At 42.3% G+C, this 54,124-nt stretch overlaps 1 protein-coding gene across 4 annotated transcripts; it reads right to left on the bottom strand.

The window, feature by feature from the left end:
* Positions 1-14,948: 14,948 nt before the first annotated feature.
* Positions 14,949-47,628, bottom strand: PPA1 (inorganic pyrophosphatase 1). 4 transcript variants are annotated; one of them, XM_054729090.1, is made up of 12 exons: positions 46,587-46,684; positions 45,133-45,191; positions 43,805-43,852; positions 29,456-29,509; positions 28,485-28,604; positions 26,118-26,204; positions 25,407-25,533; positions 21,033-21,160; positions 20,683-20,768; positions 17,602-17,671; positions 15,883-15,925; positions 14,949-15,298 (listed from the first exon to the last, which is right to left on the bottom strand). In XM_054729090.1, the coding sequence occupies exons 4-12, from the start codon at positions 29,495-29,497 to the stop codon at positions 15,267-15,269; spliced, it is 735 nt and encodes a 244-aa protein (XP_054585065.1). In that variant the 5' UTR covers positions 29,498-29,509; positions 43,805-43,852; positions 45,133-45,191; positions 46,587-46,684; the 3' UTR covers positions 14,949-15,266. The 4 variants fall into 4 exon arrangements, with proteins under 4 accessions (XP_054585065.1, XP_008143646.1, XP_054585064.1 ...); XM_008145424.3 differs by lacking the exons at positions 43,805-43,852; positions 46,587-46,684 and adding an exon at positions 47,417-47,628; XM_054729089.1 differs by lacking the exon at positions 43,805-43,852 and having other exon boundaries at positions 46,587-46,683.
* Between the last annotated feature and the right edge of the window lie 6,496 nt (positions 47,629-54,124).

Raw genomic sequence — 54,124 nt, 5'->3', positions numbered from 1 at the left:
ACTAGAGGTGGGCTCCCGCCTGGCCCCACATTTTCCCAAATTGATTCTTTTCTAGCTTCTCTTCATTTTGATTGCGGCCTTCTCCAGAAACCGGACCCGAACGGGATCTCTGAAACACGCGGGACGTGACAAGGGATCCCACACATCTATCTATCTATCTATCTTATCTATCATATACACTGAGTGGCCAGATTATTATGATCTCTGAACGCATAATAATCTGGCCACTCAGTGTATATCCTATATAATAAAAGGCTAATATGCAAATTGTCCCCTTGACCAGGAGTTCGACCAGCAGGCAGGCCAGCCAACCGCCCATGTCCCCTCGCCCTGTCCAGGCTGGCCGGACCCCCACCCATGCACGAATTCATGCACCGGGGCCTATACACACACACACACACACACACACACACACACACACACACACACACTGAGTGGCCAGATTATTATGTGTTCAGAGATCATAATAATCTGGCCACTCAGTGTATATGTGTATATGTATATGTATATGTATATGCATGTATAGCATATATTCATGTCCTTTTGTTCCACTGTTAAGCACATTTGTGTGTGTTTTCCAATTTTTTTTGTTCCACTGTTAAACATATTGTGTGTGTTTTCCAATTTTTCTAAAATAAATTAGTACTATTTATGTGTCAGGAACCAAGAGTCGGTCAAAGGATTAACTCTGACCTTCAGTAAGTTACTGAAACTAGGCCCACTTCCTCTTGCCTGAGGACAAAGCATTTCTTCTGTAGCCGCCCTTCAACCGCCACACCCTTTATCTATAGTTACGACTTTAGCCGATTATCTAGGTCAGCCCCCACCCCTCCTAGGCATCCACCCTTCTAGAAATCACATATAAGGAACGCTGTAAAAATAAAATTTTGAGGCTTGATCAGAATCCCTTTTGTCTTGCCTCCATTCTTTGCGTCCCTTGTCTGTCTCTCATTCTCTTAGGTGCGCCGCCTCGGTACCCCCGTTAGAAGACCCCGCAGGTCGGGGAAATTTATGGAATCCTCTTTCCCTAAGTACTGCAACACCATTATCCCACCCACCAAAAGAAAAGGAAAAAAGCTTAACTATTATGTTTTTGAAATCTGTGGTTTGACTGTGTTGCTTGCACACAAATACAGAAAGTGGTGTATACAAGTTCACCGTCTTTTCCCTGGCTGCATCCCTGGACATCAGTGCCTGGCACCTAGTGCTCATGTGCAGCTTTGATGTAAAAGGGAAGAGATCCATCTCTCCTAGTGACTCCCCACTCAAATCCTTCCAGTAGATTCCTTTTCTTTTCTTTTTTTTTAGGACTCCTACTCTGTATGATACTATCATGATGGATGTGTTGGCAACAGTGAGAACAGCACCAAGTGTTGGACTGGTGGAGTCAGACCTGACCTGGGTTCAGCAACCTCAGTGCTTAAGTTCTGGCTAAGAAAGAATTAAAAGGCAAGACTCAAACTATAAGAGAAAGTTTATTTAGAAAGTCACAGAGGCAGAAGAAATGGGCTCAGGAAACAAGTTACAGAAGTAAAAGAAGGGCCCTTGGAGCTTAGGAGAGAGAGAGAGAGAGAGAGAGAGAGAGAGAGAGAGAGAGAGCCACCTGGGGGAAAGGGGAAAGGGTAGGCGCAGGTGAGCTCCCATAGAGAGATGCCCCTTTCCTGTTCCTCAGAGACAGCATAGCTGGCAAATGAGAATAAAGCCCAAGCAGACTGGGTTTCCAAAGGTCCCCTCCTCAACCCCGAGGGCTCATTCTTGTGACTTCCACCCACACCTTTAACTTTCTGTCACTGTAGACTCTCCCCTTGGCAGGAAGTGGGAGCAAAGCCAAAGCCAACCCAGCATACCATCTTAATGAGGCTGCACCTCAGGTTCCAACTTGTGTGCCACATCCTCCAAGAGAAGCTATGACCGTATCCTGACACAGCAAACGCTCGTGACCATTCTTTGTGGTCTGCAGGTTCAAGTTCAGAATCATGCAAATGTGACTTGAGTTTTAATATCAGTCTCCCAACCACCCACCTTGTTCCCTTCAGTCACAGAAAGGACTTTTTTCTACCTCATCCCTGCTCAACCGGACTGTATCAGAATCACAGAGACATGTGGAAATTTATGCTCAAGGTCGGAGCCCACTACCTTATTTTACAAAATGAGCAAACTGAGGCCTGGGAAGGTGAAAAGATCTGCTTCTGTCACAGAACTGGAGGCACGAGTCCCAGCACAGAGCTGTTTCCTGCACACGTTGCCTCTGGATTTACTTCAAAACCGGAAGAGAATCTACTTGGGACTCCAGGGATCTGGTGGCACAGCCTTAAGGTGGAAGCCACAAATAGCAAATTCATGGAAAACTAGTGTTCAAAACCATTAACATACCTGAGATTTTAACCCATGTGTAACCTGTGATTGTTCTGTCTCGGGTAAAAGGGAAGCCTCGGGGCTTGGCTTGGCGCCTGCCCTGTGGCTGTAGTGCCCCTTGGCACAGGCTGTGCTCCGTGGGCGCTGGAGCCTCTGTGGAAAATCACGCATCCCTCCACGCTGGTGGCACTCAGAACCTCTTTGTGGTAGAAGCAGGCAGCCACCAGATGCTGCCTCTGTCAACGTGGCTGTTTCTGACTGTTTGAAAAGCCATTCGAGAAGCAATCAAAAGTTACTTACTGAACTCCTCCTACGGACCCAGTGCTAGCTGGATGACAGGGTGTAAACATGCCCATGGCATGGCCTCTGCCAGTATGGAGCTGGCAGGCTGGTTAGGGACCCAAGTTCCCTAGTTCATGCATGTTCATGAGCTGGGGGGAGACAGCGATGCCAGGGAAATAGACTTGAGGCAGGAATACAGGACAGCGACTCCATCTGCCTCCACAGCGAAGGCCAGAGGATGGTGTCGGGGGGCCTGGGTGCAGCAGCAAGGAGCAGCAGGTCACGGGGAGGCACGGGTGTCGGAGCTGGAAGAGGCCTTCGGGGGACCCAGGTCAAGCCCCTCGTTTTGCAGGTGTGAAAGCTGTGTGCGGAAGGTGACTCAGCTGGTTAGGGTCTTTTTTTTTTTTATATATATTTTATTGATTTTTTACAGAGAGGAAGAGAGAGGGATAGACAGTTAGAAACATCGATCAGCTGCAGCTGCCTCCTGCACACCCCCCACTGGGGATGTGCCCGCAACCAAGGTACATGCCCTTGACCGGAATCGAACCTGGGACCCTTGAGTCCGCAGGCCGACGCTCTATCCACTGAGCCAAACTGGTTTCAGCTGGTTAGGGTCTTGAGACCACCTCATGAAGTGGCTTCATGTGGCCACCTGCATTACATGGCTGCCAGGTGAAAGGGACTAACCTGTCACTGTGGGAGGGCAGTGGCGCTGGGATGGTGTCTTTCCCTCCACATTCCCAGCTGGCAACAGGGTGCCCAGAGACCTCGGGCAGGTCACTGAACCTCCCTAGCTCAGTGCTGCAGAATTAAATGAGGCGGAGTCTATAAGGCCTGTAGCACAGGGCCTGGCATTGGAAGTGCTCACAGGTGGGAGCTATTATTGTTTTTGTTTTTTTTAAATTTCTTTATTGATTAAGGTATCACATATTTGTCCTCATCCCCCCATTCCCATCCCACACCCCTCCCCACGCATGCCCCCACCCCCTGTTGTCCTTAACCACTGGTTAGGCTCATAAGCATGCACCCAAGTCCTTTGGTTGATCTCTCCTCTTTACCCCCACCCTCCCCTACCCTCCCTCTGAGGCCCGACAGTCAGATCCATGCCTCCTTGTTTCTGGGTCTGTTCTTGTTCATCAGTCTATGTTGTTCATTATTTCCCCTAGGGGAGCTATTATTGTTGCTGCTGCTGCTGTGGTAAACGGTGTTAACGTAGAAAACCATTGAAACCTGTAAAGACTTTTGTGAGTTTACTTGAGCCAAACTGTCGACATATGCCGGGAAGCAGAACCTCAATGAATTGAGATAATGCTCTGGAGCAGTGGTTCTCAACCTTTCTAATGCGTGACCCTTTAATACAGTTCCTCATGTTCTGGTGACCCCCAACCATAAAATTATTTTCGTTGCTACTTCATAACTGTAATTTTGCTAGTGTTATTAATCGTAATGTAAATATCTGTGTTTTCCCGTGGTCTTAGGCGACCCTGCTAACGGTTCTCAACCTGTGGGTCGCGACTCACAGGTTAAAAACCGCTGCTGTAGAGCCTAAGACCACCGGAAAACACAGATATTTACAATACGATTCATTAACAGTAGCAAAATTACAATTATGAAGTAGCAACGAAAATAATTTTATGGTTGGTGGTCACCACAACATGAGGAACTGTATTAAAGGGTCAAGGCATTAGAAAGGTTGAGAAACCACTACTCTGGAGCATGGTGGGTTACATCTATCTATCTATATATATATATGTATATATATATACATATATATCCATTACAATCAAAGGAAGGGACGTAGGTGGGTTACATGAAATCCATTGCTGATAGACTAGAGAGGCAGGAGAAAGCAAAGCGGGGAAACCCCTGGGATTGGATAAAAAGTAAAATGATAGACACGTACTTAGGTGGGTGCAGGAACAATGAACATGATAACAATGAAGGAATCTGTGGTATCTGTCCTGGCACCCAGCACATTAGGTTGTGCCCCAAGGGGTCCAGAAAAAAGGGAAGTTACAAGTTACCCAGACACTTCAAGGGTATGTTATCATAGATGCAAAAAGACAAATAGGCTCAGTTAAGGTAAAGGTTGACCTTGTCAGTAAAGATACCAGCCTAGGACGTAACTACCCACCATAATTGCTTTTAATTTCAGACCATCCTTTGTGGTTACTTTAGGTCTCTGGGTTTGCAAGACTGCCATGCAGGCCTCCCCTGAGCTTGTCAGCTCAGCATGTGGCCCCTTTCGTCACTGTAGTATCTTATAGTGATTATATTACAACCCTCTGAGAAACCTTTTGTGGATCTCTGAGATTTATGACTGGGACATAAACATCACTGTCACCAGATGGGGACTGGCCCGGAGCAGGTCTGCCCGAGGCCGGCCTGCAGTGTGTGGGTTCTTGACTTTGTACAGGGAAGATCTCACATGAGTCCAGGTGATGTTGAGAGTACCTTTATTAAAGCCAGAGACAGTGAGACAAGGAAGGAATTGGAGTAGAAGGAGCAACAGGAGAGCCAGCAACAGAAGGCAGCCCAGAGGCTCACTCCTCCCCTGTAGAGAATGGGGTTCCTCTGGTGAACATGCCACCACCTGGCAAAGGAGGGTCCATGGGAGCTCAGCTAGAAATAAGCCCCAGGGGACGCACTCTCCTTCCACACAAGGCCTGAGACTCCCCTTTTCCAAGCGTTATCTACATGGGGAGCAGAGGGGACTGAGCCTGAGGGAGAAATCCAGCTGTAGTGGGTGGACTGATTCAGGAAGCCTCTTTATTCCTTTGGCCTAAGACTCTCCTCCCCCATCCAGAGGCACTAGGGCAGAGGGGTGGGTTGGGAGGACCAGTTGGGGGACCTCCACACCCCTCCTCCACCAAGAGATAACCTACCTACCCTCAGGCAGCACCTGCAGGGATCAACAGAAGCCCCAGCAGCACCGGGTAAATCATGTGGCCCAAAATAAACCTGCAAAGCTGCTGAAAATCATACTGCCCTTGAGACCACAAAAGCACACCAAAACACACCTGCTAACCCAAAAGGGTGATGCCTGCAAAAACAGAAAATTTAAATAGGACCTAGAGTCTCCTAACACAACAGACAAAATGTCTAGAGCATTGTTAACAACCACCCATCAGATTAAGAACCAGGAAAAGCACAACTTGAATGTGGAAAGACAATCAATGGATGACAACAGGTGAATATTTATACGAATTTTTAAGCAACTGCAATTAGACAGTCATTAGAAATTCCCTTGAAATAAGTTAAAATATAAAAAATCTCTTAGCAAAGAAATAGTAGTTATAAAAAAAGAACCAATGGAAATAGAACTGAAAAAATATACAGTAACAGAAAGAAAAGACTTGCTGGGTAGTTTCAATATTAGAGTGGAGATGACAGGATACTCGGTGAATGAGGACAAAACAATAGAACTCACCCAGTCTGAAAAGGAGAAAATAGTCTGGGGGGTGGCATGAGGCAGAACCTACAGACCTGTGGGACAATAACAAAAGACCCAGCATTCATATCATCAGTCTTAGAAGAGAGGAGAGTGGGGATGGGGCAGAAAGAGTATTTGAAGAAATATGGCTGAAAATTTTCTCAGATTTGGTAAAAGACACAAACTTACAGACACAAGAAGCTGAGCAAACACCAAACAGAATAAAGTGCTAATCTGGCAATAATTATCTTAAATGAAAATGGTCTAAATTGGTGATTTTCAACCGGTGTGCCACAAAATATTTTAAAACATGCAATACCTGATTATTTAGTCAGGGACACTGACCTCTTTTCCCTTAGACTGTCAAATAAAAAAATGGCAACAGCCAACACAACAATAGCCATCCGGTGTGAATGAATCAAAATTATACCTATTTTTGAAGAAACCAAGATGGCGGCATAGGTTAAACACCTAACCTGCAGCCGGGCACAACAATTTCAAAGGCACAACTAGAGGTCAGAACGGACATCGTCCAGAACCACAGGAGAGCTGGCGGACTGAAATGCCCACAGCTGGGGGGAAGTAGAAGGCCACGGGGACAATCGGGGGAGCCGTAAAAGCCTGAGGTATGGAGAAACTGGCGGAGACAGGAGCACGCGCGCCTGCGGGGAGGATGGAGCCGGAGAGGAAGGGGCGGCTGACGGCCTGGCCGGCGTTCACTGGCAGGAAGGAGATAAAGGCTCCGGAGTGCGCTAAGCGCCGGCTCCGACTGCACTGAGCGCCAGTTCCAGGCGAAACCCTGGGAAGCCAGGCGCAGGCTGGGGGAATGAATCTGGGCTGTGGGGCGCAGGCACAGAGGAGCGGGGGAAGGCAGAGCTCCAGAGGCGCGCACGGGAAGGGGCGCAAAGGACGGACTGTTGCCTGCGCCACTGAACTGCCCTAGCGGGAAGGAGACATAAGCTCAGGACCGTGCTGAACCCCAGTTCTGACTGCACTGAACCCCAGTTCCGGGCGAAACCCTGGGAAGCCAGGCGCACCCCGGGTGGAATGAATTTGGGCTGTGGTGGCGGAGGCACAGAGAAGCAGCGGCTCCAGACGCGTGCACTGGAAGGCGCGCAGAGGACGGACTTTTGCCTGCGCCACTGGGTGGCCCTGCTGGGAAGGAGACAGGGGCGCCAGACTGCGCTGAGACCCAGTTCCAACTACACTGAAACCCAGTTCCAGGCAAGAATCTGGGAGTCCAGATTCATTAGGGGAGGGACTGGACTGTTTGGCAGTGGGCGAAACTCCAGGGCGCGTTTCTCTCAGAGGTGTTTGCAAGGAATACAGAGGGACACAGACGCAGGAGCCTCATAGGGCGGGGCTGACAGGAAGCCAAGGTTGTAGGCTCCACCCTGTAGCTCCGCCCCAGCCAAGCTGAGCAGAAGCTTTTTCCTGCTGAGTGCCTCAGATAGTGGCTGACCCACACTACATTGGAGACCCAGAAACGAGGGCATCTAGTGGTTGGTGTGAGATGACACCAGATTTCAACCACTCACATAAGGGAGGCATTCTAGAGGCAGACTCAGTGAGCGCCAAGGCATTGCTGCATCAAGACCCGGCCCACAAACATGTCTCCTGCACAGCAACTCTTCCTATATAGACAAAGAGGGTCCTCACGGCCAATTGGCCTGGAGGACAATTCCTCCCAGTGACACCAACAACAATCAAGACTTAACTGTACAAAGGAGGACCAAGATGGAGACATAGGGCGGCAGCCTGATCGTTGCCTACCACAACAATATTGAGACTACGACGGGAGAGCAGAGCAGACACCAGCCAGAACCACCAGGGGGCTGGCTGAGCAGATGCTCTACAACTAGAATAAAAGAGAGGGGTACGCAGGATGATGCTGATGCCGGTGACCCAAAGTCCACACTTTAAGAACTATGGCTCAGGCGACACAATGGCGGCCTGGAACGTGCTCGGCGCAGTTCCCCCGGCGGTCTCCGGCTGAGGGGACGGCTCCACTCGCTGCCGAGCACGGACAGACGAGCCCCTGGGAGACATGGGGTGGGAGACTCCGTGCTTGCTGACCTCCGAGTCCTTCAAGAATCTCAATGCCCCGAAGCGGCCAGGTGCGCACGCTCGGCGACCGGCCACTGTTGCAGACCCAAGGGACGACGCAGCGACACCGGACCAGCCCACCGCCGTGCACCAGGCACACCGGAGCCTTGCCGAGCCCGCCGCCCAACGAGTTCTGCGGCAGCCGCCCTGGAGCTCTGAGAAAATGACCGAAGGAATTGCTGAGAGGGAATTGACCAACAGGAATTGGGATCAAGAAGACGAAACCCCGCTGAGACCCGAGTCCAGGCGAGGCTGCGAGCCCCTGGGCTCAGATGTGGTCACACGCCTCTGGGTCTAGGTGAGGCCTCACGCCCCTGGGTTTGGGTGAGGTCACGCGCCCCTGGGTCCAGGTGAAGCTGGATTCCGGGTTCGGGTGAGGCCATGTGCCCCTGGGTCCGGGTGAATCTGAACCCTGGGTCCGGGTGAGGCCGTGGGCCCCTGGATCCGGGTAAGGCTGGGTCCCGAGTCCGGGTGAGGCCGTGCGCCCCTGGATCCGGGTGAGACCACGCGACCAGGGGTCTGAGAGAGGTAACGTGCCCCTGGGTCCGGGTGAGGCCATGTGCCCCTGGGTCCGGGTGAAGCTGAACCCTGGGTCCGGGTGAGGCCGTGGGCCCCTGGATCCGGGTAAGGCTGGGTCCCGAGTCCGGGTGAGGCCGTGCGCTCCTGGATCCGGGTGAGACCACGCGACCAGGGGTCTGAGAGAGGTAACGCGCCCCTGGGTCCGGGTGGCTTCGTGCACCTAGGTCCAGGTGAGGCCACGTGCCCCTGGGTCTGGGAGAGGCCACGCACCCCTAGGTCCGGGCGAGACCATGTGTCCCTGGATCCGGGTGGGGCCTCGTGCACCTAGGCCCAGGTGGGGCCACGTGCCCCTGGGTCTGGGAGAGGCCAGGTGTCCCTGGGTCCGGGTGAGACCATGTGTCCCTGGATCTGGGTGAGGCCTCGTGCACCTAGGCCCGGGTGAGGCCACGTGCCCCTGGGTCTGGGAGAGGCCAAGCGTCCCTGGGTCCGGGTGAGACCATGTGTCCCTGGATCCGGGTGAGGCCTCGTACACCTAGGCCCGGGTGAGGCCACGTGCCCCTGGGTCTGGGAGAGGCCAAGCGTCCCTGGGTCCGGGTGAGACCATGTGTCCCTGGATCTGGGTGAGGCCTCGTGTACCTAGGCCCGGGTGAGGCCACGTGCCCCTGGGGCTGGGAGAGGCCAAGCGTCCCTGGGTCCGGGTGAGACCATGTGTCCCTGGATCCGGGTGAGGCCTCGTGCACCTAGGCCCGGGTGAGGCCACGTGCCCCTGGGGCTGGGAGAGGCCAAGCGTCCCTGGGTCCGGGTGAGACCATGTGTCCCTGGATCCGGGTGAGGCCTCGTGCACCTAGGCCCGGGTGAGGCCACGTGCCCCTGGGTCTGGGAGAGGCCAAGCGTCCCTGGGTCCGGGTGAGACCATGTGTCCCTGGATCTGGGTGAGGCCTCATGCACCTAGGCCCGGGTGAGGTCACGTGCCCCTGGGTCTGGAGGAGGCCAAGCGCGCCTGGGTCCGGGTGAGACCATGTGTCCCTGGATCCGGGTGAGGCCTCGTGCACCTAGGCCCGGGTGAGGCCACGTGCCCCTGGGTCTGGGAGAGGACAAGCGTCCCTGGGTCCGGGTGAGACCATGTGTCCCTGGATCCGGGTGAGGCCTCGTGCACCGAGGCCCGGGTGAGGCCACGTGCCCCTGGGTCTGAGAGAGGCCACGCACCCCTGGGTCCGGGCGAGACCATGTGTCCCTGGATCCGGGTGAGGCCTCGTGCACCTAGGCCCGGGTGAGGCCACGTGCCCCTGGGGCTGGGAGAGGCCAAGCGTCCCTGGGTCCGGGTGAGACCATGTGTCCCTGGATCTGGGTGAGGCCTCATGCACCGAGGCCCGGGTGAGGCCACGTGCCCCTGGGTCTGGGAGAGGCCAAGCGTCCCTGGGTCCGGGTGAGACCATGTGTCCCTAGATCCGGGTGAGGCCACGTGCCCCTTAGTCCGGGTGAAGCCGTGCCCCTGGGTCCGGCTGAGACCAAACCAGAGGGAGTCGGACCTCCGTTACCACCATTTGTCCACCATCCAGAGCTGAGGGGTCAGTGCTGACATGTACACATAAGGAACTGGTGGACATTGAAATTGGGTCTCAAAAGAACTGTTGGTCCAGAAAGAAACTCACTACAGACTGATTCATTTGTCTGTCAGCATAACTATTATTGCTTGTCTCACATTCAGTTCTCATAAGTATATATCTAGTGACATATGATCTCACTCATCTAGGGGAAATGATGAACAACATAGACTGAGGAACAAGAACAGAACCAGAAGCAAGGAGGCATCTATCGGACTATTGGGCCTCAGAGGGAGGATAGGGGAGGGTGGGGGGAGGGGGAGAGTTCAACCAAAGGACTTGTATGCATGCATATGAGCCTATCCAACGGTTAAGTTCAACAGGGAGTTGGGGCATGCGTGGGGAGGGGGGGGATGGGAATGGGGGGATGAGGACAAATATGTGACACCTTAATCAATATAGAAATTTAAAAAGAAAAAAAAATAAAAATAAATAAAAATAAATAAAAATAAAAAATTAAAAAAAAATTATACCTATTTTTGATGTGCCAAAGAATTTTAGTAATTAGTTTATTAAGTATGCCATGAGATGAAAAAGGTTGAAAATCGCTGGTCTGAACATATCAATTAAAAGAGTGGATTAAAAAAAGAAAACAACTCAACTATATGATACTTAGAAGAATTTACTTCAAATTCAACAACATATGTAGGTTGAAAAATAAAATAATAGAAAAAGATAGAACTTGCCAACATTAATTTAAAAAGTGGCTATATTAATCTCTGATAAGGTAGACTACAGAAGAAAGAAAATTACTAAAGACAAAGAGGAACATTACATAATGATATAAGAATCAATCCACCAGGAAGACATAGAGATCTAATGTTTGTGCACACCAAACAACAGAGCCTCAAAATACATGAAAACACACACACGCCCTGCTAGAGCCGGAAAGGGAAACAGACAAATCTACAGTCATCACTAAGGACTTCAACACCTTCCTTTCAGCAACTGATAAAACGAATAAAAATCAAGGATACAGAAGATCTGAACACTACCACCAATCAACAGGAGTTAGTTAACATAAATGTAATATTCCACCCAACACCATCAAAATACACATTTTTTTATAATCACCCGTGGAACATTCCCCAAATCAGACCACATTCTGGGCCATAAAACAACCTTAACAATATACTGAAATCATACAGAGTGTGTTTTCTGATCTTAATGGAATCAAATTAGAAATCGCTAACAGAAACACACTAAGAAAGTAAGCACATGGCTAAAATTGATCTATCGTAATCTCAGCAAGATTTTTTATAGGCATCAACAATAGACATAGGAAAATTTTATTTTAAAATTTATAATGAGGCCTGGCCAGTGTGGTTCAGTTTCCACCTATGGACCAGGAAGTCAGGGTTGGATTCTTAGTCAGGGCACATGGCTGGATTGCAGGCTCATTCCCCGGTCAGGAGAGTGAAGGAGGCAGCTAATGATTCTCTCTCATCATGGATGTTTCTAGCTCTCCTTTCTCTCTCCCCTCTCTCTCTCTTCCTCTCTGAAATCAATATATATATATTTTAAATTAGCCCTAGCTGGTTTGGCTCAGTGGATAGAGCGTTGGCCTGCAGACCGAAGGGTCCCTGGTTCGATTCAGGTCAAGAGCACGTAACTTGGTTGCAGGGTCCTCCCTGCCTGGGCCCTGGTCAGGGTGTGTGCAGGAGGCAACCAATCGATGTGTTCCTCTCACATCAGTGTTTTCTCTTTGTCTTTTCCTCTCTCTCTCTCTCTAAAAATCAATGGAAAAATATCCTTGAGTGAGGATAATAAATAGAGAAGATAGAAAAAAATTTTAAATGAGAACATTTAAACAACTAGTTAAACAATTCTTGATAGAGACTAAAGTGGGAGGAAGTACTCTCTGTGGCTGTAAGGCTTATCATGTAGCTACAGAAGTCCAGAGAAGGTGGTACTGGCAGAGGGACAAACACATAGACCAGTGGAACAAACAGAGGACCCAGAAACAGATATTTACCAGAATCACAAAACCAATTTAATGAAGAATAACCTTGCAACAAATAGTACTGAAGCACCTGAACGTCCATAGAAAGGAAAAAAAAAAAAAAAGAACTTTGACTTAAACCTTAACACTTTATACAACACACTCAAAATGGACCATAGACTTAAATATAACACTGTAACACTTTTAGAGAAAAACATAGGAAAGAACCAGTATCTTGTAGGATGCAAGAACTTACATAGGTGATTAACTTGTATAGAACAATATATCATTCAAATGAGTATCAAACTGGGAAATCCTAATAAGATCGATGGATTGTATAAAAGCCAATGTCCTGGCTGTGATATACTAGTTTTACAAAATCTTACCTTTGGGGGAATCTAGGCAAGGTATAGAGAGAATCTCTCTATTATTTCTTACTGCTGCCTGTGACACAATGATCTCATTAAAAATTTCAAAGTGTTTGAATGCTTAATACATAATGTGAATCACATCTCTTCACTTTTAAAAAATATATATTTTTATTGATTTCAGAGAGGAAGGGAGAGGGAGAGATAGGTAAAAACATCGAAGAAGAGAATCATTGATTGGCTGCCACCTGCACGCCCCACACTGGGGATTGAGCTGGCAACCCAGGCATATACCCAAACTGGGAATCAAACCGTGACCTCCTGGTTCACAGGTCGATGCTCAACCACTGAGCCACGCTAGCCAGGCTCATCTCTTCACTTTTACAAATGAAGAAATGGAAGTTGGGTGGGAACTGATCTAAGATTACAGAATTAATAAGTAGATGGGCTAGGATTAAAAATTCAGGTCTGGCCCTAACCGGTTTGGCTCAGTGGATAGAGTGTCAGCCTGCGGACTGAAGGGTCCCAGGTTTGATTCCGGTCAAGGGCATGTACCTTGGTTGTGGGCACATCCCCAGTAGGGGTGTGCAGGAGGCAGCTGATCGATGTTTCTCTCTCATCAATGTTTCTAACTCCCTATTCCTCGCTGTAAAAAATCAATAAAATACATATTTAAAAAAAAAAATCAGGTCTGTATAGGTCCACAGCCCATGAACTTAATCACAAAGCTATTCTGGCTGATAACCCACAGAATAATGTAAATAACTTAAGAGTTCAATTAGCTGCCTAGAGAAGTAAAGAAGGTAACTATATCACTTCAAAAGCTGAGCAATATTGCCGGACATTGGACACCATTTAACGCCGGTGGTCTTGATCCGGCATCTAGAAGGGTTCAGCAATCTGGAGAAGGGGCAGTGTGTAAATTAATAAAGAGTCCAGAGACGAAACATAATTTTGAAAGGCATTGGGGGGGGGGGGGGGGAAGGCAGAGGAGCTTGGCTGAAAAAAACAAGATCTTGTCTCAGGACCCCTTACTTTTTATTAACACAAACTAGAGGCCCGGTGCATGAAATTCATGCATGGGGGGAGTGTCCCTCAGCCCAGCCTGCACCCTCTCCAGTCTGGGACTCCTTGAGGGCAGTTGGACATCCCTCTCACAATCCAGGACTGCTATCTCCCAACTGCTCGCCTGCCTGCCTGATTGCCCCTAACTGCTTCTGTCTGCCAGCCTAATCACCCCCTAACCACTCCCCTGCTGGCCCGATTGTCCCTAACTGCCCTCCCCTGCCAGCCTGGTCACTCCTAACTGCCCTCCCCTGCCAGCCTGGTCGCTCCTAACTGCCCTCCCCTGCCAGCCTGGTCACTCCTAACTGCCCTCCCCTGCCAGCCTGGTCGCTCCTAACTGCCCTCCCCTGCCAGCCTGGTCGCTCCTAACTGCCTTCCCCTGCCAGCCTGGTTGCCCCTAACTGTCCTCCCCTGCAGGCCTGGTCACCCGCAACTGCCCTCCTCTGCTGGCCTGGTCACCCCTAACTGCCCTCCTCTGCTGGCCCGGTCACCCCTAACTGCCCTCCCCTGCAGGCCTGATAACCCCCAACTGCTCTCCCTTGCAGGACTGTTCCCTCCCAACTGCCCTCCCCTGCTGGCCTGATCACCCACAATTGCCCTCCCCTGCCGGCCATCTTGTTTCCACATGGGGGCGGCCATCTTTGACCACATGGGGGCAGCCATCTTGTGTGTTGGGGTGATGGTCAATTTGCATATTACTCTTTTATTAGATAGGATTGTCCTAAGGCAAGGTGGATATATACACATCAAAGGGTAGGGTTTGGTACAGAATCCATTGTTAGATTGGGGAATTGCCTATGGCTGTTCAGGTGTTTGGCCAACAGGAGGCAATAACATGTAGATTAAGATGCCCTGAGCTTTTTACAGTAGCAGTAAATAATCATTTAGTGCATTCTTTCCAGGTTTGGGGAAATGCCTTTAGCCATTCCCAACAGGCGATAACATATGTGATTCAGCCCTTGTTGAGTCCCCAAGTTCCATCAACCTTTTGATGAAACTCTTGCAATTATGACATGCTGGAACTGGCTTCTGGCAGAGCAAGGTTGTGTTTTCTGCTAATATGATATAAATTTAAAAGGTTTTGCTTTACAATGGGATGCTAGGAATTAGGCAAGAGCACAGTATCAAGACTACTGTAAAATTAAAGGAATTTCATTCTCAGGTTCCTAAAAGTAAAATCAGTTTTGGTCTAAAAATCATTAAACAACAAATAGCACCCATGCCTGCTTGGTAATGTCTGGCTTCAGATTAAAATGAAAATATAAGACAAATTTCAGCAAAATAATTTTATTTCCTAACACATAGTAAACATATACATCCAATATCTTGCACATTTATTCACAAATGACTTCCAAATTCCAATAACTGCTTTGATATTTAAGCATGTGCTAAAAGTTATCTTAGCTGAGATGAAAAATGCTTTCATATGGATAACACACTAAGTATATTGGATTGGTCACAGCAGAATTTTCTTTGTTAGTTAGATTAGTTCTATAAATTTAAAGCTTAGAAAAGCCACTACTTTTGCATCTAATACTTCCAGATGAATATGATGCAGTAATATCAGCTTGTATTTCAGAGAAATTTCCTTAGTTTTTCTGGTGATGGAACCATTTATCCACTAGATTCAGAGAAAAGAAAAACAAATTAGAACCCTCATTAAGAATCAAAATATACCCAACATATAACAAAGAAGAATATACTTGCTTTAATGTATCCTATTATTGATTACCTTAAAACAAACTTTCATACTTGCAAGTTTCACTATAGCAAAAACAGGTAATTTACCAGTGTTTTCTTTTAGGCTTCCTTACTCTTGATACTAATCATATAAACATGTGCTTCTCATGAGAGGAACCTGATAGCGAATTCTAAATCTATAGGGGAGAGAACTCCGCTCTGGGTGAAGCAGCCTGTGGCCAGATGGGGACCCAGAGCCCAGCCTGCTTCAGTGCCCATGAAGCATGTACCCAGAACCCGGAGAGTGGGTCATGGTGTGGAAAAGGCTGTGATTAGGGTTGGCACCAAAGGTGGTGCGTACAACCACCTTTCTTTCTACATGCATTATGAAACTCTACAAATGTTTCTTCTCCCCTTCCTTCTCTTTCTTTGTATGGATGTGGTATGTAAGATTTATCTATAGATATAATTTTCCCACACATTCACATAAGGTTTAATGTAATTTTACTAGAATATTGTTCTTACCATCTGCAGGTATTGTGCAGGCAGATTCACAGGGTGGTGGTAACTAAAATAAAATATTAAAATATATTAGTCTAATCCTTAAAAAAAAAAAACTAAAAAAGTATACTGACAGAAATGAAAATGAATCTGAACAGAAGACAACTATCCTAATTTTTAGGTTCAAAAAATAATAATTTATAGGAATAATGCGAGGTTTGCTCTACTGCTAAAAAATGTTAACAAACTCAAGCCCCTTTTAATGACACACGAGAATAATAAAAATAAATGTATTTTGAAATAAAGAATAAAAACTGATTTACACACATAGTGATTTAATATATATTATATATATAAAATGTAGGCAGAGTGTTCTCATTGAAACAGTATGATTGCCAACCAATATCTTTTCCTATCCAAATGTTCTTATTCTTTTCAACTTTGTCAGGATTCATACATAAAGATAAATATACATTATTGGCTTTATCACTAAATTATTTTTCCTTTTACTCAATTAAAAAGCAGTACAAAATCAGACCTAATTTTCTTTTTTTTTTAATATATATTTTATTGATTTTTTATAGAGAGCTAGAAACATCGATGAGAGAGAAACATCAACCAGCTGCCTCCTGCACACCCCCTACCGGGGATGTGCCCGCAACCAATGTACATGCCCTTGACCAGAATCGAACCTGGGACCCCTCAGTCCGCAGACCGACGCTCTATCCACTGAGCCAAACCGGTTTTGGCCTAATTTTCTTTTGTTTTTCTTTTTTTTTTTTTTTTTTTTTTTTTTTTTTTTTAAATATATTTTATTGATTTTTTACAGAGAGGAAGAGAGAGGGATAGAGAGTCAGAAACATCGATGAGAGAGAAACACCGATCAGTTGCCTCTTGCACACCCCCTACCGGGGATGTGCCCGCAACCAAGGTACATGCCCTTGACCGGAATCGAACCTGGGACCCTTCAGTCCGCAGACTGACGCTCTATCCACTGAGCCAAACCGGTTTTGGCCTAATTTTCTTTTGTTTTCCTCATTTAATATTGTAAATGAGAATAAATTAAGATGATCTAGTTAAATATATTGGTTAATCTGAATCAGATAAAAAATAGTACAGAAACAAAATTATTTCTTTGATAAAGAGTTTACTGCCTTAGCCCGGACGGCGTGTGTCCGTGGTTGAGCATCAACCTATGAGCCAGGAGGTCACGGTTTGATTCCAGGTCAGGGCACGTGCCTGTGTTGTGGGTTCGATCCATAGTGGGGGGCATGCAGAAGGCAGCCGATCAATGATTGATTCTCATCATTGATGTGTCTACCTCTCTCTCTCCCTTCCTCTCTGAAATCGATAAAAATATATTTAAAAAATGTTACTGCCTTACATGAAAGTCTTTTCTAAGATTATGAACCACCCCTGCAACAGTACCTAAAATGTGATAACTTTAACTGACCTTGTCAAGTAAGTTCCCATTGATTCTTTTGTGAAAAATGGCCTATAACAGGTACACAGGCACTTGGGTTAGTAGTACAAATTTGCTACCTGCCCAATTGAGGGTGGACTAGGACACTACTCAGCTTTTACATGCAGTCAGATGTCTGCTTACGTGTGTTTATGTTTTGTAAGTTCAAGACCTCACACAGTAATATGCATACAGGAGGTACTCTAGTACTTGGTGAAAGCAGTACTTTCCCTCCCCCTTCAGCACCGTATTTGTCCTTTTTCAAGGAAGCGTTTACGTACAGCATCCACAATGGCTTTGGCAGCATCAGGATCACACTTGTAGGGGCTCTCAGACACTGTGGTATTCATGCTATTAAATAAAACAAAGGTAGTCATGAGTTGCAGTAACAAACACTTCTCTCAAGAGTTAAAAAACAAGTTGAAGATGGTAGGCCACAGGAGATTCAAGTTCAATTTACTTGAACATCAGGTTTACTCAAGTTGCAGATTACAAAATCAGTATACATGAACGGTTGCACTTCTGTACATTAATAACATTAACTATCACAGAGAGAAATTAAGAAAATAATCCCATTGCCCCAGCCAGGTGTCTCAGTTGGTTGGAGCGTTGTCCCACATACCAAAAAGCTACATGAAAAGATGATCAACATCAATAATCATCAGGGAAATGCAAATCAAAACCACAATGAGAAAATCTCACACCCGTTAAAATGACTGTCATCAAAAAGACAAGTGACAACAAGTGTCAGCAACGATGTGGAGAAAAGGGAATCTTTGTGCACTGTTGGTGGGAAATGTACACAGACACTATGGAAAACAGTGTAGGGAGGGATTCCTCAAAAAACTGAAACTAGAACTAACATCTGATCTAGAATTCTACTTCTGGGTATTTACCTGATGAAAATGAAAACACTAATTCAAAAACATATATGCACTGCCATGTTCATTGAAGCATCTATATATATAAAAGCCTAATATGCAAATAGACTGAATGGAGGAACAACCTTGCTATGACGTGTGCTGACCACCAGGGGGTGCACGCAGAACATGGCGGGCATTGGCCGCAGCAGGATGGTGGAGCAGGTGAGCAGGGGCACCAGACCAAGGCAGGGCACCAGTTGCTGTCATCGGGGCAAGCTTACTGAAAATTCTTTGCTCCAGTGCGTGTCATAGTCCCACCCAGCACTCGCACCTGCTGCTGGCGCCGGCCCCGCTTGCACCTGCTGCTGGCCCCGATCACTTAGCACTGTCAGAGAGTGTGAGCGGTGGCTGCCAGCCCTGATCGCCCCTGAGGAATTCTCCACCTCCCCCTGCTCCTGAGGGGTGATCGTGGCAGCAGCCGCTGCTCGTGCCTGCTGACGGTGCTGGCCCCAATTGCTGCTCTGCGCCATCAGTGGGTGCGAGTGGGGCCAGCGCCATCAGCGCATGGGAGTAGCAGTGACGGGGGGCCGTGGCAGGAGGGGCCGGGTGGGGGCGCGGAGGATGGGATGAGACCCGCCCCTGTGCCCACTGTGGCCTCGCAGCCCCACAGTAACTTTTAAGGTGCACGAATTTGTGCACTGGGCCCCTAGTTATTTATAAGAGCCAAGACATGGAACAACCTAAATGTCCATTGATGAATGAATGGGTAAAGAAAACGTCATATTGTTCAGCTATAAAAATGGAATATTATTCAGCTATTAAAAAAAAGAATGAAATCTTGCTATTTACAACAACATGGATGGACCTTGAAGACGTTAAGTTAAATAAGTCAGACAGAAAAAGATAAATCCCGTATGATCTCACTTATACCGTTGAACCTGGAACAACACGGGGCTTACGGGCACCAACCCCACCACCATCAAAATCCACATATAACTTTTGCTGTTGTTGTTAATCCTCACCCAAGGATATTTTTCCATTGATTTTTAGGGAGAGTGGAAGAAAGAGGGAAAGAGAGAGAAACATTGATGTGAGAGAACACATTGATTGGTTGCCTCCTTCACAAGCCCTGACCAGGGCCGGGGCCAGGGAGGAGCCTGCAACAAAGTCTGCAGGCCGACGTTCTATCCACTGAGCCAAACTGGCTAGGGCCACATATAACTTCTGACTCCGCCAAAACTTAACTAATGTTGACCGGAAGCTTTACTGATAACATAAAGTTTTTTAACACATACTTTGTATGTTATATGTATTCTTACAATAAAGTAAGCTTAGAGAAAAGAAAATGTTATTAAGAAAATCATAAGGAAGAGAAAATAACATTTACAGTACGGGATGAATTTATTGAAAAAAATCCACATGTAAGTGGACTCAAGCAATTCAAACCCATATTGTTCAAGGGTCAACTGTACATACATACTCATTCTGTAATTCTGTAATTACTGAATTCTTTATTTTTTCTAGTGTTTTCTGGGCACACAATCATATCATCTACCACAATATGCTTCCCCTTTTCAATGTTCCTACATCAAAACACATGATTTTTTCATTGGCTACTATTTCCAGAACATTAGTTAAGAGATGATAGTGGACATTCTCTTACAAATCTTTAAAGACCTCAGAGGAAGTATATATTGCCCTGAACCGTGGTTGGCAAACTGCGGCTCGCGAGCCACATGCGGCTCTTTGGCCCCTTGAGTGTGGCTCTTCCACAAAATACCACGACCTGGGCGAGTCTATTTTGAAGAAGTGGCGTTAGAAGAAGTTTAAGTTTAAAAAATTTGGCTCTAAAAAGAAATTTCAATCATTGTACTGTTGATATTTGGCTCTGTTGACTAATGAGTTTGCCGACCACTGGCCCTGAACATCGAGGGCCAAATAGACTTGAGTATGACTCCTAACTCTGAAAACACTTTGGGATGATTCTGGTTAAGTTTAATCTGCTTATTCTCTGTTACATGCTTTGCAAACATTTACTGCTCAATAAATATTACCTACTATTAGTGGCAGTAAAGGTTGTGTGCATGGTAGATCCTGGTTATTTGTGATGCACCTTACACATTGACATCAGAGAATACTTACCCTAGCACTCAGCCTTATTTCACCCATTCCATTCTGACTCCTTAATGCCTTTCCCGATTACTTAACCTCAGAATGTTCTGATCTCACTGTCCCCTTACAGTTTTAGTTTGTCCTTTTTCAGGTATCTTATGGGCACTTTTCAGGCGTTTATCTACCTTCCCACTCACTTGAGCACTGAATACAAAGAAGATACAAGTGCTAAAAATATCAACTAGGAAAAATATTTTTGGAAGGAGGAATATATTCAACAGAAGCTCTTTTCTAAGTGGAAGTGATGACACTGTGTTATGGTTGTTAAAACCTTTGGAGCAAGCTGGTCTGCTTTGTGTGATAAACATGGAAAGAGCAAGTGCTTACCAACTGATTCCTTTTCCATCGATTTTCTTTGTCACTAATGCTCTCCAATAGTCATGAGTGCTTTTAATAATGTCAGTTGCAAAATCCTATAATTTGAAGAGATATGCATTACGATGTTAGAAAAGTATTCTTTTCTTAGTATCATCATTTTCCCAAAGCCTGATAACTTTGTCTCTTTTGAATCATTTCCTTGGGTCAAAAATGGAAGAAAACATTCAAATGAATAAATCAACATCAAATCATGTCTTTAGACATTTTTTAAATGATCATATAGTCTTTAAATGGTAACAGCAGGTTAAATTATAAGCCTCGATACAGACTTAAAGCCATAGTTCTGAATGACACATTACCTTATCTTTAAATTCCGCATTGAAAGAAAACTGGTTCTCTGGTTTTCCATCAGGAACCTTGTACCTTCTAAACCAGTCCACAGTAGCTTCCAGATAACCAGGTTTCAGCCGCTTGACATCATTAATACCTTAGAAGAGAATAAGCAGATTGCAAGGTGCATACGTAATTATTTATGTGATAAAATATCAAGTACATCTTTACTTTGAAAGAACTATGGGATGGTTATGAAAAAAGTTCAAGATCATATTACAGCTAACCACCTTGTTGAGAAGGGAACACATAGACACATTAAAAGGAAATAAACTAGTGTCTTAGAATACCTCTGACACTAAGTGGTAAGAGAACAATCAGTACAATGGTAACTTCTATTAGATAAGAAAAAGGAGAAATGATTGGAGCTACATAATGAAAAAACAGTTTTGCAAACGTTTGGGTAACTTCTGTGAGACGGACAGATGACAATAAAAAGGACGGGTCAAGGCTCTATTAACAGAGCCTCAATTCACCACAATTACATACTAAAGACAAGAAAAATGGATGACACGGATAACCACTGATGCATTACATATTAAATGTGACTAGACTATTCTAACTATAGTGCAGTGTTGGCATTCTATATCATAATGCTTTTGTTCTGGCCAACAGCAAAGTGTTTAAAAAAACTTTTAAAAGTTTCTGTACATCCTTCAACTTTAAATGATCAAGCTGCCCCTCAATGCAAGCAAACAGAAGATACAAGTGCTAAAAATATCAATTAGAAAAAGTGTTTTTGGAAGGAGGAATACATTTAACAACAAAAGCTTATTGGTATTTGTATAAAATAACTTTAAGTCCAATTTATATCACACACAGTTAAACAATTATCATGCATTTTGTTTCATAGTACCACTAAAAGTATGAAAAGTTTACAAAGTGAACTGGGAACTGTTTAAACACTGATCAATTTCAAGGAACTTATAATAATTCACATAAAATGTGTCACCTAATACAGAACTAATCTGAAAATACAAAAATCCCAAGTATGGGGTATTTCCCAAAAAATTTTCTGACCAATTCTCCTATTCTTCAGGCACCACACCAATGAGTGTCCAACAATTCAATTTAATAATGACACTACTGGAATTAACGTCTGATCCCACAAATTAAAGGGCTCAGTCCCATGGAACAGACATTCAGAAGTGGGTCAAAGTAATATTGGTCATAATGCCAATTTTCTATAAATGCTCTAAAAAAATTTATTTGGGATATTTAAAAAATATTTCTTGTGTAGAAGGTGAAAGTGAAAGTTTATCCTCCTTTCAGATGGTGCTTTTTATTTCACAAACCCTGTTCACCTCCGGTCTCTCATTTGATTTCTCCACAAAATGGTATTTACAGATAATTATGAACGTTACCAAGTTAATATATGGCTAATAAGTCAAAGAACCCACATCTCAGCACCTGGTCCAATGCTCTTTCCAATAAGAAGAAAAATCTTTCTTACTAATCTTAGCAAGACAAATCTTAACAAGATAAAAAACCTTTCTTGGCACTACCTGGTAATGACAGAATAATAGTGCTGTGAGATCTCCTAGCTTACACAATTGTGATTGAGAAATGTCAAATATCCACAACAGGAAAATTTATAGAGACAAAAAGCATATTAGTGGTAGTCAGGGCCTGGGAGAAGGAAAAAATAGGAAGTGATTGCATAAAGGTACAAAGTTTCCTTCTGGAGTGATGAAAATGTTTTGGAACTAGATAATGGTGAGGGTTGCACAACAATGTGAATATACTAAATGCCACCTAATTGTATACTTCAAAATAGTTAAAATAGTAAGTTTTGTGTAATGTTAGTTATACTGCCAAAAAAGGAGAATGAAGTACTGAACATGTTACAATATAGATGAACCCTGAAAACATTATGCTAAGTGAAAGAAGCCAGACATATCATCATATGAACTCATTTATGTGAAATGTTCAGAATAGGAAAATCCATAGAGATAAGACAATAGGTAAGTGCCTGCCAGGGACTGAGGGAAGTGGAAATAGGGTGTGACTGCTAATGGATATGGGGTTTCCTGCTGGAGTGGAGAAATGTCCTGGAATTAACAGTGTTGAAGGAAAAGAGAGAGCAAGGGATTGAAGGCCTATTTGAAGAAATAATGACTGAAAACTCCCCTAACCTGGTGAAGGAAAAAGACACACACGTCCAGGAAGCAAAAAAAGTCCTAAACAAGATGAACCCAAAGAAGCCCACACCAACACACATCACAAATAAAATGCCAAAAGTTAAAGACAAAGAGAAAAGCAGTTAGTAACCTACAAGGGAGCTCCCATAAGACTGTCAGCTTATTACTCAACAGAAACTTTTCAGGCCAGAGGAACTGGCATGAAATATTCAAAGGGATGAAAGCAAGAACCCATAATCAAGATTACTCTACCCAGCAAAAGCTATCATTTGGAAATGAAGGACAGATAAAGAGCTTCTCAGACAAGCAAAAGCTAAAGGAGTTCATCACCTCTGAACCAGTATTACAAGAAATGTTAAAGGGCTAATAAAGAGAAGAAGAAAGAAGGAGAAGGAGGGGGGAAGAAGGAGGAAAAGGAAGAAGGAAGAAAAATATGACTAATAAAATGGCAATAACTACATATCTATCAACAATTACTTTAAATGCAAATGGATTAAATACTCTAATCAGCCGAAACTGGTTTGGCTCAGTGGATAGGGCGTCGATCTGCGGACTGAAAGGTCCCAGGTTCGATTCCGGTCAAGGGCATGTACATTGGTTGCGGGCATATCCCCAGTAGGGGGTGCGCAGGAGGCAGCTGGTCGATGTTTCTCTCTCATCGATGTTTCTGGCTCTCTGTCCCTCTCCCTTCCTCTCTGTAAAAAAATCAATAAAATATATTTTAAAAAAATAATAAATAAATAAATAAATAAATACTCTAATCAAAAGACACACAATAGCTGAATGGATAGCAAAACAAGACCCTTACATATACTGTCTACAAGAGACTCATTTCAGATAGAATGACAAAGACTGAAAGTAAAGAGATGGAAAAATATATTTTGGAAACAAACAAAAACTGGGATAGCAATACTTATACCAGACAAAATTGACTTTAAAAGAAAGGCTATATAAGAGACAAAGAAGGAACCAGTAATTCCACTTCTGGGTATGTATCCAAAGAAATACAAAACACTAATTCAAAAAGACATATGCACCCATATGTTTATTGCAGCAATAAATGAAAGGATAAAGAAGTAGTGTAGATATACAATGGACTATGACTCAGACATAAAGAAGAATGAATTCTTGCCATCGGCAACATGAATGGACCTAGAGAGCATTGTGCTAAGGGAAATAAATCAGAGAAAGACAAATGCCATATAATTTCACGTATATGTAGAATCTAAAAAACAAAATAAACAAACAAGCAAAATAGAAACTCATAAATACAGAAAACATTTTGATGGTTGCCTGGTGGGAAGGGGTTAAGTGAATGGAAGAAAAAGGTACAGGGATTAAGAAGTACAAATTGGTAGTTACAAATAGTAATGGGGATGTAAGAAGTACAGTACAGCCCTAGCTGCTGTGACTCAGTGGATAGAGTGTCGGCCTGCAGACTTAAGGGTCCTGGGTTCAATTCCAGTCAAGGGCACATGCTCAGGTTGCTGGCTCAATCCCCAGTAGGGGGTGTGCTGGAGGCAGCTGATCAATGATTCTCTCTCATCATTGATGTTTCTCTCTCTCTCCCTTCCTCTCTGAAATCAATAAAAATATATTTTTAAAAATACAGTACAGTCAATAATATTTTAATAATTATGTATGGTGTCAGATGGGTACTAGTTTTACTGGGGTGATCACTCTGTAAGTTATATAAATGTCTAATCACCTGAAACTATAATATTGTACATCAACTGTAATAGAAATAAAAAAAAAATTTTTTTTAAAAAGAAATCCTTAGGGACTCTTCCATGCTGTCCATAAACCTTTCTGTGATGATATAAACATTTAAAAAAATGATGACTTGTGATGATATAAACATTTAAAAAAATGATGACTTCTAATGGTATGTAAATTACATTTCAATGAAAACAAAATTTTAAAAATAAATAAATAGACCTACTGAGGGAAAGTATATGAGGAAGGAAAGGAGAAAATAGTAAACACAAACTATCAGATTTTTGTCTTTCCTGGAATGAAGGAGAAAGTTTACTCAGTTAATTATAGAAGTTCCGCATTAGAAATAACAATGCTTTGTCAAATGTTTTGCTTCTCCTCCATTCTTTAAGAATTTGAAGGCATGAGCTTACAATTCTGTCGTTAGAGGTTAAGTGGTGCATCAGATGTAAGCACAAATACTTCAGACTCTTTAAACTTTCTTACCATTATAATTGGCTGCATCAGGATCATCCACATTGATGGCAATCACTTTCCAGTCAGTTTCCCCTTCGTCAATCATAGCCAATATGCCCAGAACTTTCACCTTGATTATTTCACCTCTTGCACAGACCTGAGAGTCAATAACCACAGTCAGGACAATACCACAGAATGAAACTTTGGAAGAAAAACAAGGATAGAGAGTTGGCCTGCGGACTGAAGGGTCCCGGGTTTGATTCCGGTCAAGGGCATACGCCCGGGTTGCAGGCTCAATCCCCAGTAGGGGGCGCGCAGGAGGCAGTCGATCAATGATTCCTTCTCATCATTGATGTTTCTATCTCTCTCTCCTTCTCCCTTCCTCTCTGAAATCAATAAAAAAAAATGTATTTAAAAAAAATGTATACACACTTTAACAGCTGATATTTTCACTCATTTTTAGTAATAATAAACACTGACTTTATAATCATTCAAAGTGTGTATAATTTTGGGGGATACCCTGTATGTATAGCCATATATACTTATATGTACATTTTTTTCTAAGCTAGGTTTAAATATACAAATTATAATTATACAAATTAAAATATACAAATGCTTTAAATGAAATCTTCTAATCATCTCAAGTGACATCATTATTCATAATATTGTTTAAAGTATGAACTTTATATATTTCATTAATATCATCTTAGCACTAAAGAAAAACATTTCAGATTACATTACCTTGCTTCCAATGTCACAGACATCAATTGGGTCATTGTCGCCACAACAACCAGTGTGTTCGTCATTGCGTCCAGGGTCTTCCCAAGTCTAGGGGGGGAAAATGCTCAGAGCATATCGTTCCTATACATGCTACTGACAGAATGGATCATGTTGACATTAAAACATCACATGAGTCTTTCTGCAAAAATATTAATCTTCAGCTATTTTTCTCATTTAGAAAAACTTTTATTCACATTTAAGAATCTTAACTACACATAATAATTTTAATTAAATGCCAGGGTTCCTATTATGCATAGAATGCTAAACTACATTTAAGCTTTAAAACAGGCAATGATCACCCAGTCAGTGTGGCTCAGTGGCTGAGTGTCAACCCAGGAACCAAGAGGTCACCAGTCAATTTCTGTTAGGGCACATGCCCAGGTTAGGGGCTCGATCCCCAGTAGGGGACATGCAAGAAGCAGTCGATTGATATTGATGTTTCTCTCTCATCGATATTTCTATCTCTACCTTTCTCCCTTCCTCTCTCTCTAAAAATCAATTAAAAATATATTTTTTAAAAATAATAAAACAGGCAGTGATCCTATTTAAAACAAACGAAAATCAACCACCTGCCCTGGTTGGGTGGCTCAGTTGGTTAGAGCATTGTCCTGCACACCAAAAGGTTATGGGTTCAATTCCCGGACAGGGTCAGGGCACATATCTAGGTTGCTGTTTCAATTCCCAGCCCGGGCATGAACAGGAGGCAATCAATCAATGTTTCTCTGTCTCTCTCTTTCCCTTCCTCTCTCTAAAATAATCAATTAAAAACAAACAAACATATCCTCAGGTGAGGGTTGAAGAGAAAAAAACACACACCTAATAACTGAGACAAAAACAAACACAGATACAGGCCCAAATATTTACTTTAAAAATATCTGAAAAGAAAACTGCTTTGAGGAACTCTTGGTACTTAGTATCGTCTACTAACTAGATTTTCTTTAAAATAAATTTCCAAAGCAGAAGTAGGTAGGCAGTAATACTAAAACAGAAACTGTGTTCTGATGGTAAAAGTGCCATCACTGACAGGAGCTAAGATTAAAAAGTTTAATCAGAATTTTCTGAACTTTTAAATTACTGGCTTTCTTTCCTGCTAAATTGCAAGAGAGAGTCCTTACACAGAATCCCATAAAAAGAACAGATGACCTATGTTTACCGAAAAATCAGGTTTAAAACGTAGCTGCTGTTTTGGTTTTCTCTCCTGATCCAGAATACTTTCTTGGATTTGTTTGTCTACTCAGCTGGAGTAAAGTAAAAAAGGTAAAAATGAAGGGTGATAGAGAACACCGGATCCAGCAAAGCCAAATCCAGCCTACAGAAGAATAAGAATTTCAGCAATGTTTTCCCAGAGGGAAGGTATTTCAAGGCTAAATATTAAATAAGTTGAAGTACAAGGCAAAATGATATAATTAAGGCAAGCTAGATGTGTTTGACCTATGTTTGGTTAAGTTATAGATAGTTTCACAATAGGTTCCACTTAATAGACTTAATGGTTAATAAAAACAAACTATTTATCAAAAGGGAAAAAATAAATTGAATATTCTGTGTAAAAATCGTAAGTGCCACAGCATTAGCCTAACCAAACTAGAATTTAATCTGTTGATTACTCATAATAGACATGATTTTAGTGATTCTTCACTCAAATGTTACATAAGGACCTACTACATAACACTGACATTGCACTGGGGATAAATTTGTAAACAATGCAGATATCTCTCGTCTTCAAAGGGTTGACTGTTCAGGAAAATACTATTCTTGCTTTACCCCAGAGAGCTTGGCTTAAAGAGGGAATCAGGACTCTAAACATAAAGGTCAGCAGCTATGTGAACTAAGTGCTTTATTCCTCACAATAGCCATATGAGCTAAGTACTATTAATATCTCAGGGGGAGATATTCATGTCTCAGGGAGGAAGAAATAGAGACAAATTAGGTAACTTGGGGAGTGGCAGCCTTGGATTTGAATCTAGTCTTTTTGGTGCCAAAAATCAGTGCTTTTATCACCATTAGCCTACACTCTCTCTCTTAATATAGATTTGCACTCATTCTGTAAAGAAAGAATTTATATAATTTATAACTAGTCCATATAGAAAGATAAATATTTCAAAAAAGAACAAACTTTCAAATATGAAATTAAACATTATAAATATTTACCTTTTAGTTTATCTTGAAAAGTTATTGAAGGAAGTATTAAAATTAATTACCCCTTATGTTTTTAAAATCTATTATAGCAAAAACTTTCTGAAGATGTTTAAATATTTTTTTACTAACAGCAGTAAGTTAATTTTTTTGTTAGCTAAAATGTACATTTCTAACAATTGCACAGAGACGTACCTGAGGGATGGCACCATAGTTCCAGATATATCCTTTATAAGGGAACACATTTGCAACATAACGGAGTTTCCCTTTTTTCACATCTTGTTTAATTGGGTTTAAAGGGTCCTTTGTAGCAATCTGAAATAAAAATTTCCTAATCATTGCATATTTGGATGTGAAATACTATTCAAATAAGGATTTGAGGAAATTATGGGATGCACGCCCACTAGTTCCACTGTAATGACATATTTTATCTGTAACATTTTTATAATTTGAAATAAAAGTTTCTCCATAGTCAGCCTTTAAGTGGAAAACATTTGGGGTATACAGGAACTATCAAGAAGGGGAAAAGAACATTTAGTAATTCCAGAAAAGAAAATTAAACTTACCTGTAATAAATCCTAACATTTGAGAAATAAAAGATTTTTATTAAAAGGGCAAAATAAATATTACCAAATTCAGCTTTCCTTCAGAGCATTTAAAATTATTGAAGCATTTGAGTATCTATTACATGCTAAGTGTGGTTACATTTAAAAAGCTTAATTAAGTGACATGAAACACATAATAAATATCCTTAACAAAAAGCCAAATATCTTATGTGTCATCAGAAGGAAATTAACAAAATGCAACAGAAATTCCAATAAGATCATTTGTGGCTGGGTGGACCACGGAAAGCCTGCTGACTCCGTGAAGTCAATAATGGACTTAGAAAGAACAAGACAGAGGAGAAAAGGTAACCCCAGGCTTTGGGAACTCCAGGAGCGAAGATGTCTGTAGGAAGGAAAGTCTGTAGCATATTTGTAAATTGTAAATAGATGAGTTTAGTTGGAACACAGAGGAATGATTGGCAGGCAATGGGAAATACAACTGGAAAATAGATTGGGACTAGAAAGAGGTAACCTTGGGCTTTAGCTGTTTAACCCTTGAGCAAATCAGTAGGGCTAGATCAAAACTAATTTCCTACATCTGACTATCAAAGGCAAACATACCTCCATTTTTGCATTAGACCAGCGTGGTACTTCAACTACCATGTTGAACACATCCTGAAAAACAGAAGGTCAGATGGTCACAGGAGCTAATTTATTCTCTTCAATAAGTAGGCCCTGGTTCCTACAAAGGGAAACTGTTCATTGTATCTGATCTTTGAAGTCAATGGACTGTCAATAAAAAGCATCAAAAAATAAGACAGACTGATGAAGAGACAAAGCAAAGTGTTATTTTTGCAAGATATTATTCTTGCAAAATACTATTCTGCTAAACTATTATAAAATCAAGGTGGTGGGTGTATGGTTGTCCACTGTATAATTTTTCAAACTTTATTGGATGTTGTATATTTTTCATAATAAAATAGTTGGGGTGTGTGTGGAAAGAATGTTTCTATAAAGAAGGAAAGTAGTTTCTAAACATAACAGAACTTGTATCACTGAAGAAATACATCTTCAAAGCAATCATCTCCAATGCCTAGTCATTTCCATTGTGACTCTGAAATTACTCAAAATGTTTTTGGATCACCTATTCCAGAGGTAATTTGTAAGACAAACCCCAGACCAGTTTAATTACTTTGTCCTTATTTAGTTTTAGCCTCAAACAAAATTAATCAGCTCAATTACCCACATTATTCTCCCAACTTGGCTGTTTTTAAAAATCAGCACTCCTCAAAAGGACACTGAAATAAAATAATATGTTCCAAAATAATTTTTACCAATAGCATTTCTAATTGTAATTAGTTTCCAGCCTTAATATTGATTACTTTAAAATGAATGATACATTTAAAAAATTCCCAAGTGTTTATTATTTAGAAACACAATGAAAGAAAATCAGTCATCTTATTTTGCACACCTAAGTCAAATACCAACTTGACATAGGATCTCTAATTAAAACTGAGCTTTGAGGAGTCAGAAAATTACTTTTACCAAGGGACAAAACTTTAAATTCAGATTTCAGTTGATAGCCTCAATAAAAAGCACACATGAAGCCAAGTAGTCAATTACTCTATTATAAAATGTATTTTTAAAGTTGATTTAAAATAAAAATCATTTAGTCACACAATTTCTTAGAATTACATCTTTGCTATTTTGCATAAAAAAACAGGGACTTAGAGAATTATACACCTGAAGCCCATATAATTAACCAATGTCACCCCAATAAATTAAATTAAAAACATACAAACAAAAAACAGGGACTGATGAGCTATAAGAGAATAAATCAAAGGTTTCAAGCCAATAATTACCTTGCTGCTACTTTTAACCAAGCAGAAAAGCTACACAGATTTATATCCAAGAGTGTAAATCTTAGTCAAACCAGGGGAGATAAAAACATTCCTTGCGTTTTGTTCTAAACATCCTGATGCCTACTTGCTAACAACATAAAAACCACAGAGAATGGAGATAGGTAGTTTTCAAGATCTATCTAGTACCACTACTCTGGTATTTTAAAATGTAGGATCTGTAAATCTATGATCCTAGAACAAAGGGCTTTTAAAGTTTTCACTGCAATAGCCTAAAGGCTCACAAGATGGAGCTGTTACTCTGAGATGAGAAAACCTAGGAGATCGGTTGTTAATTTTTTTTTTTTTTTTTTTAAAGAAAATATACAGAATGAATATATTGCCTCGAGAAAACAAAGTAGCAAATAGAGCTGAAATCACTAATTCAAAGTTTGGAAACTACATCAAACACTTCAATGGAATTAAATGATAAATATGTATAGATTTCAAAACCACATTACCTAATATTACAAACCTGCGTAACTAATAGAAACAAAAACAAACAAACAAACAAAACCACATTAGCTAGGCTAAAAATAGCGAGGAGTATCCTGCAAGGAGCCACATACCCACTTGATTCATTTTTTAACAAACATTTACTGAGCACCTCCATTAAGTGACATTTTTCTAGGCACTGAAAACTACCAGTGAACAGAGTACGTTTTTAACTCCCTAAGAGTTGGATCTCCGAACCAGGTCCTTCTGGCTCATAGGCTTCAAGCTAGAGCTTGGGGTCCACAAACCGAGATGAGAGACTAGCCTGTAAAATGAATGTTTAGCACATGTTCAAGCGTATGTAGATGCTGTAGTGGTTACCGTATTTTTTTTTTTAAAAGCAAAGCAATGAATGTGTAGTTTTTATTACCATAAGGAAAAGTGTTCAACCAGTTATTCCATTGCTAGAAAAACATTCACTGTTAAAACATGCATTCTCATTGGAACTCTTGTGCACTGTTGGTAGGAAAGTAAAATGGCACAGCCTCTGGTGGAAAACAGAGCGGCGGTACCTAAAAAAATTAAAAATAGAACTGCTATATTGTGCACTGTGGACAGAGCTGACTCCGTCTTGAAGCTAACCTGACATGTCGACTTCTGTCCCCCAAACCCCATTTGGGAATGTACACAAAAACTCTGTAGTGAGCCACCCGTAACCTTATCTGTCTCTTAACCAGCTCTGACACCAAGGCATCTGGGCACCTGGAGGTCCCCCTTCCCTTACAGTGAACACACATTTCTTTCTTTTTTTGGCACATGTAGTGATATTTCCTTTTTTTTAAGTCTTTTTTTTTATTAATTGTTTAAAGTATTACACATATCTCCTTTTTACCCCCCATTGACTTTCGCCAGCCTCCCCTACCCCCCGTCGTATGCCCTCATCCCACCCCCCCAGTGTCTTGTGTCCATTGGTTGTGTTTATATGCATGTATACAAGTCCTTTGGTTGATCTCTTTCCCCCCTCCCAGCCTTCCCGCTGTAATTCGACCATCTGTTCGATGCTTTACTGCCTCTGTATCTATCTTTTTGTTCATCAGGTTATAGTGTTCTTTATTTTCCATAAATGAGTGAGATTATGTGGTATTTTTCTTTCATTGCCTGGCTTATTTCACTTAGCATAATGCTCTCCAGTTCCATCCATGCTGCTGCAAATGGTAAAAATTCCTTCTTTTTTATAGCAGCGTAGTATTCCATTGCGTAGATATACCATAGTTTTCTAATCCACTCATCTGCTGATGGGCATTTAGGCTGTTTCCAAATCTTAGCAATGGTGAATTGAAACATACATTTCTTTCCCAGCACCTAGACTCAGTGCTTCTACACTAATAAAAGAGAAATATGCAAATTGACCATCACTTCACGATGCCCACAGCCAATCAGGAATAAGTATGCAAATTAACCCGATAAAGATGGTGGTGGCTCCCCCCCGCCACAGCTGCTCGGGGCCTCTGGGCAACATGCATGCAGGCGCAGAGTGGCCAGGCAGGGCGGGACGCCTGCTATGAAGGGGAGGGCGGGGGGTGGAGGGAGCTACAGGAGCGGCGCTCCAGCTGGAGGGAAGACTGAAGGCTCCAGCCAGAGCGAAGATGGAAGGCAGCAGCCAGAGCGAAGGCCTGGTTCCCAGGTGCCAGAGGAAAACCGGTGCCAGCAGCCAGGGGAAGGAAGGCCTATTGCATGAATCTTCGTGCAATGGGCCTCTAGTTTAACTATAAAACACAGACTCTGGGGGATGAAGGTGCTGTGGATATCTAAGTCACTTCGCCACCTCCCAAGATGCATCTCGTATCATAGGTGCCTTAATAAATGTAATGACAGGGTTGTCAGCCTCATGCTCTAGTCTCTCAGCCCTGGGAAATTTTAAGTAACAAGTGGTGAGCCAGGCAGGAGATCTAAGAAATGGGCCTTTAGGAAAAAAGCATCCATGGGGAAACCCCAGTTGATCAACTACTTCCATGTGGAGAAGGGTGGCCCATATACTAGATTCCTGTGGACTGCCATGTGAGTACAAGGACACCCCCAAAACACTGGCTATTCTTATGCCTTTGTTTGAAGAAGTACACATTACCCACTGTGGCCAGGAAAGAAAGTACATGGCCACAGCTTTGGGCTGGCGCCTCTTAGGGGTGGTTCAGATAGCCACAGACACCCAGCTAGAGGCAGGAGCCAGGGTTAGAAAATTAGAACTGAAACTAGAAAAAGATATCTACAACTTTGCTAGCATGAGGACTGGCTGATAGAGGCGGTGGGGAGTTAAGATCCTTTTAATAGATCCTACTTCTTTTATGCTAGCCATGAAGTCTGTTTGCATGTTTGTATGTTCATGTGTCTATATATGTTTGTAGATGTGTAGCATTTTCTACCTCCAGATGGTATTATTTGCTTAAAAAAACCCAAAACTACGTGATTGGTTTAAAAAACAAGCACTTATAAGGGTGGGCTATTCTAAAATTCTCAAAAATACAAGAACTAACAGAAATGTTTTTCAAGTTCATGTGATCTAAGATTAATCTTTAGTAGAGCTAAAAAATAAACTTGGATCTGTTAATAAATACTTATGCTTTGTTGAAGAAGCATATGTTTCAAAAAATTATGAAATGTATTTGCCAGTGAAAACCCATGTTTCTATGTCTGGCCTGCGTGGCTCAGTGGTTGAGCATCGATCTATGAACCAGGAGGTGATGGTTCGATTCCCGGTCAGGGCACATGGGTACACAGTGTTGTAGGCTCAATCACCAGTGGAGGGCATGCAGGAGGCAGCCGATCAATGATTTTCTCTCATCATTGATGTTTCTCTCTCTCACTGTCCTTTCTTCTCTGAAATAAATATATATATTAAAAAACCGATGTTTCTAGGTTATGAAAGAAAAATAATGTTTTCAGTAATAAAAAGTATAAGATATAAATATGTATTTTTAAGAGGAGAAAAAAGTAATTTTGTCCTAAAGTGAGGCTGGTTGTTTCAAAATCAGAAAGAAGAAAAACAACAAAATCTATTGTAAAAAAAAAGTTGTTGAAGGTTTATGAAAAGGTTATCTTGAGAATGGAAATTTTGTGTGGTCAAGCTGAATAAGACTGGAATAAATTTAATTAAGTACATAAATTTAAATATAAAAAATAAGCTGATGCAAAATTTAAGTCTTTTTCTTGATTTGGAAATGGCTTTGGGGATGTTCCTAAGGACCCCTGGAGTACCTTAAAAGATTTGCTTTTTCTCTTTTAACAAAGAAATATTAAACTAATTGCGCTTATTTGGTTTTTTAAAATTACATGGGAAACATTGTCAAATAAGTAACATTGAGCCTTCTTTATGTTGTATTTGTATATATCATAGATGTTCCTGAAATCCCTGGAAATCTGAGATGTCCTGGCATAAGATGTCTGTCATCGAAACTGTGTACCAGTACAACGGACAAAAATCAATACCAAAGGGCACTAAGATAAGCCACTTATCATGGTCTTTTGCTACCATGCTCACATTACAAACACACACTCCTTTCCCAGCACCTAGACCCAGTGCTTTCAGCTATAAAACAGAGTCTGGGGCAGGAGGGAAAGGAGTGAAGGATACCCATATCATCTTGCCGCCACCCAAGATGCACCTTGTACGTGAGTTCTCTTAAACTCTTAATGTAATGATGGAGTTGTCAGCTTCTTTTCTGGTTTCTTGGTTCCAGGAAATTTTATGTAACATATATGATCTAGCAATTATAGTTTTGGGTATATGCCCAAAAGAACTGAAAATAGGTCTTGAAGAGATATTTGTACACCTATGTTCACAGCAGCACTATTCGCAATAGCTAAAACATGAAAGCAACCCAAGTATCCCTGGAAAAGCAAAATGCGGTATATTATTCAGCCTTAAAGGGAAGGAAATGCTGACACATGCTACATGAATGAACCTTGAGGACATTATGCAAAATGAAGTAAGACAGACAGAATGAAATAAGATTCCACTTACATGAAATAATTCAAGAGACAGGGGCTGGACAGGGAGAATGGGAAGTTATTGTTTAATGGGTATAGTGTTTCAGTTTTACCAGAGCTCTGGAGATGAAGGGTAGTGGTGGTTGCACAACAATATATATATTTTTAAATATATTTTTTATTGCTTTCAGAAAAGAAAAAAGGAGAGATAAACATCGATGATGAGAGAGAATCATTGATTGACTGCCTCCTGCAAGCCCCTCACTGGGGATGAAGCCCGCCACCTGGGCATGTACTCTGACCAGGAATTGAACCGTGACCTCCTGGTTCATAGATGGACACTCAACCACTGAGCAACACTGGCCAGGCTGCACAACAATATGAATGAACTTAATACCACTGAGCTGTATACTTTAAGAGGTTAAAATGACAAATTTTATTTTTTATGTACTTTTTTAAGTTAAAAATTGGGGGGAAATTATGGATTCTAATATTTCCAATGTTTATGTACTTAAAAATACCAAGACAAGTTTTTAGAAAATTTAATATCACCCAGAAATCTATGCTTTTTTTCTTTAATTCTAACTGGTTTCAACTATTACTTAGCTCATTATGAATTTATGGTTTTAGTATCCCCATTGTTAGAGGACTTCTCTCAGAACTCTGTTCTCCACTTTTATGCTTTGAATTTTAAATCCCTGCTCTGGTATCTAAGCTCTCAGATGCTTTATAGTTACAGGGAAAGGGAGACAGAGGTTAATAATAATATCCTTAGTGGGGGGATTTTGACCAGCCTATAGGAGGCTGGGAAAAGGCGAACTATAGCATTAGCTCTGACTTCCCAAAGTTAGAAATATAGCAATCATTTCATCAATAAGACAAGAATGTTAACGTTAAAAATGTCCAGATTCTAAGGAGATCAGAAACTTAACAAGTCTAAATTATACCAATCCAATAATAAAAGTGATTTAAGATAATTTTTTTAATGGATAGAAGAAATGTAACCTTTATCTTTTTCCCCGGCTTTATTGAGGTATAACTGACAAAGTTATCACCTCACATATTTTTCTTTTCTTTTTTGTTTTTTGGAGGGAGAGATTATTTAAGTTCTATTCTCTCAGCAAATTTCAATTATACAATACAGTATTATCAACTATAGTCACCATGTTTTACATTAATCTTATAGCTCAAAGTATGTACCCTTTACCCTCTCCTTATCTCCCCCATCCCCATCTACTGATAACCATCATTCTTTCTACGACTTTGACTTTTTTTCATATATAAGTGATGCCATGGCAGTATTTGTCTTTCTGATTTATTCCACTTAGCATAATGCCTCCAAGGTTCAGCCATGTTGTCAACTTTATATATATATATTAGAGGCCCAGTGCACAAATTCATGCACGGGTGAGGTCCGGGCGACCCGCCTCAATGGGGGCCCATTGGGCCCGGCCAGCGGGGAGGAGGGGCCATGGGAGGGTGGCCAGCTGGCCCCGCCCCCCCCGCCCCGGGGGAGGGGCTGCAAGCAGTTGGCTGGCTGGCCCAGCCCTCGATTGGGGTGTTGGGGGCTGATTGGGGGTAGAGCTGGCCAGAGAAAGGGGCCATGGGCAGTTGGCTGGCCGGCCCAGCCCTCGATTGGGGTGTTGGGAGCTGATTGGGGACCAGGCTGGCAAGGAGGGGCCCCCGATCGGAGCCCAGATCAGACAGGTTGGCTGCCACAGTGCACATCATAGCCACTGGTCAGTCCGGTTGTTTTGGTCATTCTGGTCACTGGGCTTTTATATATATAGATACACACACACACACACACACACACACACACACATATATATACATATACATATAAATATATACATATAAATATATAAATAACATTTTTCTTATCTATTCATCCATCAAAGGATACAGGTTGTTTCCACATCTTGGATATTGTGAACAATGCTGCAATGCACATAGGAATGCAGATTTCCTTTGGATTATACCCAAAAGTGGATTGCTGGATCATATGGTATATAACCAGCAAGAAACCTATACCTTGATTAGGCTGATAACTTCATCGATTCAACAGGAATATTACAGTAGCATGGTGATCCTAGGTCTCATCTACAAACTGGTTAGTTTTCTTGTGGATCAAGTCAGTAGTCTGATAAGTCATTTACTAATGAATAGACTATGGCTATTATTGGTAATGTAGTTAGTATGTATAGACAAGAAACATGCTCTTAATTACATTCTACCTCTGAATCTTAGCAGTAAAGTTAAGTGTATCTTTATTGAGAGACTTATGAATGCCTCATGACATATGATCTGTTTCCATCACTGAACCTGAAGCCTAGGGAACATGACATGCTGTACTGAAAAATTACACACATGGCTCAAATTAGCATTTTCTATTTGACCCATCATGGGTTTCTCTAGATAACTTCAGCCATTAAGTAAATATCAGATTTAGGAAGAAATTAAAAAAAAAAAAATCACAATTCTACCACCCTTTCTTTTATTTTTGTTTTGCAATAAAATTTGGGAAACAGTGGTGGTAGGATTTTCTTCTAAATTTATCTTATTAATTTTATTATAAATTTATAAATTTATTATATCTTATAAACTTATTAGATATACAGCAAGAGGCTAATAAAAAACAAAGTCATCTTGCCTTTTTAAAAAACTCCTAAGAGTAGTTTTGGGCATAAAATCCCTACCAGAAGAGCTTGTGTAGTTGATAAGGAAATGCTCTACTCCTATAAAGGTGCTAAAAAGTTCAGCACATTTCATCACTTCCAATAATACTTTATCTTATTAAAAATGCTCACCCAGTGAAAACGGCTCTTAACCCTTAGTTTTAAATTTTGGCTTGAAAGTCGGTTTTGTGATTATAGGATATACTCTAAATTGCTAAAAGTAAATGGGTTCCGCCTTGTGTACTGTCAGTGGGATTGTAAATTGGAAAAGTGTGGAAGACAGTATGGAGGGTCCTTAAAAACACTAAAATAGAACTACCATACAACCCAGCAATCCCACTGATGGGTAAATATAAAGGAAATAAAATCAGGATCTCCAAGGGATATTTGCACTCCCCTGTTAATAGTAACATTATTCACAATAGCCAAGACATAGAAACAACCTAAGTGTCTGTAAACACTTGAATGGATATATACACAATGGACTATTATGCAGCCTAAAAAGAGGAATTCCTACAATTTATAACAATATGAATGAACCTGGAGGACATTATGCTCAGTGAAATAAGCCAGATACAGAAAGACAAATAAGGTATAAGCTCATTTATATGCAGAATCTAAAAATGTTGTACTTGCCCTGGCCAGTGTTTTTCAATGGTTAGAGCATCAGACTGCACACCGAAGGGTCTTGAGTTCGATTCCTCCCCACTCCCAGTCGGGGTGCATGCAGGAGGCAACCAATCAATGTGTCTCTCTCACATTGATGTTTCTCTCTCTCCTCCTCCCTTCCATTCTCTGAAAATAAATGGAAAAATGTCCTTTGGTAAGGATTAACAAAATAAATAAATAAGACAAGTCGGGGAAAACTTACTCACACTACTTGTATGTAAAAAAAAAAAGTTAACTTTAAGCCCTAGCTGGTTTGGATAGAGCGTTAGCCTGTGGACTAAAGGGTCCCAGGTTCGATTCCGGTCAAGGGCACATACCTGGGTTGCGGACTTGATCCCAAGTAGGGGACAGGCAGGAGGCAGCTAATCAATGATTCTCTCTCATCATTGATGTTTCTATCTCTCTTTCCCTCTCCCTTCCTCTCTGAAATCAATAAAGACATATTTTTTAAAAGAATGTTAACCTTTAACATTAAAATGTTTGGCAAAACCTAAAGCAATTAAATTGAATTAAAAAAATACAATGACCAACATTCACACTGTGTGCCCCATATTCATTAGAATTATAACTCTGCAAAGGGGAACATGATTTATACCAACCAAACATTTATTCAACCAACTAGAGGCCTAGTGCATGAATTCATGCACCGGTGGGGTCCCTCGCCCTGGCCTGTGGGATTGGGCCAAAACTTGCTCTCGACATCCCCCAAGGGGTCCTGGATTTCGAGAGGGTGCAGGCCAGGCCGAGATACCCCATCAGTGCATGATTGGAGCCAGGGAGAGACTTGGGAGGTTGGCCAGCTGGGGAGGTACCACGGGAAGGCTCCAGGGTGTGTCTGGCCTGACTCGCTCAGTCCCAATCAGCTAGACCTCAGCAGCAAGCTAACTTCCCAGTCAGAGCATCTGCCCACTGGTAGTCAGTGCACGTCATAGCGAGCAGTTGAGTGGCCTTAGCATATCATTAGCATATTACACTTTGCTTGGTTGAATGGACAACAGATGATGTGACACTTAGCATGTTAGGCTTTTATTATATAGGATTATATAGGATTGTGTTGAGAGTCTAGGGAAGATAGTTACTCCATTAAAATTTAAAAACCAATACCTTTCAGTAATACTCATTTGTTTCCCAATTACACGGATTTTCTACTTAAAGCAGTTCCAATAAACTCTTATATTTGGTTATACCTACTGCCATGTGTACCTATAGAAAGTAAACAAACTTAATTGATGTCAAAACTAAGAATAAGCTCTTGTTTTGTCCCCTCAGATGAACTTTAAAATGACTAAATTTTAAAAACAGATGTTTCAACCATAATTACTTTATTTTATTTTCTTTATAAAAATCAAGCAAAGAGTCTGCATTTTCAGTTGTCAAACTTTTCTATGATTTTCAACAACTGAGAATTCTGACCCTAGAAAATTACAATTTACTATAAATATGCATTTTCTGAGAAAAAAATGCATATTTATAGCAAAATGCAATTTCAGAGAATTCACAGAACCTCAGAAAGCCACCAATGGGCATTCCTGGGCCTCAGGGCCATCAAGGACCCTGGACTACAAAACTTTATAGCCTTCCCAAAGGAAGAAAACTCTTACTTATTTCCTTTGCATTCTAAGCTAAAACAAAAAAATTTTTTAATTAAGCAAGGTTTTCTTTCCTGCATTATCAAAGAGATGTTCACTGTAGAAAATGCAGAAAATACAGAAAGGCACTAAGTAAAATCCACCCACATACATGCCTCATGGGAAGTAGTATAGCTCAGTGGTTAAGACCATGGGTTATGAGCCTGAATGTCTGGCTATTGCCTATGAGTTCTAGCTGGTGATCCCAGATAATAGGTTAATAAAAGAACCTAGCTCAGAGAATGACATGATGGTTAAATGGAATAATCCACATAAAGGGTTTAGTCTAGAGCCTAAGGTATGGAAAGCATTCAATAAATATTAACAATATTATTTGACTTTTGAAATAAAAATCTTTAATAAGACTTCAACAGCAAGTCAGTGTAGAATGTAACATAAAATTCCACCAACACCAACAGTGCTCAGAGGTAAAGTAACTTGCTCAACATCACAAAACCAGTCAGTGATAAAACCAGGACTGAAATCAAGATTTGCTATCCATAAAATAGAGTTCTCAAAGTCTTCAGACATAACCAATCATTGTGGTCAACATATTTTTATTGGTTTGGTTATTGTGTTTTGAGACTTGCTTTAAGAACAATATATGCATATTTAATCACCACAAATTAGTTTTTTTATAAAGTTGGTAAATCACAGAAATTATGGTTAGAATAGCTGTTTTCAATTTTTAGTCATCTTTAAAGCTCATCTGAGTGGGAAATAGGAGCTTATTCTTAGTTATGACATGTCAATTAAGTTTAATTATGATAATTTTCATCTATGTTTTGAATTCTAACTTTGGTTTGGAAAATGCAAAACCAAAAGATAAACAAAAACAACCCAGAAAACCCAATCATTCTACATAAATAACAAGCTGAAAAAGACAGTGTTTATATTATTAATTCTGTGATATTTTTACAACTTCAATTTATGGAACAGAAATAGAAAATTTAAAAGAAGGCAAAAATTTTGGGTACAGTGAGATAGTATCTTTAAAAAGAATAACACACACTGCAAAAAATAGTTATATTTCTCAAGCATCAACCTATTTAATTAGAAGCCTGACTTTTTTTTAAGAGAGAAAAGAAACATAGTTCCATATTTACATATGCTCCCCACAGTCACTGAAAAACAAACACAAGCCTATATTGTTAGAACTAGTATTTAACATCAAAGTTTAAGATGGAATAGAAAAATATCAAACTTCTAAAACTAAACATCAAATCATATTTGAATACTTTCATATTCAGATAAAGTTTTAATTTAGCCAATGTTTCACACTGTTTATGCTCTCTTTTGTATTTTAAAATTTTTGGTATCTTAGAAATTTTAAGCCAGAAGACACTCTGAACTACAGGTGCTTTTATATTTGATTTTCAAATAGACCCAAGAGCAAAGGACACTTACAAAAAACAACAACAAAAGTCCAGTGAGTCCTTGCCCTTGCCTTCTTCCACGCAATGGGATTTGGAAATAATCCAAGCAGGGAGTCTGAGTTATAAGGATTCCCAGGACTGGCTGGATTGATGACCTAATGGCATGTATCCCAAATCAAATGCTCTCCACACGGAAAGGTCCTGACTTGGAGTAAGATAATCCTTTGGGCATTTTCCTTAGTAGAACTGACTGCGTTATGTTAAAGGTACCGTCTCTCATTATCATCTGCCTAATGGATGAACATGTTAGGAATAAGGCCTATGGCCACCCACATACAAAAATATATGTAAATTTAATTACATTGGAATTTTTGTTGTTGTTGTTAATCCTCATCCAAGAATATTTTTTCCATTGATTTTTAGAGAGAGTGGGAGGGAGGGGGAGACAGAGAAACATCAATGTGAGAGAGACACATCAACTGGTTGCCTCTGGCAAGCACCCGGGGGGCCAGAATCCAGCCTGCAACCGAGTTACATGCCCTTGACCAGAATCAAACCTGTGACCCTTCAGTCCTCAGGCCGATTAGGGCTGATGTATTTTTAAAATCACACTCTTCTGTAACCAATGGAGTCAATCTGTTATTTTACTTAGGCTACAATCCAAAATAATTTATGTGTACCACACCCTTACTCGTTTTGTACACAGTGAATTTCCTTAAAAACTAAACAAAAGAACGCTTTCCTGTTTCTCAGGCAGGAATCTGAAGTGCTGAAGCTCACTGAGAGATGGACCACTAGCGAAATAGAGTTGTTGCAAGAGCTTGTGCTTTTGAGCCACCTTTGGGTGGTACAAGAGCAAAGTATTTTTTTAAAATATGTTCTTATTGATTTAGAGAGAAAGGAAAAGAGAGGGAGAAACATGGATCAGCTGCCTCATGCATGCCCCCTTCTGGGGATCAAGCCTGCAACCTGAGCGTGTGCCCTGACCAGGAATTGAACCGGCGACCTCTCGGTGAATGGGAGGACGCTCAACCAACTGAGTCACACCAACCAGGGCTAAAAGTCTTCATTTAAGTAATCCCAGATTTCAGATATAACCAATCCATATGAGACTTCAAGGAGTCACAGAATGACCTGAGTGAAGATGTTTTACATGACACCAATCTAGTCTTCAGTTTCCCATTTTGAAGAAACTTGAAGCAGTAAGATTAGATACCACAATTGCTATGATCATTCTAGTCCTTGGCTAGAATATGGTCAAGGCACTTATTGCTATGGTCTGAATGTTTGTGTCCCCCAAAATTCATGTTGAAGTCCAAAATTCATATGTTGAATGTATGTGTTCCCCCAGAATTCACACCTCAAAGATGATGGCATATTCGGTGGGACCTTTGGGAAGTGGTCAAGACATGCTGAGGGTAGACCCTCATGACCGGGATTAGTGCTTTATAAAGCGGCTCTGTAGAGCGCCCTCGGCTCCTCTGCCACAGGAGGTACTCTGAGATGTCTGCAACCAGGAGAGGGCCCTCATCTGACCAAGCGGGCACCCTGATCTCAGACTTGCAGCCCCCAGAACTGTGAGCAATACATGTCTGCTGCTTATAAGCCACCCATTCTATGTATTTTGTTACAGCAGCCCAAATGGACTAAGACAGGAACATTGTTTTAAAAAAACACAACATAGCCTGGCTAGTGTGGCTCGGTAGTTGAGCGTCGATCTATGAACCAGGAGGTCATGGTTTGATTCTCAGTGGGGGTGTGCAGGAGGCAGCCAATCAGTGATTCTCTCTCATCATTGATGTTTCTATCTCTTTCTCCCTCTCCCTTCCTCTCTCAAATAAATAAAAATAAATAAAAATAAAAAACACAACACAGCTATATGTCAAGAAAATGTTTTCCTTCCTTAGTACATCTGTATGCCAAGGTACCATCAATAAACTTAGGGTAATCACTTTTTTACCTCTTCATTACTCAAAATCGTATAAGATGTTATTGCAAAGTACTTTGCTATACATACTAATTATACAAAAAATATTCAAATGATGCCTATTGAAGAGGAAGGAAGGATCCTGCAGTCCACATCAACTCCCAGGAAATCAGATGTAACAAAGTAGAGTCTCTGAGTAAATACACTCTAAGAATCCCTCAGGAGAACACATGCCAATTAGAGGTCCCTCCTGTAACATCACTGGCCTGGGGCTGTTTGTTCCACGGCCTCCAGTTGGAGCCCCAGCTCAGGTAGGCTCCTTGGAAGCAACACACAGGTTGGATTTTCTGCCAATGTCCAAGTGTCAATACCAACCTGCCGCTAACTTCCTGGTAGTAGTAAAATGAATTCGTCTGTTTCTCTCTGATAAACAAGCACAGACAAATACTGAGACAGCGCACCCAAGGATAAAATTTCATCTTTACTAGTATTCTAGATGTGCGCTGGAATATGATGTTCACATGTTTATGTACAGACATCCAGCTAAAGAAGATCAATAACCTACGTAGCGTTTACAACTCCAAAAGATTTGCACTCACTGTGAATCAAGCTTCCTGATTAAATGAAAATAAAAAATGTTTTAAAGATAGAGAAAAGAATCAAACATTTGTTTTTGTGTCAGTTCCTAAATTCAGTACAAACTTCTACTAGGAAGAAGGCTAAAAAAGCTGTGTTTTCTTCTTTTTAAATGACTATTTAAATCTGTACAAATAATGCATGATCTTTATAAAAAGGTTAGGAAATATAAAAAGGCAAAATGAAAGTAAAAATGAAAAGAGTCACTAGCAATTAAGTTTACCTCCCAAGGATCATGAATATTTTGGAATATGTAGTTGTAGGCTTTTTTTTCCTAGGGAAGTAAAGATTCTTACCATTTTGTGGTAAGCCTACCAATCTGTGCTAAAGTTAGATCTCTTTGGCTCACTGTATATACAGGAACAGGCACCTCTTTTTAGAATTCTGTGGACTTACCTTTATTAACACTATTTGCATATCTTAACTCTACCAGTCCATTAAAAGTACTGAATTTTTCTGAATAATCTAGTTTATTTTTTATTATTTAGTAAATATTCCACAGTCCAAAATTTGGGCTGTCTACTTAACTTTAAAACCACGAATGGAGCACTAAGATTTTAGTTCCAAATACACATACAAAAAAGACCAATGTGATTTTTTTGTTAATTGAGGCAGCTTTAAAACATTGGCTTCTATTTCTCTACTCCTTCCCCAAGTTATAGTTGCTTCTTTAACTGAATAATCTGTATTTAAGACTGACTTCTTATTTAGTCAATGCCCCTTAACTCACAGCACAATGAGGCATTTTAAGAACTTATCCTATATAATAAAAGCCTAATATGCAAATTGTCCCCTCAACCAGGAGTTCCACTGGGAGTTCGACCAGGGGGTGGGGCCGGCCAGCCAACCGCCCTCGGCTCCTTCCCCGGGCCAGCCCTGCCCTGGCCGCCTGTGGCAGCAGTGGTGGTGGTGGTGGTGGCAGTAGTGGGGGGATGGGGGGGAGCGGGGAGGAGGCCCCAGCCTGCAGCCAGCAGCCACTAAGGACCCTAGTTAAGATATAAGAAAATCCATATGTGGAACTATCTGACCTCAGTAGAGAATAGGCTCAAAAGATAAGAACATCTTACCTTATCTGCATAAATTGGAATATCATGAAATGGAGATATATATTGTCCCTTTTCATTTTCTGCAAAATAAATTAGAAAATGTTATTACTTTTTTGGTTAATTATATTTTCAGATATATGAAGTACACTTTTAAAGAAACTTAATTTTTAAGAGCAGTTTTAGATTTACAATAAAATTGAGAAGGTACAGAGATTTCCCATATACCCCCTGCTCCCACACATGCATAGCCTCCCCTACTGTCAACACCACTCACCAGAATGGTAGAGTACACATTTTTCACCAAGATTTTATTCCCACAAAAAAACTCCACCTTTCCTGACTCTCCTCCAAGACTGGGTTAAGTTTTCATCCTCTGCATTCCTCAGGCATCTAAGAGGTACTAACCTCTATAATAAGGACAGGAACTGCCTTATACTTGGGCTCAAAGAGAAGGGAGGGGATTAGTTTGCTGATTTATAAACCATGATGCCTTAAATAATGTTCCAGGAAGACAGAGCCAGCTGAGATTATGATTTTTCTTTAGGATAATCAAGTTGCAACAACACTTTCACAGGTAATTTCTATATTCTGGAGATCAAACTACCATATCCAAAAAGTAATTTAAAAACTTCCCTATTTTTCTCCAGGAAACTTCAGAGTCAGTCCACATGGCATCCCTTCAGGTTTAGAAACAGTGACCACTCCCAATCCCATAGTCACCTGTGACTGCTGTCTGACACACTCTCAGTTTTAAAGAGATTGGCAAATGTAACATTACAGAAGATTAAAAAAAATCCTATTGAGGAAGGAGTCTAAGAAATCTATGATTTTAAAAAAACACACTTAAAATTATATAATGATATAATTATTGGTATTCTTAAGTTCCAGAGAGTTCCATCTGGTGAAAAGTTACTTTAGCCAGTGCCAAAGTCAAGGAGCGGCTTTGGTCTTCCAGAATGGCTATCAAATATTTGCTACTAATACACAACCTAAAAACTGTGTTTGTTCTGCAAATATAGCTTGACTATCACCCATACCATCCCCAGTCCTTCAAAACCAGTCACCCCTCTAAAACCCTCCTAATTGAGGAATTCCTGTGCCAACAGTTACTCCGGAAAAATAGTTCAGTGACGAGCCGAAAGTTCCTGCACGGCCCTTGCTGCTTTTTCCAACATTTAACACAGTGTCGGGTCGCAGCCGTCCTGAATTTTACACGGTAGTCTAATATTCACCTGGATGTGGACACTTGAGAGTTCACCTACCTTTTCCTCCCACCCCGGGCGGCTTTTCGATAGGAGCTTTGTTCTTTCTTTCCGTATTCCCATTTGTTCCCTTTAAACCCACTCTTCCCTGCCCTTCACACACTGGAGAACTCACAGAAATCAGTGCACCTGCCCATTCCCTTCCAAATTAAACTGTAAAGAAGTTAAAACAGAAATGCCTCTGGGGACACATTTTTGAACGCCTCCAATCACCTGGGGCGGTGGGGGCGGTGGTAGAGAGTCAGGATAAAGCCGAGGCAGCTCTCCTGCACCTACAAGGCAAAGGGCGGTGCGCCCCGGAGCGCGGTCTCCGCCGGCCTGCAGCCTCCTCCGCTCCGCGCGGGCTCGGGGCAGGTGCCCCTCAGACGCCCAGTCCCTGCACAAGGGTCACAACTGGGCACTTTCGAACTCCGCTGGCCAGACTGACGTCACCTGTCTGACTGGAAGGGAACGGCTTTCTGTTTCACAGGCCGGTTCCCAGCATCGGTGCTAGGGGAAAACACGCGGCAGAGAGGCAGGAGCGCGGCCAGCAAACCCCCCTCGAGGGGTGGGTCTGGGCCTCAGTCTCCCCGCTGGTAGGACAAGGGGCGGCACTTAACCCGCTTAGGGCCCAAAGTCAGGGCTATGGTGAAGGAATGGAGGTCCTAGGGAATCTCCCCCGCCCCCCCCACCCCCCAGACCCTCCTTCTTTTCTTCCAAATTGAACAATCCTCTTAAAGGGATTAGTTTACCTCCAGGCACCTTTCTAGGGTGACTCAGAGGTTTCCTTTTTCCATCACACACTGCCGAACACCTGCAAAGCTAGCCTGGCCCAGGTTCGGGTCCAACCGAGCCCATGCCATCCCGCCCGCGGGCCGGAGACCTGTGAAATGGGCCGACTGGGTCGGCCCAGGCCCCACGGACCGGCCGGAGGAGCCCATCCCGCGCCCGGGACGAGGGGCTGAGCGCGGGCCGCAGGCGCCCAGGCGGGACGCGAGGCGAGGCGAGGCCCGGGAATGAATGGACGGGCGGGGAGAGAGGGACCGCGGGGCCGCCGGACTCACTGAAGAAGACTCGGTACTCGAGGGAGAAGGGCGCGGCGCGCTCCTCGCTGCTGAAGCCGCTCATGATGCCGGAGACCAGCCGCCGCCGCAGCCACAGAGCAAAGCCACCCGCACGCGGCGCCGACTGACAAGGGGAGCCCTCCGCGCCTGCGCACAGCCGGGACTGGCCCGGGGAGCGGCGCCGGGAGCCGCCTTTAACGCGGCTCGCGCTCGCGGGTCTCCTCCACCCCCGCCCGGCCCACCTCGCGCGCAGGCGCACTCCGCCCGGCCTGCGCGTCCTTGAGTCCCAGCCCCGCCCCTCGGGCTCCACCTCCACACACCCGCCCCCTGGCTCCCGGGCTGGGCCACGTGGCTGGCGGCCGGTTGGGGCTCAAGTCTTTGGCCTGCGGACTCTGGGGCACTGACAGAGGAGAGGAAAAGCTCAAGTTCTCGGTTTGGACCAGCTAGGAGCTGGCCATGGACCTCTTCCCAACCACATCCACTGGGAATTCACCTTTGATTCTCACACACCCTTCCTTACAGAGTAATTCCTTATCTCAGAAGTCATAAGTCACCCACCCGCTTTACCCGACTGGCCCTGCCCCTGGCCGGTCGTAATGGTGTGCATTTGCATTTTCCTAATCCATAAGCAAAGCTGAGGCATATTACCGACTACCTGTATCGGCTGGCACCAGCTAAGTATCAGCTCCTCCACTTTGTAAGTGTATGACAGCAGGCAAATTGCTGTTAACCTCTCTGACTCAGTGTCTCATCAGAGATAGTCCTAATAACTATTTCATGGGTGGTTGTTGGGATGATTAACTGAGTGATACACGGCAGGAGTTGGAGGAAGAGCCTGGCTCCTTGCAAGCACTCCACAAGTATAACTTGTTATTCCCACCCTCCCCAGTGGAGGAGGATTTACTCCCCCCACCCCCTCCTTGTTAGACTCACCCCAGTTCCTCAGGGACTTGAGATGGAAGCATTGGAAAAGTTCAGGCTTGAGCTCAGGGTTCCTTGAGGACATTTCTGTCAAGTGGAAGCTCTATGGAGCTTATTTTTCTACTCTTGTTCCAATTCATCAGGCCAGACCCCAAAAGCTAAAGTCTAATTGAGGTTGTGGGCAGAGATTTGCATCACTTACATACCCAATCTATATGTTAAAAAAAAAAAAGTTTATTTCAAAATCCTAATTATAAATTAAGAAATGATTATTCACATTTCACAGAATGCTTAGTTTTATTTTAAAATTTTGATGGCCTCGGTTTCGGTTTCTCACAATGGTGCCTTAAAAACATGTTGATTTAAACTTTATTTTTGCAAAACAATGTCTATTATGTAAAATGAGATGCTCCCTTTATTAAATGAAAACAAAGTAAGAAAATTCTAAGTAGTTAGAAAGTGTCCTTCCCTTGTCTCCGTCCAGACTCCCATTAATTTTCAGGAGGCCAGGACTCACTGACCCTTTGAACACTACACCACACTTTTACCAGGAGTTAGAACACAGGGTAGAGGTGGGGGGGAAGACAAAAAACAGTAGAGCAGTGGTTTAGTCAGTAACACAACGTATTGTGGAAAGCTAACAGAATCTCTGCAGAGTGAATATTAAATAGGATCAACTTCAGAGAGTTGTTGAGGCGATGTTCTTTTAATTGAACTGCTCTCTCCTTTCTGCCTTTGGGCAGATGAAACTAGTTTTCTTGGAAAAACCCCGATTCTCCTCTGTGACTGACTTATGAACAGGCAGAAATGATGCAATAGTGTGCCACACATACTTTCCCTTTTGCCTCCTGCCAGCTCAGAGCAAGATAGCAAAGTTTTCCTGACCTCTGGACTTACGCACTAACTTTTATATCATTGAATGTGTTCGGTAGAGCCAATCAGCACCAACTTCAATGAAGTGTCAAGTCCTGGCTTCACTGGGGCACCAGTCCGTGCTCTGTAACTTTCCCTTGAAGGCCAGGGTGGTGACCCCACAGGCCCAAGTGGACCTTGTTCTCCTTCTCATGGCTCCCTGAGGCTTAGCACAGTACCTGGCCTAGAGGAGATGTTCAATGAATCTCTGCTGGACCAAGAGATAGAGAAATTAGTGAAGAGGAGCAAAGGGGGAAATACCTTTTTTTTAAAGCTAGACAAAGAATGGACACAAACATCATTAACCTTACATGAAAAAAAAAAAAAGATCAATTGGACTTGATCAAAACTTAAAACTGCTCAGCAAAAGACACAGTTAAGAAAATGAAAAGGCAAACCACAGACCGTGTGCCAGTTATCAATTTATGGCCCACAAGCTTCAGATTCAGCCTTCTCCACCTTCTCTGGGGCACATGAGTATTTTCCTTCGCCCTCTTCGTCAGTAAAGGACTCGGTGTGCTGGTTCACAGGCCCCTACGAGAGCTTCCGGCTCCTGCGGTCCTGCAGCTTCTCCAGGCCTGGCTCCTGCCCCGTGGCTCCTGCTTCGCTGCCACCTTCCTCAGAATGCTTGTCTCAGAGTGCTCCGGGGAGACATTTCCCTATGAACAGCCCTCATCTGCACTGAGGGCCTTTTTCTAGCAAGTTCTACTGATTGGCATCCCAGTGACTTCTCTGTAGCCATTTAGGAGGCCCTGGTTGGTACCTTCAACAAGATTTGCTTCTCAGCTCTGGTGGGGCTTCTTCCTTGGGTATTGGGTGTCTCAGTCATCGGGATAGTAGCTGCTCCTTCTACTACATTTATTTTTAGAGCTCTCTTCATTTCTTACTAGCCAATCTTTTGCTACTTCAGTCCCCTGTTATAAGTAAGCATTCTTTCTTTTTTTTTTCTTCTTTTTTTAATTTACTGGGGTGGCATTGGTCAACATGAACATCTAGGTTTCAGGTAAGGGTTTCTATGGTATCAGATCTGTATATTGCACCATGTGCCCACCACCTGGAAATACCTTCTTAATTATATGAGTTTAACAAATGATGCACTCAACTGTTTTTAAACATTAGCTTTCTTGCTCTGTAACTAAGTCCAATGGCACTTTTCAGTCTACATCCTCTCCTCTTGCTGTGGCTGACTCTGTTGGATACTTTCGATTTTCTGATGCTCTCTCCACTTAGACTTGTTATTGCATTCTCTTCTGACATTCCTCCTACTTCTCTGGCCACTCATTAATCATTCTTCCCCTTAGCTTTCCCTTCATCTCTTTTTTAAAAAATATATTTTTATTGATTTCAGAGAGGAAGGAAGAGGGAAAGAGAGAAACATCAATGATGAGAGAGAATCATTGATTGGCTGCTTCCTGCATGCCCCACACTGGGGATCGAGCCCGCAACCTGGGCGTATGCCCTAACTGGGAATCGAACCATGACCTCCTGGTTCATAGGTTGGTGCTCAACCACTGAGCAACACCAGCCAGGCTTCCCTTCATCTCTTCATCTTAATCATCATTGTCTTTCTTTTTTATTTTATTATTATTATTTTTTAATCCTCACCTGAGGACATGCTTAGAGGGGGTGGGGAGCAGAGAAACATCGATGTGAGAGAGAAATAGTGATCCATCGCTTTCCCCAACCAGGGATCCCAACCCGAAACCCAGGTATGTGCCCTGACCAGGAATTGAACTCACAACCTTTCGGTGTATGGGACAATGCTCAACCAACTGAGCCATCTGGCCAGGCCATCATTGTCTTTCCTACTTCTCACGTTCTCTCTTTCTAGAGATACTATGTCCCTAAGTTATCTCATGTATATATTTGGTGTCAACTACCACCTATAGGTCCTACATCAAGAAAACTTTCAAAAACTAAGTACTATTTAACATTTATTGTGGCCATGCTCTGTGCTAGGTAATAGGGATCTAGAACGTAGAAAGACATAGTCCTGGCCTTCACAGAACTTCAACAAATGAAGAGAAGACAGACTTTAACAAATAATTACAATCAATTTGGGTAAGTAGAGTAATAGAGGAAGTACAAGACATTGAATTATGGGAGCAGAAAACCTCTTCAAGGAAGTGACCTTAACCTGTGACCTAAAGGATGAGAAGGCAAAGGGGGATAAGACAGAAGCCAGAACTGGATTATCTAGAGATGAAACCAGAGGTGTGGTCAGGGTTAAAGTGAAGGGCCTTGAAAGGCAATGGGAACTCTCATACGGGGTTTGAACTTTTTCCTAAGAGCAATGGGAAACCTAAGAAGGGTTTTAGCAGGAACATGACATGATCAGAATTGCTTTAAAAAGTGACTCTGTTAGCAGCTTGGAGCCTGGATTGGGGTTTAGCAACACTAGAGACAGGGAGGATAATGAGAAGACTGCTGCAGTGGCCCCGGGGGAAGAGGATGGTGGTGCCTGGATTTAAGTGGCAAAAGAGAAGATTGAGTACAGAGCAACATTCCAGATAGAATTAATGGAACTGATCATTGGTGCACAAAGTAAAAGATGAGGGAGATGGATTTGAGGATGATTTCTAGGTTTCTGGCTACTACAACTGGTTGATGGTTTGTCATTTGCTGAAGTAGTTTAGTTTGGATGGAGAATGAAACAAATTATGACTCTTTTACCAGTGTACTTCTTATGTATTCATTTATTCTTTTTTTTTTTTTTGCATGAAAAATATACTCACCCACAAAAAGTGATACCCAAAAATATACTCTCCCCACAAAAAGTGATACCCAAAAGTCTCAACCAATTATGACATCAGAGTCAAAGTTTAATTTCTCGTGATAGTATCTGCATTATGTCAAGATATGGCTTCTCTGATCCAGAGACTTATGAACTTAAAAAGAAACCAATGTTGCCCTGGTCAGTGTGGTTAGAGTGTCGGCCTGCTCACCAAAGGGTCGCAGGTTCAATTCCTGATCAAGGGCATGTACCTGGGTTGCAGGTCCGATCTCCTGCCCTGGAGGCAACCAATTGATGTGTCTCTCACATCGATGTTTCTCTCTCTCTGTCTTCTCTCTCTCTCCCCTTCACCCTCCCTTCCACTCTCTAAAAATTCAATGGAAAGAGTATCCTCAGATGAGGATTAACAAAAAATAATAAAAACAAACATTTTTTGGACAATTTAAGTTATAGGAGAAGAAATATACTAATAATTTTAAAAAGCAGAGGACCTAGAACAGAACCCTGAGGACTCCCAATATCCCAGGGAAGGATGACAGAAGCAGCATCCATAATGGGGTCTGAGAAGGAATGCAAGCATGTCAAACTCAAAGTAACACGGGCCAAATAAACAAGGTTTAAGTTTATGTGGGCCGCAAAAAACACACAAAGCTTTAATTTTCATAGAAACATAGGTTTGTTTCGATAGAGACATGCTGAATACAAAGGGCTGAAATAAATGAGTAATCGTTAACATAAAATAATAGAACATTTTTATAAAAATTAATATTTTTTCTTGAACATTAACTTACCAGACACTGAATAACTGCACAAATGAATAAGCGTGACGCAAATAAACCTATTTTTCTTGTTCTCTGAAAGCGATATATTTCCTGTTGCGCACACCAAACTAGTCAGTCCAGGACTAATGACGTGGCAATCGGCTGCTAAAATATTCGCTGCTGGTCTTAGTGGAGAGAAAAGGTGTGCCTGTGCATAAGGCCCATACGGGAAATGAATGCAGCATGATTATAGAAATCAGTCATTAGTGAACATTGTAGTTCGTTATTAATAATTATGTATAACAGGATATTGTAAAAATTAAGTTATAAGCTTTTTATTAAAACGTTTCTTACATACCATTATATTGGCTGGGCTGCAAAAATATTGTTGTGGGCCGCATGCAGCCCCATGGGCTGAGAGTTTGACATGCTTGCCACAGAGGTAGGAGACAAAACAGGACACTGTGGTGTCTTGGAAACCAGAAGAAAGAGGGGATTTTAAGAAGAAAGAGCAGTCAACTCTTATATGCAGCTACCTTCTGGACTTCTCTACTTGGCTGGCATCTCATATTCACCAGGTCAAAAAATGAGCTCACCTTCCCCCCAGCCCTCTATCTCAGTTAACGGTGCCACAACTGCCCAATCAGCCAACCTGGACGTTCCTCTAAGCTCCTCCTGGTTAAGCTCTGCAGCAGCCACTGGTGGTTGCCTCCCCAACACCTGTTTACTCTCCCTTTCTCCTTCCCCACAGGACTCTGTTGTTCAGATGCATCTACCCACCACTGTATGGCCACGTGCTTTAGGGAATTTGGTACTATCTCAGCCCCAGGGGAGGGTCAAATTTAACTTGATTAAGTCTAAGTTAATCACGGTGGTCCATTCCCTTGCCAATACCGGTTTGGGTGTGGGTAGGTGACACAATTCTGGCCAAGGTTATGTAAGGGAAGTGTGATAGACGCTTCTGGGAGAGGCTCTCTTGCTTTTATGAGCTATGCACTGGAAGAGGCCATGTTCTTCCTTTTGTGGACATTGTCTTGGCATTTGCCAACTCCGGCTGTCTTACAACCTGGAGGAGAGGTACCCTGTAGGCAATAGTGGTAACCTACAATTAAGAGGGCAGCCGAAGCCGGTTTGGCTCAGTGGATAGAGCGTCGGTCTGCGGACTGAAGGGTCCCAGGTTCGATTCTGGTCAAGGGCGTGTGCATTGGTTGCGGGCACATCCCCGGTGGGGGGTGTGCAGGAGGCAGCTGGTCGATGTTTCTCTCTCTCATCGATGTTTCTGGCTCTCTGTCCCTCTCCCTTCCTCTCTGTGAAAAATCAATAAAATATTTTTTAAAAAAAAAAAAAAAAAAGAGGCCAAACGGAAAATTATGTGAAATT

Source organism: Eptesicus fuscus, chromosome 17, assembly GCF_027574615.1.
Source record: "Eptesicus fuscus isolate TK198812 chromosome 17, DD_ASM_mEF_20220401, whole genome shotgun sequence".
In the NCBI taxonomy this organism is placed as follows: Eukaryota; Metazoa; Chordata; class Mammalia; order Chiroptera; family Vespertilionidae; genus Eptesicus; species Eptesicus fuscus.
The sequence above is the reverse complement of the archived record's forward strand: the minus strand, read 5'-3'. Positions and strand labels throughout refer to the sequence as shown.

Bases quoted from the DNA above. Each gene is read 5' to 3' on its own strand.
- PPA1 (XM_008145424.3), bottom strand. From the start codon at position 47,480: ATGAGCGGCTTCAGCAGCGAGGAGCGCGCCGCGCCCTTCTCCCTCGAG. The intron at 26,205-28,484 runs GTACGTCTCTGT...TTCCCCCCCTAG, and splicing joins ACTATGGTGCCATCCCTCAG to ACTTGGGAAGACCCTGGACG. The intron at 21,161-25,406 runs GTAAGAAAGTTT...TTCTCTTCTAAG, and splicing joins TGATGCAGCCAATTATAATG to GTATTAATGATGTCAAGCGG.